This window comes from Bidens hawaiensis, unplaced genomic scaffold (genome assembly GCF_021521415.1).
Source record: "Bidens hawaiensis isolate Kalapana, Puna unplaced genomic scaffold, B.hawaiensis_p1.1 tig00025222_1, whole genome shotgun sequence".
Classification (NCBI taxonomy): Eukaryota; Viridiplantae; Streptophyta; class Magnoliopsida; order Asterales; family Asteraceae; genus Bidens; species Bidens hawaiensis.
In genome coordinates this window covers 252253-323836 of record NW_027494025.1, presented here as the reverse complement: position 1 = coordinate 323836, position 71584 = coordinate 252253, and the positions used below count along the sequence as shown (strand labels likewise).

Below are 71584 nucleotides of genomic sequence, written 5' to 3'. Positions count from 1 at the left end.
CCAGAGAGTCATCTCACTAAGCCTCCCAAAACACAACCTTCTGGGCCCCATCTCACCATCTCTAGGCTCACTTTCTCAACTCAGACACCTTAACTTAAGAAACAATAGGTTCATGGGTCACTTGCCAATTCATCTTTTCAATGCTCAAAACCTTCAAAGTTTGGTGCTTTATGGGAATATGCTATCTGGGTCAGTGCCATATCAAGTTTTTAACCTTAATTACCTTCAGAAACTTGACTTATCTGATAATATGTTTAATGGGTCTTTACCGGTTTCTATAGTTAATTGTAAAAGGTTAAAGGTTCTTGTGTTGGGTCATAATAGTATTTCCGGGTCATTCCCAGATGGGTTTGGGTTGAATTTTAATTTTCTTGAAAAACTTGATGTTTCTCATAATATGTTTAGTGGCTTAATCCCTAAAGATTTAGGTAATTTGACTAGTTTAAAAGACACTCTTGACTTGTCTCATAATATGTTTAGTGGGTCAATCCCATATACCCTTGGTAATATTCCTGAAAAGATTTACATTGATCTCACTTATAATAATTTATCCGGCCCGATCCCGCAAACCGGCGCGTTGGTTAACCGTGGCCCGACCGCTTTTATCAGGAACCCGGGGCTATGCGGGCCGCCTTTGAAGAATCTTTGTAATGTTAATGGGAATGACTCGTTTTTGTTTCCGAACCGGCCGGTCAACGGGTCGGGTCAAACGGGTGTTACGGGTCGGAAAGGGTTGAGTAGAGGTACGGTGGTGGCGATTATCGTGAGTGATGTGATCGGGATTTGTTTGATCGGGTTGGTGTTATCGTATTGTTATTCGAGGGTTTGTGGTTGCGGTAGAAAGAGTAACGGGTATGAGAAAGGAGGCGGTCGGGGCGGTGACGGTAACGAGTGTTTGTGTTTTAGGAAAGACGGGTCGGAGACGTTGTCGGAGAATGTCGAAGAGTGTGAGCTTGTGGCGTTGGGTTCTCGGTTAGGGTTTGATTTGGATGAGCTTTTGAAGGCGTCGGCGTTTGTGTTGGGGAAAAGTGGGATTGGGATTGTGTATAAGGTTGTGCTTGATGACGGGATTACGTTGGCGGTTAGACGGTTAGGTGAAGGCGGTTCGCAACGGTTTAAGGAGTTTCAAAGTGAGGTTGAAGCGATCGGGAAATTAAGGCATCCGAATGTTGTGACTTTACGGGCTTATTATTGGTCGGTGGACGAGAAGTTGCTTATTTATGATTATGTCCCGAATGGGAATCTTGGCACCGCGATTCACGGTAATTTTCGATCTAACGCGCTCTGTTTTTGTTATCTAAACGTATCAAATGGATTGACGGGTTGTAATCATTAATCAAGTTGTAAAATTTTTTAATTGGGTTTGTGGGTTGTAATAATGCGTTAAACGGGTTGTAAACAAGTTGGTGGGTCGACTTGTATAATTAGACGGGTTAACCCGAACACGACCCGTTTAACCCATTTATTTAAACGTGTCAAAAGGATTAGCAGATGGTAATCAACTTGTAAAATATGATAATCGGGTTAGTGGACTGTAATAAAAAGGTTAAACGTGGTCGACCCGTTTAGTTAAACATGACCCGTTTAACCCATTTATCTAAACATATTAAACGGGTTGATGGACAGTAATTGAGTTGTAAAATATGTTAATTTAGGGGTTTGAAATAAATGGGTTAAGTTAACAGGTTGACGTGTCGAACCGTTTTATTAAACGAATTAAACAGGTCAACCCGACCCACTTATTAAAACGGGCTAGAAATGACAACCCAAACCCGTTTAATTCTAAAACTTCGTTTTCAGGGACGCCTGGTGTGACATCTTTGGTGCCACTTTCTTGGCGCGCACGTTTAAAGATAATGAGAGGGACCGCAAAAGGTCTAGCCTATCTACACGAATTCAGCCCGAAAAAATACATCCACGGTGACTTAAAACCATCAAACATTTTACTCGGTCCAAACATGGAGCCTCAAATATCCGACTTCGGTCTTAGCCGTTTGGCTAACATAGCCGGTGGCAACACACCGACACTCCAATCCAACCGGATGGTCTCAGAAACCGCCACGTCAGCATCCGCTTCCAACGCCTCGTATTATCAAGCACCCGAGGCTTTCAAAGTGGTGAAACCATCACAAAAGTGGGATGTTTACTCATTTGGTGTCGTTTTACTTGAAATGATAACGGGCCAAAAGCCCGTTGTGCAAGATGGCCTCGAGGAAATGGATATTGTTCGGTGGATCCAGTTGTGTATCGAGGAAAATAGACCGTTTTTGGATGTTTTGGACCCGGGGTTGGCCGAGGATGTGGATAGAGAAGAGGAGATGATTGCGGTTTTAAAGATTGCGATCGGGTGCACGCAAAGTAACCCGGAAAGGAGACCATCAATGAGACATGTTGCTGATATTTTGGACAGGTTAAGTTAAGCCACTAATGAATGCATGTTAAGAACAGAGTGTTAACAAGATTCAAAGTGTTGGGGTGGTTTTGGTATGTTTGGATAGTCGAAGGGTGTGTGATATTTTGTTTCTATGTTTTATATTATTATTATTATTATTATTATTATTATTATTATTATTATTATTTTGTTTGTTTTTTATTCTTTAATTTTAATGTATATTTTGGAATATGTATATGATGTCAAAACCATATTTGGTTTTAAACTTTTAATATGGTTCTAGTTTTACTGTCCAGGCTAATTAGACGGACCGCCTTTAACCCTACGCCCATGAGGTATGCGCGTAGTGAGATGAAAAGCACGGGAGGGTAGGGTTGGAGCGGACGGCCCGTCTGAAGGTTTGCCGGGTCAAGTTTTTTTTTTTTTTTTTTTCGTTTAAATTTTATATTTAGTGAAATTTATTGAGTTAATGACTTCAATGACTTGTATACTGTATTTTATTTAATATAAAATCATTATTTTATATATTTTTTACTGTTTATATTTCTGTTTCTAAAATACTTTATATCATATAAGTTATTTTACTCGTAAAATTAATACTTATTATAATAAGTCAATTAACTTTTTATAAAATAGTGATGATATAGAATTAAAGAAAAAATTAGTGTTTTAAAGGATAAACAGAAAGTCAACTGAGTGTCTTTATTGGTGTTCTTGAATGGAAGTAGTGTTATGTTTAATCACTTTTGCCGGTTTTAAATTAAACCATAAGAAATAATTCAGTTACCTTAAGTTATGGTTTTATCTTGTCCTGATTCATGAAATCTTCTAATCATAAAACACAAGTGCAAAATAATCCAGTTATCTTTAAGTTATGATTTTCTAGTTGTCTTGATCCATGAAATCTCATAATCGTAAGGCAAATGTCTTATTCTAAAATAGTCGTGAATTGATATAAAACATTTGATGTGGGGTATGTTATCTTATAAAAATAAGTAACATCACTTGATAAAAAGTTGAGTCCATAAGATAATCATTAAGAAGTATAAAAATAAAGTTGAATATTTTGCCACATCCCCCTTAGTCTACATGTCTTTTTCGACTTTAGTATGATATATCCTTTGATTATAATTCTCAAATACATTTGATATTTTTGTCGGAATGTAACTAATATTAGAAAATGGTTGAGGCTCCACAATTAACCCGTCATTCATGCCTCAAGAAACCTATTTATGACACTTTCTTCATTCTTGTGTTTGAAAAAGAAATACTATCATATCATACTAGTCAATAATATTTTTTGTTAGTTTTATTATTATTATTATTGTATTATTTAATGTTTAAACTATTTAATTAAAAAATAATCACAGTATTACAAAGGTTGTGTAAAAACTTAAAGGTGAATGTATTACTTTCTAGTTCAATAACTTGTAAAATATTATGTTTGTTGAGTTGGTCCCTTCCTATTTTATTTTCTCACATGTAGGGCATGTTTGGGATTGAGTTTGAAAACACCTTATTAATATATTGGCTTTTTCAAAACGCCAATAAGTTAAATGGTGTTTGGCAATCACAAAAAACCCTTTTATTTTAGCCTTTTGAAAGAGTTAAAAAACAGTTTTTCAAAAGCCTCAAATCCTGGCTTTTTAAAATGACTTTTTGAAAAGCTATAAGCACTTTTCAAACTCAATCCCAAACATGCTCGTAATTCTAAAATTTAATATTTTTACCCCATATTTAAATGTTCAAGTGTCGTCACTGTGCACAGTGAAAAAAATCAAAACTTGAAACCCAAACAACTTCTCGCTATGGATATAGAGATAGTATTGAAAACTTCTCTTGTTGCTAATTAGTAATTAGCGTATATTTTTGGTGTTGTTAGTGATCACCACTATATTCACACAAATAATGATAGTGGTCGCCACTACATTTTCTCTTATCAAGTGTCACTAAGGCTTGTTCACTTATCATTTCTTTCAAGTTTCATATGATAATATCACACACCTTAGTTTGAGTTTCGTTATCTCATTTATGTTTTCTTTAATTTCGACACTTTTTAACACGTTACAGGTCTAGTAGAATGGGAACTCGTAAACTTTATATTTATAAAAACAGTATGTCATATAATAATTTGTATATAAACTTTAGTACTTTTTAATTAAAGCGAAACAACCTTTATTTAGACTCATGTGCTAAAATTGCTTCGACACCTATTTTGTTTGATTGAACTGGGCCACTAACACTTGTCCAAAACAAAGTTTGGTTTCCACTTTCCACTGTTGTATGATATTTAAGCCCATAGTAATATAGAAATAAATTATTCTGACCCAAAAACTAGAAAATGGTATAATAGAAACACCCCCCCCCCCCCCCCTGTGTGCTAGGACACAATTCTTGTACTCGCTTGACGTTTTGCTCCATCCACCGACACACCAACCCCATGAGTTTTGATATTCAAATTTGAACACAATTTCACACCTAGCAGGTGAACCCATATTACTCGGGGCGAGTAGGGTGCCTCACTCAGCCAGATAGTTATCGTGTTAGTTAATTGACCGAACTTGCGGCAAAAAGCAATGGCCAAAACATGAAGAAGTGTAAAAAATTTTATAAGACTGTTTTTGTTACGTTGTATTGTACAATCATTCACAATAACATGGTATATATGATTTTAATATGTTACAGAATTGTTTTTTTCTATTATATTGCATACTTTTAATACAAATTTTAAATACTAATTATAATAGAAAATTTTGTATCATTTATGTCCAAAAGATGTTAATAGGAATTATTATAATTATGTTACACACTAAACAGTATTTTAAGTTATTTTTAGTTATAAAACTGTAGTTTAATCGATAGATGCTACACACTTTTTTCTTTTTTTTCTCTTTAATAGTTGATTACAAAATATTTCTATAAATAAATTAGATTTCACTCCATTTAAAATTAATGTTCGCTCAAATAAATTGCAGCTCACTGATTACTCGTCGCATAAATTAATAGTTGTTCCGTATAGAACTCAACCTAATTTGTCATGCATACGGTATACCAGACACCAGTGTTGTAAAACTCGTTAGGCGGTTCTTAGGCGGCCAATTAAGGAGTACTTGGCTTGTACTCGGGCATGATATATTTAATATAAAATAATTATCGGATATTATACATATGTCAAGACAAACATAATTCACGTCAAAATATGCATAATTCATTTGAAAAAAAAATTTATGTTTTGTTGTTATTTTTAATTTTTACTAAAAAACCCTACAATATACGAGTAGTATCCTAAATATTTCATAGTTTATATACCAGAAATTCACGTTATACATGAAACATTATTTATAAAATTTATAACTTCTTTTTATAAAATAGTATTAAATTGAAAACTTCAATGAGGAATTTACATTGTTACTTGGGCCTCATTGGATGCCTTCTTCTTGCTCTTAAGAATCTAATATATTCTTTGATACTTTTTATTCTTATAGTTTGAGGCTCCAGCCCACGTTGATTATAAAATAATGACGCACGAACACTTTTATATTATTTAAGATGTCTAATATTATTTACTTATGTTATTCAAAATATAGTTATTTTAATATTATTTAGTTAATATAACTAAATATTTAATGACATCTTCTTCTGTTTTATCGTTCTTTCCACCTTGTTTGTTTGCCTATTCGTTCTAATACTTAACCCTAGCTGAAGAAACACTAACCGGACCCCAGGCAGATTACTGGTAACCTGGGGGTTAGATAGATGTTTCCCACGAGGGGTTAGACCCTTGGAAGATGGTTCTTCTGATAACCTGCAAAACAGACACCGTGAGCTCGTCACTGAGAAGGGGGGGGGGGGGGTTCCTCCTTGTGACCACCCTCCGGCGTGAGAATCAGACTAGATTGCTCTTTAAATATAAAAGTATATTAAGAGATTGCTAGAGCAGATATCAGGTATAATATGATGATAATGTAGTAAGATATGATAAGATCAGATGGTCATACCATTTGTGGTATTTATAGCCGAAGGTAGGTTTCCAAAGAGGTATGGCCGGCTGCAACAGTGTTCCTGTTCCACCAACAGTAGCCTACGCACGTGCCCTGCGAGTAGTTGGTGGGTAGGTAGCGGCTGACAGCGATCAGGCCTGCTGTATACTATTCCTGTTCCACCAACTGACGGCTACGCACGTGGTATGGCAGTAGTTGGTGAGTAGGCAGCGGCTAATAGTGACATACAGTGCAGGAGCATGCTGCTCGCCATACTGTTGTCAATAAGCTGTCGTATCTTTAGTCAGATCTTTTTCCCATACCTCGTCAGGTACAGTACAGAAGATCTTCCTGTATCGTACGGACTGGCTTATTTGGGCGGGAGTATTCCCCCTCCCGCCCTTGTGCGGGATTGTTCCCGGCTTCGCTCATTCCTTCAGGTGACACTGAGTGATTTGAGAGCTAAGTGCCTTGTGCGTGTAGCCTTGCTGCGCGGGTGGCCTTCCCTGATGGCTTGTATCCCAGGCTGCGGGAACAGGAGGAGTCCTTCACCATCGGGAGGCATTTCCTGCGGGACCAGCTTGCGTACTGCGCGTAAGGACGTCACATCTCTGAGCATGGTTGGTCCTGCGGATCCAGTTGGTTTCTGCGCAGACGTCCCTCTTTTAGGTGAGTCTTGCGGGTCCAACTGGGCTTTGCTGGGACCTACCTCTTCAAGTCCCCCCAGTCCAATGTTCTTCTCATGAGTGTTTAATAAAGTGAGGTGAACTTTTGGACTTAAGCAGAGGGTTTTGAAAAGGGTTTTTCTAAGGTTTTCCATGGGGATTCTTCCCGCGGAAGTCCTTGTCACTTGCAGAAATGCCCGAGTTTCCTGCTTGGTCTTTGGGTATGATGCGGGTAGGCTGTAATCTCCTCGCACGTCAGGAGCGTTGAGTCCCACTTATGTGGATTCTCCTTGAGGTTTTGGTGGTTTTGAACATAGTGATCAATTATGTTAAGACCACCAATTCCATCCTGGAGCTTCGAACAACGTAGTTCTCGACGTTCCCGCTATGCGGGGATGTTATTTCCGTTTCCGCAAGCATTGCCCAGAAGATCCTTCTTGGTTTCAATTCCCAGCGGAGTGCTAGGTATGTGAAGGGTTTTGCCTTAACACTGTACCAGCGCTCGTTTTACGGTTACTTTACTTCCAAGGTATTCCTGGCGTCAATTCCCTGCGGGTGCTAGGTATGTGAAGGGTTTTGCCTTTACACTGTACCCGCACCCGTCTTATAGTTACTTGGTTGCCGAGGAATATTTGGCTTCAATTCCCTGCGGGTGCTAGGTATGTGAAGGGTTTTGCCTTAACACTGTACCCGCATCCGTCTTACGGTTCCTTGTTCGCCAAGGTTTACTTGGCTTCAATTCCCTGCGGGTGCTAGGTATGTGAAGGGTTTTGCCTTTACACTGTACCCGCATCTGTCTTACGGTTACTTGTTTGCCAAGGTTTACTTGGCTTCAATTCCCTGCGGGTGCTAGGTATGTGAAGGGTTTTGCCTTTACACTGTACCCGCATCCGTCTTACGGTTACTTGTTTGCCAAGGTAAGGGGTATTTTCCCGCTTACTTTTTAATATTTTTAAATTTTGAATTTTGAAATTTGAAAGGTTGGTGGAAAGATAGGAACAGTCCAAACCTCTGAAACGTCGTGCGACAGTTTCTTCTGACTGTGTCAGGACGTGCAGGAAGTTATGGTGACGTGAAGTTATATGGTCATTCCAGACGCTTTTTCAGGCGCGTGGGCGCGATTTTTCGGGCGCGTGGCCGCGAAATTACTGGCACACGTCCTGTCAACAGCTGTTGCCAGCCTGCTTTTTGCCACGTGTCATAGTTTCATTGCACCTTTGGTTTCTCTCTCCTCCGCATTAAATTCACCGCATTAATTGCGATTAGTATATAAAGGGGGAGAGGCCTCTTTGTAATCCACACTTTCACCTTTCTTCTTCTTCTTCTTAGTGATTTCCGGCAAATACTCCCCTTTTCAGGCAAGCATTTTCCGAAATCACTTTCTTCTTTCTGCAAAATGTCTTCTCATGATGCTGAAGCTGTAGCCGACGATAGGAGTACTGCTGGCGAGTGCCAGTGTGCTCTACCTGTCGATCAGTACCAGTACATCGTCAGGAAGTTCATGCTTGAGTCTCTTGAGCCTGAGTTTCCTGAATCCCACCAGACTGTGTACGATGCCCCCAGTGGCAAGATCGGGGTATATGTTGCATTCTTTGTCTATGGGAACCTTAGGTTTCCTTTGACAAAGTTTATGTACCGTGTCCTGGAGAGGCACGGTGTGCACCTGACCGAGGTGCATCCGATGGCGATTGCCAAGGTCCGGCACTTCGAGTGGGTGTGCCGGATTCTTGGTATTGAGCCCTACGTGGACCGCCTGATGACCTTCTATACTTGGAGGTGCGTCCAGGGGTGGTACACCCTGACAACCCGTATTAAGGGTTTGAAGATCTGCGTGACCGAGCGCAGTCTCCGATCGTGGAAGCGGGAGTTCTTCTACATTTCTGCCCGCGCCATTCCCATTGCCATGAAGTTTAAGAAGGGGCAAGCGCTTCCGAGCCTTCACGCTTCCAGCTACCAGGAGGCGGAGTGGTTCGCGAAGATATCCCGGGTCCAATCTCCGGTTTACCGGTTTGCGGAGTCCGGGATGGTGATGCTGGGGATGAGCCGGGTATGGAAGAATGCGTCCCGGTTTCCCATCCTTCTCGAATACGGTTTGAACTCTATTCCTTATGGTATGTCTTGTCTTTCTTGCTTATATTAGTTTGTCTTCTAACTGTTTCTTTTCTTTCAGAGGGGAATGACTTGGAGTCGCTCCTGTTCCCGCGGGAAGCTGACGGTCCCGTGCGGGTGGGCACTCGTGCTCTGGACGACAATGAGTTGCCCATCATGGAGCAAACGGCGGATCGATTTGTGGAGGTCTATCCGCCGGGCCAAGAGATCCTGAGCCACCGGCGGCCAGGTAAGGCGATATTCTATCCTCAACCCCTCAATGCTGTACCCGCTGCTGGATTTCCTTACATCCTGTCTTCTTCTGAGGAATCCGCAGATGGTCCTCCCCTTGTGCGGAAGAAGAAGGCTGCCGGAGGGAAAGGAAAGGAGAAGGTGGCCTCTACGGCTGATCCGGTGCTTCTATCTGACACCGAGTCAGATAGTGAAGAGGTGGCGGGGAACCCCGGTGGTGAGAAGACCACTGCTCCGGAGGCTACGACTGTTACCTCCGGAGAACCAATGACGACGACGGTGACCGGCGTCAAGAGACCGGCCCCATCGGGCTTGTCCCCGCCCCTTCGTACGTTCAGGCTCAAGAAAACCCGTAAGTACAAACATTCTTTTTGTAGATTTATCATACTTCATAAATTTATTAACACTTATCTTCTTGTGCAGGCGTGGATGTTGACGCATTCCAGGGTGAAGTGCCGAGTAGTATCTCTCCGCCGATGACGGTAGGCTTGGTCAGCCTACCTGAGGCGTCGACCCAGGCGCCTGCGCCTGGTCCCGCTGGTTCAGTTGCTCACTCTGAGCCGACTGTTCCAGCCGAGTTTATGCCACCGCCGGCCGTGAGTGCGATTTTTACGTCGTCCTTCACCGAGCCGGCGGTTACGATTGCTGCGGATTCTGCGGCAGCGACTGCGGCGGCTGCCACCATGCCCCCGCCACCGGCACCGACGGCCGGCTCATCAGGTACGCATGGGAGTACTCGCCAATCCTTGCCACCTTCCCATCTGCCTGACCTTTTGGATGGGTTTCCTTTGGGTTCAGGTGATGGGTTCGGCGGCTATCGGCCTGTTATAGACCCTACAGGTGCGTAGGGTTCCTTTGGCCCTTTTTCACTTTTATTTTTATCATCTTTTCCTAACTGCTTTTTTGTTTTTTGCAGTGTCGGATTCCAATGAAGTGTATGTTCCGCGATGGAACATACGCCGAGGAACAACCCTTCGCACCCCTGTGGAGTGCGTGGAATGGGCTCGCCACGCTGCTCCTCATGGTGCGTTGGGGGAAGCCATGGCTAGCTACCAGGAGGGTAGGCTAACCAATGAGCTTCGGGTTCTCCAAGCCCGGATGCAGCCGCGCGTCGAGCTGCTTTGTTGTGAAAACGACAAGTTGAAAGCAGCTCGCGCAAAGGACGTATCTCAGGCGCGGGCTCTTCGGGAGGAGAACCAACGGTTGGCCGCAGCTGCTGCGGAGAAGGAGAAGGCCTTCAAGGCCCTCGAGGTTGAAGTTCAAGCGCGACTCGAGGCCCGCTCCAAGGCTGCCCAAGCTGTTAACGAACAGCTTCGGCTGGCTAAGGAGACTGTGAGGAACGCAACTGAGAGGGCCACCAAGGCTGAGGCCGTTGCTGAGCCTTTACGCGTGGAGAACGAGGAGCTCAAGGCCAAATTAGAGGCTCTCCAACGTGCTCATGATGCCTTGGCCATGGAAGATGCCAAGAAGCTCCAAGAGATCCTGGACCAGAGGGGCGTGCTTGACCACACCGAGCGGAAGCTTAAGGGCGTTGAAGAGGCTGCTGCAAAGGAAGTGCAACTTGCCAACCTCAATAAAAGCGAAGCCGAACGCGCCTGTACCCAAGCCCTGGTTGCCAAGGAATGGCTTCTTCGAGAAGCGTTGCCTCAGGTAAGCTTTCATGTCTTTACGCTTTCCTTTGTACATAGAATGATTTGTATATTCTTTTGTAGGTTGTGCATCGTGTCTTCTCAGAGACATCCTACGACGATACGATGAGCGCAGCCCTCAACGCTTCTCACGAGGATGGGGAACGGGCTGGCTTCCTGCTTGGTCTAGGGTTCGTTGAGAAAGGCTTCCCGCCTTCCAACTTCCCTTTGTACAATGTTGATACTGAAGCCATATATGACCAAGCAGTAAACCAATATGCTGCCTTCCCGCATCCAGTGGTGGAGAAGGTGAACCAAGTAGCTGCTGCTGATGATGGGTTAGCTATCCTTAAAGCTTTCCTCGAACCGGCCCGTTCTTCTGATGGAGCGGGTCCAAGTGGAAGCGGCCCTGAGGCTTGATCCCGAAGATCCCTTCCCATTGCTAGGATAGTCTTGTAATGTATTTATTTTTCTTTTCGTAGGCGGGTAGTTACCCGGCCATTCTTGTAATAATTCATTTGTGAAATATAAATCTTTTTGCGTATAAGATTGTTATTTCCTTCTTTGGGTTCCTTGCTTTATAAACTTATGACTTGCATACTTAGTTTAAATTAGCAATTTTCCAAGTGTTTAGAATAAGTTAACCTGTTGAACGTGGTTGATAATGGGTGTGAAGTTTTGCTTCCTCTTTCGTGATTGTGCGGGTAGAACCGTCACTTGCACTTAGTAGGATGGCAAAACTTTACCCTTATCTGACCTGCGTGTAGGTTTTCCTCATCCTTTGAGGATAAGTTAACCTTTGAACGTGGTTGATAATAGGTGTGAAGTTTTGCTTCCTCTTTCGTGATTGTGCGGGTAGAACCGTCACTTGCACTTAGTAGGATGGCAAAACTTTACCCTTATCTGACCTGCGTGTAGGTTTTCCTCATCCTTTGAGGATAAGTTAACCTTTGAACGTGGTTGATAATAGGTGTGAAGTTTTGCTTCCTCTTTCGTGATTGTGCGGGTAGAACCGTCACTTGCACTTAGTAGGATGGCAAAACTTTACCCTTATCTGACCTGTGTGTAGGTTTTCCTCATCCTTTTTAAGAATTGTTTTGAACCGTTCGACGCGCGGTTGTCAATAGGTTAGTGTTCAGTTTCCTTTAATGATTCATGTGGATAGACCGGCACTTTCATTTAATGAGATAATTGAACTCTTCCCCTTCAACTGACCTGCGTGAAGGTTTGCCACGTTATTGGGTTCGTGCGGGTATTACCGCCTTCCCACGCAACGACTTCACGTAATGTGTGCCGTCACCAGTGTTGCATAGTTTAACCGTTCGACGCGCGGTTGTTGATAGGTTATTGTTCAGTTTCCTCATTGTGATTCGTGCGGATAGACCGGCACTTTCATTTTTGGGTGGTGAACCTTTTCCCTTCAACTGACCTGCGTGAAGGTTTTTTCACATTATTGGGTTTGTGCGGGTAGGACCGCCTTCCCACGCAACGACTTCACGTAATTATGCGGTGAAAGCCGGCATACTAGTGTTCAGAAAAGTAAAATCATCAGCTTCGATGTTCTAAAGAGGATCATTTCCATTAGAAGTGGCTCTTGGCCTTTTCTTTACAAATTGGAATTGATTTACATGCAAATTGTGTAAATGAGCTCCCTTCCATGTTGGGATGGGAGTGCCATCGAGCCGATACGCACCTGGTTCGGGATCTCGTTCTTTACGCAGCATGTAGTCTCGACATTGAAGCTGGAACTTTTATTCGTGTTTTCCCCAGCTGAGGTTCTACACGCACCCGCCTGCTCAGCCTTTATTGCGCCACGAGGTGCGCGAGCGTCCCATCTCTGACAAATGCTTCGACCATGTCTTTTACGTCTATGCATTCTTCAGTGTTGTGCCCTTTTGTCTTGTGAAAGTCACAGTATTTGCTCCGATCAGCATCATGACGATGTCGGATTATTGGAGGCTTTGGCCATGGGAGCTCTTCAGTAGCGAATATCTCAGTGACGCTCTTGGTGAGTGGCGTCCATCTGGAGTTCCGGTGCGGATGTACATTATCCCTTCCGCCCAATCGATGTTGCAAGCCGGATGAGGTGTCAAAGTTTACCCTTGACTGCCAAATGCCTAGCTTCCGCTTTTTATTTAATCGGGCGGTGAGGACGTTGTCTTCTCTCGTTTTCTGAGTGTAGAGGTTTGTGCTCTGGGGGAGATCTCTACCCAGTTGCTTCTCCGTTTCCGCATAGCGTTTTGCCGCTGTCATGATGGCATCCCATGTGGATGGCATGCCATCTTTACCCGTTAGGGTGCGGATGAGCTCTGGGTCATGCGCGCCCTGGATGAAGGCAGCGCGAACAAGATCTTCGCTGATATTGCCCAAACTTAGCTTCTTTGAGTTGAAGCGAGTGATGAAGTTTGGCAGAGATTCATCTTCTTCTCGTATGCATTTGAGGATCGTCTATTGCTCCTCGGTATACTTCCGTTGCTGGCTGAAGTGTTGGCTAAACTTCTGCTGGAAGTCTGCCCAGTCGTAGATGTGGTTGACCGGTAGACGATCAAACCAAGCTCTAGCAGCCCCAACAAGCGTCATTTGGAACATGTAGCACCACGTGGGTTCCGTCCAATTGCTGACGGTTGCCCCCGCTATGAACCTGTTCAAATGATCGTCTGGATCGGATATACCGTCATATGTGCCTATGTTAGGCATTTGTTTGGCACTCTTTGGGGCGATTGCTTCCGCAATGTCCCTTGCAAACTTGGACGTTCCTGCATTTGCAATGTTTGGTCTGAACGTTTTGGAGAAGTCTCGTGGACTTCCACCTGTGCTTTTTGGTTTGAAGGCTTGTCCAAAATGCCTTTTCGGTTGGGATTCCATTTCCTTACGCTTCCCTTTTGCCCTATGGCGAGGGTTCGCGTCGGAGTCGGATTCCTCCGAGTCATCCTCCCAGTATTCGAATTCGTCGGCCTGTTGTATGGAACGCAAGCGTTCGTCCAACTCAGCCTGGAATTCCTTTTGTCGTGCCTCCGCCCATGCCTTAACTTCATCGAGAGTTTGGCGGGGGAGTCTTCGTTTCTCAAACTGGGTATCAGTGGATCCCAGTAGGCGATCATTTACTGCACTTGCCCCAGCTTGAGTAGCTGGGGTAGTGTTCGTAAAATTTACTTCACTTGCCCCGGCTTGGGTAACCGGGGTAGTGTTTGTAAAAACTGTGTTACCGGTATTCACCCCAGTAGCTGGGGTTGTGGTTACCGGAATTTCTCTAACCATCTTTTGTAGAAAGTTTGAAAAAACTGGAGAGATAAAGTTCTAGCTTTATGCACGGATGGCGCCAATGAAGAAACACTAACCGGACCCCAGGCAGATTACTGGTAACCTGGGGGTTAGATAGATGTTTCCCACGAGGGGTTAGACCCTTGGAAGATGGTTCTTCTGATAACCTGCAAAACAGACACCGTGAGCTCGTCACTGAGAAGGGGGGGGTTCCTCCTTGTGACCACCCTCCGGCGTGAGAATCAGACTAGATTGCTCTTTAAATATAAAAGTATATTAAGAGATTGCTAGAGCAGATATCAGGTATAATATGATGATAATGTAGTAAGATATGATAAAATCAGATGGTCATACCATTTGTGGTATTTATAGCCGAAGGTAGGTTTCCAAAGAGGTATGGCCGGCTGCAACAGTGTTCCTGTTCCACCAACAGTAGCCTACGCACGTGCCCTGCTGGTAGTTGGTGGGTAGGTAGCGGCTGACAGCGATCAGGCCTGCTGTATACTATTCCTGTTCCACCAACTGACGGCTACGCACGTGGTATGGCAGTAGTTGGTGAGTAGGCAGCGGCTAATAGTGACATACAGTGCAGGAGCATGCTGCTCGCCATACTGTTGTCAATAAGCTGTCGTATCTTTAGTCAGATCTTTTTCCCATACCTCGTCAGGTACAGTACAGAAGATCTTCCTGTATCGTACGGACTGGCTTATTTGGGCGGGAGTATTCCCCCTCCCGCCCTTGTGCGGGATTGTTCCCGGCTTCGCTCATTCCTTCAGGTGACACTGAGTGATTTGAGAGCTAAGTGCCTTGTGCGTGTAGCCTTGCTGCGCGGGTGGACCCACGACCACGGAATATTATACCTTATATTTAAACGAGTTGTCGGAATATTATAAATCAAAACTTTTACATTCATTGAATCGGTTCGGTCTCTTTGGTTGGGATATTTTTCACTCGAATAAAAAACAACTGAAAACCGAACTAAACCAAATTCTAATAGTTTATACTAGACCGTAAAGCTAGTTTTGGTTTAGTTTGGTTTCTGGTCTAATCGTGTAAAAACTCAGTTTTTCCAAATTTACATTACCCGACCCGTTTATATGTTCGGGAAATTTTTTTATCATTTAAAATTATCACGTCCATCGAACTAATTTTTATAATATTATTGTTTATTTAAAATATACATGTATAACTTTCAATTTGTGACAAAAAGTACCCAAACTAAAACAATTACCACTTTATATTTCCACCTTTACACTTCGAGGACTGAAATGCAATTATAATTAACTTATTATATATGCTAACCCAGATAATCAAACCAAACCCGTTAACCCGCCCATATTGCGAACCCGGTTACCCGTTTGATAGCTTGCATCTCAATTTTCGTCACAAACTTGGAAATCAAATCATTGGAATATGTTAATATAGCCTTATGTGAGCTGCCGTCACTTGTAAATTTGGAAAACGAATCAATTATGAACTGTATTGACTTATATCGAACCCGACATATATCATAATATCAATTAACAATTACAGATCGTCATAACGCAATTTACTAAGCCTGCACAACCCTATACCCGTCGCCAACCTAACCTCCATAGTTAATTTGATTACTCAGACCTGCTACTCGTATAATCTCTTCGTTTTTGGGCCGCCAACAACTACTCCGTGTTCATCATCGTCTGATCCTCATTTCTGGTAATTGTTGTATGATTTCAATTCGTTTTTAATCTAATTACATTAACCCTAACCTTAATTGAACCAATATGCAACGGATTAATCGATTTAAAGATTAGGGTTCTTAATTGATTTAGGGATAAAATCAGCTGGTGTATATAAAATATTGTTCTTGGATATTAACCAAGTGAACGCACCAGCCCATTGGCTGGTCTGTGTTGGTTTAAACCCTTGAACCGGCCAGGGGCGCAGGTTTGAGCCCCCCTAAGGGCTTTAATGATTTTATTAATTATTTATGATAATAATAAATATCAAATACATATTTTTCTTATGTTAAACCGACACCATAAAGTTTATGTTTCTTGACAAATAATCTCGTCATGATTTTTTGGTGCATATATATATATATATATAATTTGTACGTCTTATAAGTATATATATTCTTTTAAATAAACCTTTTTGAAACCCAACAGTTTAAGTTCACGCTTTCTTGTTGTTAAACGTCTTTATAAACTTTTATCTTTATCATATATGTATTAATTTTAGACAAGAATAGAACAAACATATTAGATATATTTTTTATCGTTAAATTTCGTTAGCAATTCAAAATGCATATTTGCTTAAATAATATTATTATTATAAATATTTATTTAAAAAAAAACGTTTATGTTATAATTATTTAATTATAGTATTATATCTCGATTTATATTTACTCAAATCATTTTATTTAATTGGTGTATTTAATTGTTTTATTTAGATATTTATATAAAAATGTATTATATTGTGTATTAGTGGTATTTTATAAATAATGAAACAAATAATCATCATGTATATAAATGATTAACAATAATGTTGTTTTGCATAAATAATAACAATAGATTTCCATCGAACAATCAATAACATTACAATACCCAACCATAACTCAAATCACCGAAATCTTAATTTATTAAATCATGTTATCTCATTATTAATTAATTTATAATATTATGTTATTAGGAATCCTTGACGGTAAATCCCGAAGGGTTCATCTTTCTCACATCCTCACTTGTGTTTTGTTCTACTGATCAGGTGAGTAATCACTCCCCTATTTTACTTGTTTTCAAATGTTTTGGGGACACTCGCGTACCATTTATCAAATTATTTATCTTATTATTTCTCAAACGCAAACTGTGATCTTTGTGTTGTGTATCAATTGAATGACTGTTTGTTACTTGATATTTGCTTACTTGCTTACTTGAATCGCATTCGGAGAGGTACAACATAATCTCATTATAGTATGATCATACGATCGTCGTAGTGGCCGGAGCCCGATCGCATTGGCAAAGGTTTCACCGACACTCATTACTTACTTTACACTTTCATTGTTTATACTCACAGATAACAGTTTTGCTTATTTTTACTATATTATTTATATCATTATATATTATCATTTTGTTCGTGTCAAAACTGGTGAATCTACTCACTCAACATGTGTTGTTGACAAATATATATATTTTGTACGCATTTGCAGGTGATAGATTGACTTGCTTATCGAACTGAAGCTCATGTAGAGATGACCTTAGGATGTTAAACATAAAACAAGAATAGTTGGTTTTGTATTGTAATTTTCTCTATTTTTGTTGTACTTAAATGTTCGTTGACAATTAATAAATTAATTAGATATTGTCGTTTTACAATTGCATGATAGTAACCTTGTGAGCTGTGACAATCAGATCACGCCCCGACATTTTTGCCGTAGGTTGGGGTGTGACAAATTGGTTTGAAACCGAATAATGAACAGTCCTGTCCTTGACATCACATAGGTCCACCCATGCTTACTAGAATTGCTGATAATAAACATTTCTAGCTTTAAAGTAGTTACATAGTCTATTTACACATCCCCACATCATTTATGTAGTGTGACTTGTTGCTTCTTTTTTCACAAACATTTGAGATACGAATTTCCTATATTGTCAATGCAACATATTTTCACATTTTACGGATTCACATACTTACATTTTTCATTAAGGTACGCATCATAACGTATGCTGGAAAAATCATGATATGCCATATGAGAATATCAATGCCGGCTCAACCATTTTAGAGACCTAAAAATATTTGTTGAGGCATTTTTGCTTTAAAAAAAAGCTGGTTTGAACTTTCTATATCAATTTTCATGAAATGTAAAATACACGGTTGAAAACATTAAAAACTATGAAATTTGAATCTGCACCACCTAAGAGCAAGACTAGAGCTTACCACTATCCTAGCATTGTGTTTTTTTGTTTGTAACTCTCAAAGTGAACATAGGATACATTAAATACGTATTTACAAATATTTAAAAGTGAGATATTATTGAAAAGGAGGTCTAAAGCTCTATCTTATTTATAAAGCTTGCTTATTGTTAGCACCTAGATATCATTAAATCCTTTTCAAATCTATTCATAATAATATCTAATATAATGGCATTATAAAAGTTTTGCTTTTATGGCTTCACCCTACAATTATTTCAATTTAGTCAACTTTGTGATACTAAAAAGTTTAATTCTTGATACCATGCACATGGACGAATAACAAAAATATCAACACTTTTATTTGCCAACAAGATCATCAATGCTTATTTATCAACATATAAAATAGCTGTTGATCACATGAGTTTGGCGTAATCGAGCTAACCAGACAGAGGTGAATCTAGCATAAGTTAAGAGATAGCCAGCGCTACGTCTCGACTTATTTTCTTGATCCGTCACTGCAACATAGCCATTCTTATACATATCAAAGAACTACTTTTAGTTACTACCTAGGTGGCAAGGTTCAAACTATAAGAATAAGTTTGCTCATGAAACATATATAGGAAACAATGTAATTAACAATATCATTACAATGGTCTAGCTAGTTAACCTAGTTTCCTTGTCATAAGCCTTTTGTTCTTTTGAAACACTTTAGTTATTTTGTCTTTACATAAGTTCGTATTTGTCTTCACTCTTCATAGAATCATACATGTTTTGAGTGTTTAGCAGTAACTATTAAAGTCATTTACTCCTTACAATTGTTGTCATGTGAATTAACACCATGAATTTCTAGTTTTTCCAATACTAGGAAAGTTCTACATTTCTTATAAATTGTTGAAAACAGTATAAACCAAATTTTAAGAAACAAATTACATTTATATACAGATAAAATATAACAAAAAATAGATCATTGGTTCAATCCTTGTAAAGTGTGACATTTAGCTGTTCAAAAAATACATATAACAAAAGGTAAAGAAACAAAGCCAACATAAAAAATCGTTGTGTTTGTGCACATTTGTTAGATAAGGTTCACTTAAAACGTATTTAGTGACTTTTCGCATTTTGTATTGTAGGATACAACAATACAGTAGTTGTACTATTGAAAATTATGCGAGAACCAAATATTTGCTAGCGTATTGTTTTAATTACAATGCACAAAGCAGTTATGTAAATGCCTCTGCAGTTTATATTCAAGATTTCAAGTGACCCAAACGAGTAAAAAAATTAGGCTCCCATATATAAATTTCCCTAATTGTGAGATCGAGCCCTGATTGCCCCCCCCCCCCCCCCAGAGGCCCATCACACCTTATGAAATATGAATTACAGAATTACTCCACCATTAAAACACTAATAATTAAAGAATGTTGATTATTATAATGTGCTACTCATTCTAAGTTCAGTCTAACTATAGGTGTTCTTCAGGTATTCGAGTTTTTTTGGGTTGGGTTAATTGGATTTCAAGTATCCTAGAAAAAAAAACCACAATGCTAAAATAAAAAAAACATACTCTTCTTTGCTTGCAAAGTAAATAACCAAATAATAAATCAACATAATCTGTTAAAACAATTTAAAAGAAGAGTAAAACAACTCCAACCATAATCGTCTTCAATCAAACGTGATTTAGTTGTTTGATTACGGCTGCTATTAGTCATAAACGGAAAACATGAATTAACAACAAACTATCAATCCATAATAGGTGAAACCTATGCAGTTAATGCCAAAAAATAGCGGATATCGGTCAATGACCGATATCTGAGATATCTGTTATTGCGGTGGGATAGCGGTATAACACCAAAAGCTATCTAATAATAATACTTAAGTCTTAATACCAAAATCATAAAAGTCAATAGTTCAAAACACAAAGTAACAATATTTTTAATTTAAGACATGATTTAATCACTTAATCGAAAGCCATAAATATATAAGCATCAGCAGCGACTGAAGAAATGGGTATCGGAAATGAGCATTAGCAGCGATTAAGGTATTTTTAGGGCAATAAGCTGATCGTTCAATAATAATCATAATGAAATTGGGTTATGGGCTTACAGTTTGGGCCAAAAAAGTAACAACTGGGTCAAAAATATTAAACTGAGAATCTCACCGCTATTTCCGATATATCGGTGGCCAAATATCGGCGATATAGCGGTAAATAGCGTCGCAATTATCGGAACCGCTATTTGGACCGATATTTCGACCTCTATTTTACCGCCGGACCGATAACCGCTATAGCACCGCTATTGATAGCATAGGGTGAAACCACAACAATCGATTAGGACAACTTAAGTGGCTAAGACTTAGCCTATATTATACATAAAAATTTATTTAGTTTATAAAACTAAAAGTTTATTCTGGTTGAGCCGAAACCCATAAACCAGATCCAAGAACCAACCCAAATTACTTCGTTTCGGGTTTCGGTTTTCGGGTAGGGTTAGTTCAAGTACAAGTTTTTCTCGAGTTGAGTTTCAGGTTTCAGGTAAAATGTACCGACGTCCTATTATTAACTTATACAAAAATATTCTAAAATAAGTTATAATATAATTAAAACCATGATATACATTATAGTTATACAATAGTACCCAGAGACATCGTGGGGCAGGTTGTATTCAAATTAAATAAAATTTCAAACTCCTCATAATACTTTTGTCTGCATGGCAAACCTCCAAAGCTAATCACCAAAGAATACAAAACAAAGGTGACGACAAAGGTACCCATAGTCCCACACCATTTACTAGTCATATCTCTAAGGCATCACATTCACCTTAATTCAGTCTTCATTAATCTCACCGACATCTATCAAACCAAACCATGGCAACCGGACATGCAAACCATCAAAACAAACCAAGAATCAACTCACCCACCAACCCCAAATGTTGTTAATCGTGTAACCGAATTGAAAGAGGATCGTGTTCCTCGTAGGAAGAAGTTGTTTGGGTTTTTGGGGCTTGTGGATTTGGGATGTGGAAGGTTTTCGTCGTCGGGGGTGACTGTGGTCCCTCCAGGGTCCACAGAGAGGACGAGGAGGAGGAAGAGGAGAAAGAGGAGGCGGAGTAGGAGATCGTGCCCTGAGAATGTTTGTTGTACTCCTCCAGGTGTAGGGTTTGCATATGATGTTGCACAGAGTACTAGTGCTGATCCGAATCGAAGAAATCATAGACAAGTAAAAGTTTCTATCTTATTTTTTTTTTATTTTTAGAATGACAGCTGTATTATAAAAATTTATCTAGTAAGGAACTAAATAGGACGATGAAAAAAAAAGTCAAGCTTTTTTGTAATGTTATTTTTTATTTTTTTATTATTATTTTTTTAGCGTTCTCGTGCTTCAAGGCAAGCGGCGGATCGTGAACAACCGTTGAATGTTGCACAAATTGAAGATGCGGGTTTGTTAAGATCGAATGTGTCTGATTCCAGACAGTATAATCGACTTCCTCGTCACTCTCCCGGAGGAATCTCCGAGGTTTGAATTTGGGAATTCTATTTAGAATATCCATTTTCCTTAATACTTACTACTACTAATAATAGTAATAACAGAAATAGTAATAGTAATAATTCTTGTAATAACTTTGACAAAAACTATACTATGAGCTTTGTAGATTGTGATGATTGAACGTAATCCGTTGTTGGACGGGAGAATAGAAGGGAGCGACCGATTTGGAGCGTGGAGGATCAACGCAGATCTCATGTCATATGAGGTAAGCGTGTTTATGGTCTGGTTTTGACGACTTTAGGATAAATCATAAGTCAAATAGTTACAAACGTCTTTTATTTATACCATTTGGAACAAAAACCAAAAATTAAACCATTTGAAATCTATAATTGAACCAAACCAAAAGGTTACTAACAATTTTGCTTCTTTTGGCCTGAGCTTCACGAGTCTTTATAACTAAAAAAAATGCATAAATTACAATCAAAACAAAAGAACTGATAGCATTTAAAAAAAAACTTCAATCAGGAGTATAGTCCCAAGTATTTAAAAACTCAAGTAAAATATAATGAACGTTGCAATGCTCAAAATTCTTCTTCGTTTTTTTCCTATCAGTTTTAAGCATGGTTGCAAAAGTCGTTAGGCTCTACCAGGTCGGTCGCCTAGAAAATTGTGAGTACTGAGTACTTGTCTAGGCTGGGAGTACTCAGGAATACTCGGCCGCCCAGACTGATTTTTACATCACTGGTTTTAAGTATAAACCCTAAAATAAGCCATTCAGTACGGTTTGGAAATTCCTAAACCAACCGAAAAAAGACAAATAAAAAAACTACAATGTAACCGAATCGACCGGTTTGGATGGTTTCCCGGCTTCAATTTGAACAATGAGCACAACTAATTAGAGACATTTTCTTCATTTGAGCTTTGACTCCATAAAAAAGTCAAAACAATTCACCTTTTTTATGTAGGAACTAATGGAACTCAGTGACAGAATTGGGTATGTTGATGGTGGTTTGCAAGAAGATGAAATACTCGAATGTTTAAAAAGACCCAAGAAATCGTTTATTAAGTCCGTTGACTTTAACTCGAAAGTCAAAGACTCCAGATGTAGCATATGTCAAGTGAGTACATCTAACTTTTTAACATATGTATTTCATATCTATAATGATATAATCTTTTAAAAGCTAAAACATAAGTTCATAAATGAAGGTATGCATTTTTTTTTGTAGGAGGAATGTAAGGGAGATGAAGATTTGGGAAGACTTGAATGCGGTCATTACCATCACTTAGATTGCATAAAACAATGGCTTCTAAGGAAAAACGAGTGCCCAATTTGCAAAACCGTAGCTAAACCCGACAAGTGATCAACCATCACGAGTCCTTCCCGGGGTATATATATCAAGTTTTCTCTATGTTTGTTAAGTTTAAAAGAAGTTTTCGGATTTTATTCACGTCAAGTATAATAAATCAATTTGTGTCACTACTCACTAGTCTTCTATGTTACCGTTGTTGATTTTTATTTGTAAAAGTTATATCATGTTATCTTGTTTTCATTGAATGAAGAAGTTTGTTACATTAAATAATAGTAACCTAATTTTGTGAGTTATTTAGATAACCTCAAAGGCTCAAACCTACATTTGATTATCAGTTGGAAGAGGTTTACTTTTGTTATCTAGTTATTTAGATCACCTGAAGAAACACTAAGCGAACCCAGGGGCAGATTATAGATAATCTGGGGGTTAAGTAATGTTTCCCACGAGGATGAGGTCCAGCAGAGAAGGTTGTTCTTCAGGGGACCTGCAAAACAGACACCGTAAGCTCGTCACTGAGAAGGGGGGGGGGGTTCCTCCTTGTGACCACCCTCCGGCGTGAGAATCAGACTAGATTGCTCTAAATATAAGTGTATATTAAGAGATTGCTAGATAAGATTGAGATATCAGATGATGTCCTTACCATTCCAAGGTGTTGGAGTATTTATAGCCGAAGGTAGGTTTCCCAGAAGGTACAGCCGGCTGAATAGTATTCCTGTTCTACCAACAGTGGACTACGCACAGGCCATGCTGGTTGGTGGATAGGCTACGGCCAACAGTAAAGGTCGGCTGTATACTGTTCCTTTACTGCCGGCTACGCACTGTTCCACCAACTGTAGGCTGCGCACGTCCCATCGTAAGGGTTGGTGAGTAGGCAGCGGCTAATAGTGACAAACAGTACTAGAGGGTGCTCCTCCTCGTATTGTTGTCGGTGAGCTGTCACCCTGTGATTGGTTCATGGGCTGCTCTGGTCAAATTGTCTGTTCCGCCCATACCTTAGTAGGTATAGTACGAAAGACCTTCCAGAAGCATACGGACTGGCTCATTTAGGCGGGAGTATTCCCGCCTTGCTCATTCCTTCATGTGACTACTGAAGTAGCGAATGCCTTGTGCGTGTAGCCTTGCTGTTAGTGCGGGTAGCCTTCCCTGATGGCTTGTATCCGCAGCTGCGGGAACAGGCGGGGTACTTCGCCATTGGGAGGCTTTCACTGCGGGTACAGCTGGCGTACTGCGCGTAAGGTTCTCTGAGCATGGTGGGTCCTGCTGGAGCAGTTGGTCATTGCGCAGACGTCCCTATTCAAGGTGAGTCTTGCGGGTCCAACTGGGCTCTGCTGGGACCTACCTCTTCAAGTCCCCCCAGTCCAATGTTCTTCTCATGAATTATTAATAAGTGAGGTGAGCTTTTGGACTTAGCAAGGGGTTTTTGAAAAGGGTTTAGTTTTTAGGTTTTCCGTGGTGATTCTTCCCGCGGTTTTCCTGATGTCACGCAGAAATTCCCGACTTTTCTGCTTGATCTTTGGGTGTGAAGCGGGTAGGTTTGTAACCTCCTCGTACGTCAGGAGCGTTGAGTCCCACTTGTGTGGATTCTCCGTGGGGTTTTGGTAGTTTTCAACATACTGATCAATTATGCTAAAACCACCAATCCCATCATGGAGTTTCGAACAATATAGTTCTCGACGTTCCCGTAATGCGGGGATGTTATTCCCGTTTCCGCCAGCATGGCCCAGAAGATCCTTCTTGGTTTGAATTCCCTGCAGAGTGCTAAGTATGTGAAGGGTTTTGCCTTGACACTGTACCCGCACTTGTCTTACGGTTACTTTACTTCCAAGGTATTCCTGGCGTCAATTCCCTGCGGGTGCTAAGTATGTGAAGGGTTTTGCCTTAACACTGTACCCGCATCCGTCTTACGGTTACTTGGTTGCCGAGGAATTCTTGGCTTCAATTCCTTGCAGGTGCTAAGTATGTGAAGGGTTTTGCCTTAACACTGTACCCGCACCTGTCTTACAGTTACTTGGTTGCCAAGGTAAGGGGTATTTTCCCGCTTACTTTTGAATCTTTTTGAATTTTGAATTTTGAAATTCGAAGAGTTGGTGGAAGGATAAGAACAGTCCAAACCTCTGACACGTCGTGCGATGGTTTCTTCTGACTGTGTCAGGACGTGCAGGAAGTTATGGTGACGTGACAGTACATGGTCATTCCAGACGCTTTTTCAGGCGCGTGGGCGCGATTTTTCGGGCGCGTGGCCGCGAAATTAATGGTATGCGTCCTGTCAACAGCTGTTGCCAGCTTGCTTTTTGCCACGTGTCATAGTTTCATTGCACCTTCGTTTTCTCTCTCTTCCGCATTAATTTCATCGCATTAATTGCGATTAGTATATAAAGGGGGAGAGGGTTCTTTGTAATCCACACTTTCACTCTTCTCTTCATCTTCTTTGCGATTTCCGGCGAATACTCACCTTTTCAGGCAAGCATTCTCCCGAAATCGTTTTCTTCTTCTTTTACAAGATGTCTCGTGATCTCGAATCTACAGCTGATGACAAGAGTACTGCTGGCGAGTGCCAGTGTGCTCTGCCTGGCGATCTGTATCGGTACGTCGTCAGGAAGTTCATGCTCGAGTCTCTCGAGCCTGAGTTTCCTGAACCCCATCAGACGGTGTACGATGCCCCCAGAGGCAAGATCGGGGTTTATGCTGCATTCTTTGTTTATGGGAATCTTAGGTTCCCATTGACAAAGTTTGTTTACCGTGTCCTTGAGAGGCACGGTGTTCATTTGACCGAGTTGCACCCCATGGCGATCGCCAAGATTCGCCACTTCGAGTGGGTGTGCCGGATTTTGGGCATTGAGCCCTATGTTGACCGCCTGATGACCTTCTACACTTGGAGGTGCATCCAGGGGTGGTACACGTTGATAACCCGGATCAAGGGTTTGAAGATTTGCGCAACCGAGCGCAGTCTTCGCGCGTGGAAGCGGGAGTTCTTCTACATCTCCGCTCGCGCCATCCCCCTTGCCATGAAGTTTAAGAATGGGCAAGTACTTCCCAGCCTTCACGCCTCCAATTACGAGGAGGCGGAATGGTTTTCGAAGATATCCCGAGTCCAATCTCCGGTTTACCGGTTTGCGGAGTCCGGGATGGTGATGCTGGGGATGAGCCGGGTGTGGAAGGCTGCGGATGCGCATAAGATCCCAATCGTCCTCGAATACGGTTCGAACTCTGTTCCTTACGGTATGCTTTCTTTCTTTTTGTTGATTTAGAATCTCTTCTAACTTTTTTCCTGTTTATTTCAGAGGGGAACGACTTGCAGTCGCTCTTGAACCCGCGGGAGGCTGACGGTCCCGCTCGGATGGGTACTCGCGCTCTAGACGAGAACGAGTTGCCCATCCTAGAACAAACGGCGGATCGGTTCGTGGAGGTCTATCCGCTAGGCCATGAGATCCTTAGCGCCCGTCGGCCAGGTAAGGCGCTATTCGACCCTCGACCCCTCAATGTTGAAACCTCTGCTGGAATTCCTCTAATCGTATGTTCTGATGAGGAATCCGCAGATGGTCCTCCGTTGGTGCGGAAGAAGAAGGCTGCCGGCGGGAAGGGGAAGGAGAAGGTGGCCTCCACTGCCGATCATTCGCCTCGGTCTGACTCGGAGACCGAGAGCGAAGAGGTGGCGGGGAATCCCGGTGGTGATAAGATCACCATTCCGGAGGCTGTGACAACTGTCACCGAAGAGCCCAGGATGACGACGGTGACCGGCGTGAAGAGGCCGGCTCCATCGGGTTCGTCCCCGCCTCTCCGTACCTTTAGGCTCAAGAAAACCCGTAAGTACAAACTTCCTTTATCTTTAGCTTCATAGTTTAATATCGTTAACACTTATCTTCTTTGTGCAGGCGTGGATGTTGACGCATTCCAGGGTGGAGCGCAGAGGAGTACCTCCCCGCCAATGACGGTAGGCCCGGTCAGCCTACCTGAGGCGACGACCCAGGCGCCTGCGCCTGCTTCCGCTGGTTCAGTTGCTCACTCCTTTGAGCCGACTGTTCCAGCTGTGATGACGTCACCGCCGGCTGTGAGTGCTATTTTTACAGCATCTTTCACCGAGCCGGCGGTTACTATTGCTGCGGATTCCGCAGCGGCGGCCGCGGCGGCCGCTACCATGCCTCCTCCGTCATCGGCAACGACGGCCGATCCTTCAGGTTTGCATGGGGCGTATCGCCAACCTCTGCCACCTTCCCATCTGCCTGACCTCTTGGATGGATTTCCCTTGGGTTCAGGTGATGGGTTCGGCGGCTATCGGCCTGTTATTGACCCTACAGGTGCGTAGGGTTCTTTTGGCCTATTTTATATTTTTCAATCATCTTTTCCTAACTGCTCTTTGTTTTTTGCAGTGTCGGATTCCAATGAAGTGTATGTTCCACGATGGAACATTCGCCGAGGAACAACCCTTCGCACCCCTGTGGAGTGCGTGGAGTGGGCTCGTCACGCTGCTCCTAGTGGTGCGTTGGGGGAAGCCATGGCTAGCTACCAGGAGGGTAGGCTAAGCAATGAGCTTCGGGTTCTCCTGGCCCGGATGCAGCCGCGCGTCGAGCTGCTTTGTCGTGAAAACGACAAGTTAAAAGCAGCTCGCATTCAGGAAGTAGCTCAGGCGCGGGCTGTCCGGGAGGAGAATAGGAGGCTCTCCGCCGCGGCTGCGGAGAAGGAGAAGGCGTTCAAGGCCCTTGAAGTTGAGGTTCAGGCCCGTCTCGAGGCTCGCTCCAAGGCTGCCCAAGCTGTTAATGAACAGCTTCGGCTGGCTAAGGAGACTGCTAGGAACGCAACTGAAAGGGCCACCAAGGCTGAAGCTGTTGCCGAGCCTCTACGCGTGGAGAATGAAGAGCTTAAGGCCAAATTAGAGGCTCTCCAGCAGGCTCATGATGCCTTGGCGATGGAGGACGCGAAGAAGCTCCAAGAGATCCTGGACCAGAAGGGCGTGCTTGACCACACTGAGCGGAAGCTAAAGGGCGTCGAAGAGGCTGCTGCAAAGGAAGTGTTGCTTGCCAACCTTAATAAAAGTGAAGCCGAACGCGCCTGTACCCAAGCTCAAGCCGCCCTCCAAGAAGCTCTGGTTGCCAAGGAATGGCTTCTTCGAGAAGCGTTGTCTCGGGTAAGTCTAGCTTCATGTCTTCACGCTTTTCTTTGTAAATAGAAAAGGTTCTGATACTTGTATTTTTTCTTTGTAGGTTGTGCATCGGGTCTTCTCAGAGACGTCTTATGACGATGCTATGAGCGCAGCCCTCAACGCTTCTCATGAGGATGGGGAAAATGCCGGCTTCCTGCTTGGTCTAGGGTTCGTTGAGAAAGGCATCCCGCCTTCCAACTTCCCTTTGTACGATGTGGATACTGAAGCTATTTATGACCAAGCAGTGAACCAGTATGCCGCCTTCCCGCATCCTGTGGTGGAGAAGGTGAACGAAGTCGCTGCTGCTGATGATGGGCTAGCTATTCTTAAAGCCTTCCTTGAACCACCACGCTCTACTGATGGAGCGGGTCCAAGTGGAAGTGGTCCTGAAGCCTGATTCTGAAGATCCCTTTCCATCATTAGCGTAGATTTTTGCTTTTGTATAGCTATCTTTGTAATGTTTGAATTTGATGAAATAAAGATTGTGTTTGTTCTTTGCCTTGTTTATTTTACGCATGTTTTGATCTAACTTAGTAATTTCTTTAGTACTTGGATAAGTTAACTTTTTAACGTGGTAAATTATAAGTTTGTTTCGCTTCCTCTTTCATGATTGTGCGGGTATGACCGTCACTTACACTTAGTAGGATGGCTTAACTTTACTTATATCTGACCTGCGTGGAAGTTTTCCTCATCTTTTCCTTTGAAATTTTCTAAGTGTTCAGAATAAGTTAACCTTTGAACGTGTTAGATGATAGGTTGAAGTTTTGCTTCCTTGTTCGTGATTGTGCGGGTAAGACCGTCACTTGCACTTAAAGGGAGGGCTAAGCTTTACTTACATCTGACCTGCGTGTAGGTTTTCCTTATTTTTAGCGTTGTGTTTATGCGGGTTTTGCCGCCTTCCACACGTAACGACTTACTTCTTCCCCCATTTATGCGGTGAATACCGGCACCAGTGTGGGAAGTTCATAAGTATAAAGGTAAGGCTATCAACACATTGTGAAAGGAGAATCATTTCCATTAGAAGTGGCTCTAGGCCTTTTCTTTACAAGTTTGGAATTGATTTACATATAACATTTGCGTAATTGAGCTCCATTCCATGTTCTTGGGATGGGAGTGCCATCGAGCCTTTCGAGCCGGTATGCGCCCTTTCCCAGGACTTCTTTGATAATGTATGGCCCTTCCCAGACCGGGGCCAGCTTTCCTGGGCGTTCTTGGTTCGAAGCCTCGTTGTTACGCAGTATGTAGTCTCCTACATTGAAGTTGCAGAGTTTTACCCGCGTGTTGTAGTACTTTTGCATTTGTCGCTTGTAGTTCTCTTCACGCACTGCGGCTAAGTCTCTGCGTTCCTCGGTTAGCATAAGGTCCAACCGTCTTTCCGCATCATTGTCTTCTGGCTGAATCAAGACCCTTGGTGAGGGTAAACCAATTTCGACCGGGACCATGGCTTCAGTGCCATAAGTGAGACTGAACGGGGTTTCTCCCGTACTGGCCTTCTTCAGCGTTCTGTTTGCCCAAAGGACGTGCGGAAGCTCGTCCACCCAGCCGGATCTGTGTTCCAAGAGTCTTTTCTTTATGCCTTCGACGATGCTCTTATTTGCTCTTTCCACCTCACCATTACCTTGCGGGTGTGCCACTGAGGTAAAGGTGTGGGTGATTTGAAGTTCTTTCAGCCACTGTTGTAGCTTCTTGTCAGCAAAGTTGGTGCCGTTATCGCTCACCAAATTCTGTGGAAGTCCAAAACGACAAATAATAAATTCCCAAATAAATTTTTTGATATGTTTCGCTGTTGTTTGGGCTAAAGGTTTTGTTTCTATCCACTTGGTGAAGTAGTCGATGGCTACCACTAGGAACTGAACATTTCCTGCTGCTGTAGGAAATGGGCCTGTCACATCGATGGCCCACTTCTGAAATGGCCATGAAGAAGTGACTGGAACAAGTTCATTCTTCGGGCGGTGCGTGTTGGGTGCGTAAAGCTGGCAAGACCTGCATTTTCTGATGTATGCCAGTGCATCCGTATGCATCCCCGGCAAAAAGTATCCCGCGTTGTTTATCTTAGCTACAACAGCGCGGGGACCTGCGTGTACTCCACAGATGCCTTCGTGTACTTCCCTTAGGAGGTAGTCAGCATCTTGGTTGTCCACGCATCTTAAGAGTGGGCCAAGAAAGTTACGTCTGTAAAGGATGTCATCGATGAGTTGATAATTCAGTGCTTTACAGCGTAGTTTTCTTGCCTGTGTTTTGGATTCTGGTAGTGTACCTGCCGCAAGGTATTTTATTATTGGTGTCATCCACGTTTCCGTGCCGGTTTGGATGACACAAATTTCCTTGTGCGGGACCGAAGGTGTCTCGAGGAGTTCAATGCGGATATCCTTTCCTAAGTGGGTGAAGGCTAATGATGCAAGCTTGCTTAACGCATCCGCAGATTTGTTTTCACTTCGCTTGACGTGTATGACTTTGCAGTCGTTGAAATCGCGCATAAGGGATTTTGCTTGTGCGAGGTACAGGGCCATTGTGTCGTTCACGGCCGTGTACGTCCCGTTGATTTGATTGGCTACTAACATGGAATCCACGTGGGCTTCCAAGTTTTTCACTCCCATCTTACGCGCAATTCTCAGCCCAGCCAAGAATGCCTCATACTCGGCTTCGTTATTCGTACTTGGAAAATCCAGTCGAATAGCGTAAGTGTATTCTTGGCCCGCTGGGTTGGTTAGTTTCAGCCCTGCGCCTGAACCCTCGTTACTGGCTGCTCCATCAGTGTAGAGTCGCCAGACGTCATTGATGTCTTGTGCTGGAGAGGGTTGAGCATCTTCCTGGCACTCTTTTTCCCGCGATACAGGCACTTCTGCAATAAAGTCGGCCAGAACCTGGCCTTTTATGGCTGGTCTTGGCTTATACTTTATCGCGTATTCCCCCAACTCAATTGCCCATTTGGCTAGGCGTCCCGATAACTCGGGTTTGCCTAGAACGTTTGCAAGTTTGAAGTTGGAGAGAATGGTGATTGGGTGACCCCGGAAATATCGTCTTAGCCTGCGTGAAGCGTGTATAAGTGCTAAGACTAATTTTTCGAGGGTAGAGTACCGGGTTTCTACGTCTGTTAGGATACGGCTGACATAATAGATTGGCATCTGGATGCCTTTTCGTTCTACTAGCAGGACTGCCCCGGTTGCTCTATCAGTTGCGGAAAGGTATAGGATTAACTCCTCTCCCGCTTTTGGTGCTGTCAGCGTTGGGAGTTCGATCAAGCGTGACCGAATCTCCTGAAAAGCTGCTTCCGCTTCTGGTGTCCAGCGGAAGTGCGTTTTCTTTAAACAGTTTCTCAATATTGACACGAAGGGAAACGACTTATCCGCGTGGTTTGCCAAAAAGCGATTAAGTGCCACTAGTCGTCCATTCAGTGTCTGAGCCTGTTTGATGGTAGTAGGTGATTCCATTTTGATAATGGCTTCGACCTTTTCAGGGTTCGCTCTGAAGCCATCTTTAGTGACGATGACCCCCAAGAACTTCCCTTCTTCCATTCCAAAGGCACACTTGCTCGGGTTGAGCTTCATGTTTATCTTCCTGAGCGTGTTGAAAGTTTCTTCGATGTCTTTCAACATCGCTTCTGGGTCAGGGCTTTTGATGACCAAGTCATCCATGTAGACTTCCAAGTTCCTCCCAATTTGGGCATGAAACTGGCTGTCCATCAGGCGTTGGTATGTGGACCCGGCATTCTTAAGTCCGAATGGCATCATTTGGTAACAAAATGTGCCATCGGGCGTCCGAAAAGCGGTTTTGTCCTGATCATCAACGGCCATGTGGATTTGATGGTACCCCTTATACGCGTCCAGGAAGCATTTAAGGCGGAATGGTGCCAACGAGTCCACCTTAAGATCAATTTCAGGTAACGGATAACAATCTTTGGGGCATGCTTTGTTCAAGTCTTTGAAATCTATGCACATGCGCCATTGTTTGTTATTCTTCGGTACCATAACGGGATTTGCAACCCAAGTTTGATATCTACTAACGCGTACGATGCCTGCGTCAAGGAGTTCCTTGACTTGGGTTCTACACGCGTTAGTTTGTTCTGGCCCCATTACTCTGCGCTTTTGTACGATCGGCGTAACAGCCGGATCGCATTTGAGCTTATGCTCTGCCTTACTTCGGGGTACACCAGTCATGTCAGCTGGTGCCCACGCGAAGATGTCAGCGTTCTTTTGTAATAAGCGCTTGAGTAAGGTGCGTGTGGGATCAACAATTGTTGGGCCAATGGAGACGGCCTGGTCCGGGTACTTGCCGTTGAAGGCCCATCTTTCTGGTTCGGTGATGGTTGGTTTAGCCATCTTTGGTTTGGGTTTAGATGAGACAGATGCGATGCATACCTGGGGAATGCCGGTGATCATCGCTACACCCTCAGCTGTTGGCCATCCCATCATGCCGTGGACTGAGGATACCACGGCGTTGAATCTTGCCATCCCGTCTCTCTCGAAGAGAATGTCGTATGTGTGGTGTGGCTTCCTCATCACGACAAAGTCCACATCTTCTGTGCGGGAGTGTTTCCCATCCGTAAGAGTGACGGGGAAAGATAGGATACCCAGGGGGTGTTTGTGCTGCCATCAAACCCTTCCATCGAGGCGCAGATCGTTTCCAGGCGTTCCTTGTCTTCGTCATCTAGCTTGTCGAAGAACTGCCTGTACATCACCGTTGACGAGGCGCCGTTGTCAGCAAGAGTGCGGGAGGTGATGTAGTGCCCCAGCTGGCTTTTGATGACGATAGGGCCTTCTTTGCTGGGTCCTCCTGGCACTCGCGGGAAGCGCACCTCAGCTTCCTTCCACGCACATGGTTCTATCGTTCGCCTTTTTCTTCCTCTGATATTACCATGAACCATGTTGATGCTGATGTCAACGGGCTTTCGTCCGTTGCCTCGGTACCGGTTGTCGTTCCGTCCTCCCTTCTTGATTGATGCCACCAGGTGTGCCAGTCTTCCATCCTTGACGAATGCTTCAACAATATCCTTCAAGGATGTACACTCTTCCGTACCATGACCTTTTGTCCCGTGGAAGTCACAGGATTTGCTCTGATCCACATTAGGTCGCTGCCGGATCATTGGAGCTTTTGGCCACGGTAGTTTTTCAGTGGCAAATATCTCCGTGACGCTTTTGGTGAGTGGCGTCCACCGGTGCTTTTGGCTTGAAGGGTGTGTGTGATTTCTTCCGCCAACAAGAGGGTGAGAGCTGGATGAGGTGTCAAAGTTTACCCTTGACTGCCAGATACCTAGCTTCCTCTTTTTGTTCTGCCGGGCGATCCGAACATTGTTCTCTCTTGTCCTCTGCGTGTAGAGGTGTGTACTCTGGGGAAGATCCCTTCCCAGTTGCTTCTCCGTCTCGGCAAAGCGCTTGGCCGCCGTCATGATGGCATCCCATGTTGATGGCATGCCATCCTTACCCGTCAATGTGCGGATAAGCTCTGGGTATTCGGCGCCTTGGATGAAAGCGGCGCGAACAAGATCTTCACTTATGTTGCCGAGACTTAGCTTTTTGGAGTTGAAGCGGGTGATGAAGTCTAGTAAAGATTCATCCTCCTCTCTAACGCAGTTGAGGATCGTCCACTGTTCTTCAGTATATTTCCTCTGTTGGCTGAAGTGCTGGCTGAACTTGTTCTGAAAGTCCGCCCAGTCATATATGTGGTGGACCGGTAAACGATCGAACCATGCCCTGGCCGCTCCAACCAGAGTCATCTGGAACATATAACACCACGTGGGTTCCGTCCAGTTACTGACGGTTGCCCCCGCAATGAATCTGTTCAAGTGGTCGTCTGGGTCGGATATACCATCATAAGTGCCAATGTTGGACATTTGTTTGGCACTTCTCGGGGCGATTGCTTCCGCAATGTCCCTTGCGAACTTTGACTTTCCTGCATTTGTAGCAGTTGGCCTAAAGGTTTTGGAGAAGTCTCGCGGGTTTCTCTCCGCATTCGTTGGTTTAAAAGCTTCCCCAAAATTCCTTTTCGGCTGGAAGTCCGTTTCCTTACGCTTCCCTTTCGCCTTATGGCGAGGGTTTGCGTCGGTATCGGATTCTTCCCTTCCGTCGTCTGAGTACTCGCACTCGCTGTTCATATTGAGATGTTGGCGAGTACTGCCGAATTCGTCAGCCTGTTGAACTGAATGCAAGCGTTCATCCAATTCAGCTTGGAATTCTCTCTGACGTGCTTCGGCCCACGCCTTCACTTGATCTAGTGTTTGGCGAGGGACCCTCGTTCGTTTTTCCAACTGGGCATCAGTGAACCCCAGTGGAATATTTACTGCACTTGCCCCGGCTTGGGTAGTCGGGGTAGTGTTCGTAAGATTTGTATAACCGCCGGTGTTCCCCCCAGTTGCTGGGGTTGTGGTTACCGGGGTTTCTTGGTCGGTTACTGGCCTTGGGACCGGAGTAACGTTAACCATTTCTTCAGAAATTTTGAAAAAACTAAATTAGTTCTAGCTTTTATGCACGGATGTCGCCAATGAAGAAACACTAAGCGAACCCACGGGCAGATTATAGATAATCTGGGGGTTAAGTAATGTTTCCCACGAGGATGAGGTCCAGCAGAGAAGGTTGTTCTTCAGGGGACCTGCAAAACAGACACCGTAAGCTCGTCACTGAGAAGGGGGGGGTTCCTCCTTGTGACCACCCTCCGGCGTGAGAATCAGACTAGATTGCTCTGAATATAAGTGTATATTAAGAGATTGCTAGATAAGATTGAGATATCAGATGATGTCCTTACCATTCCAAGGTGTTGGAGTATTTATAGCCGAAGGTAGGTTTCCCAGAAGGTACAGCCGGCTGAATAGTATTCCTGTTCTACCAACAGTGGACTACGCACAGGCCATGCTGGTTGGTGGATAGGCTACGGCCAACAGTAAAGGTCGGCTGTATACTGTTCCTTTACTGCCGGCTACGCACTGTTCCACCAACTGTAGGCTGCGCACGTCCCATCGTAAGGGTTGGTGAGTAGGCAGCGGCTAATAGTGACAAACAGTACTAGAGGGTGCTCCTCCTCGTATTGTTGTCGGTGAGCTGTCACCCTATGATTGGTTCATGGGCTGCTCTGGTCAAATTGTCTGTTCCGCCCATACCTTAGTAGGTATAGTACGAAAGACCTTCCAGAAGCATACGGACTGGCTCATTTAGGCGGGAGTATTCCCGCCTTGCTCATTCCTTCATGTGACTACTGAAGTAGCGAATGCCTTGTGCGTGTAGCCTTGCTGTTAGTGCGGGTAGCCTTCCCTGATGGCTTGTATCCGCAGCTGCGGGAACAGGCGGGGTACTTCGCCATTGGGAGGCTTTCACTGCGGGTACAGCTGGCGTACTGCGCGTAAGGTTCTCTGAGCATGGTGGGTCCTGCTGGAGCAGTTGGTCATTGCGCAGACGTCCCTATTCAAGGTGAGTCTTGCGGGTCCAACTGGGCTCTGCTGGGACCTACCTCTTCATCACCCCAAACTTACTTATTTGAGTCGTTAGATCTAAATTAAAACTTATGAGACGTTTATATTGCTATTTAAAAAGGGGTTATTGCGTAGCTTGTTGTCCGCTTATCCCCATCTGTATTATAAATTGGATCATTTTGTGAAATTATCAATGAAAGTTTAACAAGATTGACGGTTTTGAAAATCATTGGCCTCAAAAGCAATTTAAACTCAATTCATAAACTGAGCTTTGCCTTCTAACAATTTCAATCATTTGGTATTAATTCGTTCATAATAAACGAAACTATATATAAAGAAAATATTGCCGGGTATTTTGTGTTAACGAATATGTAGTACCTGGAACTTTTATTACTCTCATTTTCAAGTACCCGTACCGAATCTTCATTTACTTACATACAAGTACAATTACAAGTAGAGGTGTACAAATTGGTAAATAGGCTCAAACGTGTTTAGTCAACAACTGGTCGAAACCTGTGTGGGTTTTAAACTGGTTTAAGAGGAAAAATGTTTAAACCTATCAAATCGATTCGGTTTGAGGTAAAAAAGAAAACTGTTTTTCTTTTTCATGTCGGGTCTTAAACTGATTTGAATCTCCGAAGTGTGAATTTTAAACCGCCAGTTTCGGTGAGCTGAAACCGGTTTGGGTTGGTGTCGAGGCGGTTCAGGAGCCGGTTTGGAATCGTTTTTTATCATCTATATTCACAAGTAGGGGCGAGGTCGGTGAATTTTTCAAAAACATGGTATCGGTATCGAAAATGTTCAGTTCGGTACCGTAGGGATAAAGTAAATACTGTACCAAACCTGAATTTCTCGATTCCGAATTTTCCGATCCCGTTTGAAAAACTTGATACTGGTACATAAGTTATCGTCTCAGTATTGGTATCAAACTATCACTAACCGATACCATTTGGTCATCCACAATGGCGAATGATAGTCGGGGGCAGGGGTGGGCCCGACCCCCTCTGTTTTTTCGCGTAATAGTGTAAATCGACTCGTTTTCGTCCGACATTTTATATACGTAGTGTAAATTTACCCCTTTCTAACCGAAAATCTGATCCCGACCCCCTTTTTTACGGATTTTTTAATGTGTATTTTCGTCCGCCCCCTCGAGATTTTCGTCTAAGCTTCGCCATTTGACATAAATTTAGCCCGAAGAATATACGGGTCCAAGCCAGAACAAATATTAGCCCAACCAACCCAATAACATCCTCTCCCCCAACCCAACCCAACCCAACCCGACCCACGACCCGTTTCCAACTCGTAAAACCCCACTCCTTTAACCCCTAAAAGAACCAATCCCCTCCGCCGTCGCCTGAACAAAACCACCACCAATAACCGTCGTCTAACCACCGTCAAACTCCACACTACTCCGTCACTACTTCAATCACCATCGCCAAAAATGACTGAATACAAATCAGTAAACGTGCAGAGAGTGTTCATCGGATCCGGATGCAACCGAATCGTAAACAACGTATCCTGGGGCGCGTGTGGTTTAGTCTCCTTCGGTTCTCAAAACGCCGTTTCCATTTTCTCCCCTCAGGTTATTAATTAAACCCTAATTTTAACATTTATATACTAATTAAAACTCTAATTCATATTTATATTATAATTTATGTAATTTTACAGAGTGCGAAGATATTAACTACACTGCCAGGTCATAAGGCGTCGGTTAATTGTACGCATTGGCTTCCAAGTACCAAGTTTGCATTCAAAGGTACAATTTCTCATATTATTATTATGTACAAGTTTTGTGGTCTGACCTAGACTTGTTTAACTTACTTAAAGAGAGCTCGAGCTCGAGCTCGGATTGTTTAACTTATGAGAGTTTAAGCTTTTGGCTTGGCTTGTTTAACTTACAGAGAGTTTAAGCTTTTAGCTCGGCTTGTTTAACTTTTGAGAGTTTAAGCTTGGCTTGTTTAACTTACATAGAGCTCGAGCTCAGTTTGTTTAACTTCTTCGAGCTCGTCTTGTTTAACTTACATAGAGTTTGAGCTTGGCTTGTTTAACTTCTGCGTGCTCGGCTTGTTTAACTTACAGAGAGCTCGAGCTCGGCTTGCTTCAAGCACTACTTCTAAAGCTCAACTTGGCTAACGATTAGTGTTTCAAGCTTGACTTGTTTTGTTACTTAATTAATTAATTTATATATATATATATATATATATATATATATATATATATATATAGGGTAGGGTTAACGTAAAAAACAATAGTTTTGTGAGAAGCATAAGAATAGATGTAGACCCTTGGATCTAGGATCTAGTGGTTGAGATTGGTAGTTTCTAAAAGTTGTATAGTTTCCTATTTACATGGTATAGTGTCCTATTTAGGTGGTGTACTTTATTTTAAAGCCTTCTCACACTTCTCACAAAACAATTGTTTTTTATTTGAACCATTTTGTATATATATATATATATAATTTATATATATTTTTGTACCTTTATTTAATTGTAGCTATATATAACATAATATATATATATATGTATATATATATATATTATTTATTTTTCTTATCATAATTTTGTATATAATAACTATTTAAATGATATACATTAGTTATGTTAAATAAAATGTACATAAATACTAGGCTCGCTAGTCAGCTCGAGCTCGTGAAGTGAAGCTCGGGCTTGTTCAATAAGCAAGCCTGTTTTAGGCTTGAACTCATTTAAGATCGACTCGATTCGAGCTTTTTGCGAGTCAGTTTCGTATAGCCCACGAGCCTGACAACAAACATGCACGAACCAATTCACGATGTATATGTCCCGATAGTTTAAAGTTGGCTTGGGTCGTTTGTATTTGGAATTGCAAATTAAGTTCATCATGTTTAAGAAGTACAAATAACTGGATCACATAAGTAATAAGTTTATTTTATAGATTAATAGTAATTCTATAACTTTTAGGAATAAAGTACTTAATTATAATGCTGCTGACACTAAGTTTGTAGTGAAACACATAAAGCTTATAAATTTCATAAACATGAACTTTTAACATGTTTATGATTTTGCAGCCACCGGGTGGGAGAAGCATTATTTACTCTCTGGAGATGCTGAAGGAGTCATTATATTATGGGAGTTTACTTTAGCAGAAAATAAGGTATTTGCTTGAATGTTTTATTGGTTTAAAGTTAGAGGTGAATCTTTTTAGTTGATTAAAGATTCTCATTAGTTTTTGAATATTATTTACAGTGGAAATATGTATCACAACTGCCAAAATCACACCAGAAAGGTGTTACGTGCATTACTGCAATTGTTACATTTCAAAATGAAGCAATAGTTGCATCTACTTCTTCAGATTGTGTAGTTAATGTTTGGAAATTAGATCTACCTGCCTTTGGAGGTTTGTGATAATATTATAATATAAATATTTAATACAATGTCAAGATTACGCTATAAGCAATATTTGCATCTACAGGTGATCGTACAGTTACATGTTTGGATACTATCTTTGTTGGTTTGAAACCTATGGTTACACTTTCACTAGCAGAATTACCAGGAAGTACCACAAATCTTATACTAGCAATGGGAGGCCTCGACAACAAAATTCATTTGTATCGTGGTGAAACGAAAGGGCAAGTATGTAATTTCACATGTTTCTGTTTTCATGCATTTATGTTATTATACACACACACACATACATACGCAGGGCACAGCTTTTTTTTTTCGAGCACAAGAACAAAATAATTCATTTATTTTCTAAACCTTTAACAAGCTTTAAAATATAAGAAATTGAAATCCAACGTTTGTTCATCTCTTTTAATATTCTAAAGCGTAGACGAACCGAACGCTCAGTGAACCGTTCGTGAACAAATTTTTTATGTTCATTAATTAAACGAATGAACATGAACACATGCCATGGTCATGAATGATCGTTTATGGATGCTACTTTACGCTTGTTTAGATTAGTTCATATATGTTCTATGGTTTTAGGTTCATTTATTTACTCAGGACTCAATATAGAATTTAGTACAGTTTTATACTTTTATTTAATTTTTAGGCCGACAGATTGATGTCAGCGGTCAATTTTAATTGGTGTTTGCTTGGTTATGTTTATTCGTTTATACCCGTGAACTGCCGGTTGTCCTTTTAACAGCAAACTTAAAAGAACACACATTTTTTTAACGAACACGAATAACAAAACCATATGCCTTTATTTGTTCGTATTCGATTGTTTGTCTAGTTAAAGTTAAACTAACAAATATGAATTGGATCAGTTCGTTTAAAAGTTTACTAAAACTATAAACAAAATCCCTTAGTTTATAGTACCTGCACATGTGCAAATCATGTGTAGGTTATATTTCCTACACATGTGTATGTAACCGTTTAAAGTTGAAAAAAAACATATTAACAAATTAGTTAAATGCTTTTTTCTGTCTATAATATGTAAGAAATATGAGTTTTAAAAATTATGAATCAGATAGAAAAAGTTAAAACGATTCAAGTTTTGGTCTTTTTGTTCTCGCAATTATTTGTTACACACACGTATAATTAAACTCCTTATTTTTTGTATCTATAGTTTGTTCGTGCATGTGAGTTAAAAGGGCACACAGATTGGATCCGAAGTCTCGATTTTTCACTACCTGTAACAATAAACGAAGAACCGCACAATCTTCTTCTTGTTAGCTCTTCACAAGACAAAGGCATACGCATATGGAAAATGGCATTAATTGATTCCGTTACTAATATCAACAAAACTAAAGCCGAAAACACTTTAGCTTATTACATAAAAGGACCCATATTCACATCCGGTTCGTTTTCTTACCAAGTATCTTTAGAATCGTATATCATCGGTCACGAAGATTGGGTATATTCAGTCGAGTGGCACCCACCATCATTAACCGAAAGCGGTTCGTGTTTTCAACCTCAAAGCATATTATCTGCATCGATTGATAAAACCATGATGATCTGGCAACCCGAACGAACCACAGGTATTTGGGTCAATGTTGTTAGTGTCGGTGAGTTAAGTCATTCGGCTCTAGGGTTTTATGGCGGGCATTGGAGCCCGAATGGTGATTCAATATTAGCTCATGGGTACGGTGGGTCATTTCATCTTTGGAAAAATGTCGGTACTGGGTTCGATAATTGGAAGCCACAAAAGGTTCCGTCTGGACATTTTGGTTCAGTGACAGATATCGCGTGGGGACGGTTTGGTGAGTATTTGATTTCGGTTAGTCATGATCAGACGAGTAGGATATTTGCTTCGTGGGTTGAAGGAGATCATGGCACGTGGTATGAAATCGCTCGGCCGCAAGTTCACGGTCATGATATTAATTGTTTAGCGATGATTAACGGGAAAGGAAACTATAGATATGTAAGTGGCGCGGATGAGAAAGTGGGTCGGGTTTTTGAAGCACCGTTATCTTTTTTAAAAACATTAAACCATGCAACTTCACATCTACACGACGATCTGCAAGCTGATGTTCAGGTTTTGGGTGCAAATATGTCTGCTCTTGGTTTATCTCAAAAGCCCATTTACGCTCAAGGTAAAGACTTAAAACTCTTTTTTAATTTACATTTGAATTTGAAGTATGAACACATTGGTTTATCTTTTTGTATTATGTGTGCAGCATTGAATGAGACGAGAGATAAAAGTGGCAATGAAGGTTTTGACACACTTGAGAGTATCCCGGATGCGGTTCCATCAGTTTTGACTGAACCGCCAATTGAGGAGCAACTAGCGTGGCATACGTTATGGCCCGAGTCACATAAACTTTATGGTCACGGTAACGAGCTTTTTTCGTTGTGCTGTGATCATCAAGGGAAGCTCGTGGCCTCATCTTGTAAGGTATTAATATTAACTAGAGTTGAATTTTTGTTCATTAGACCCGTTTAAGGTAAACAAATGGTATATTTTTATTATTGGGACATAAGTTTTGTGATTGTTTTACAGGCCCAGTCGATGTCGGTGGCTGAAATATGGCTATGGGAGGTTGGTAGTTGGAAGGCAGTTGGGCGGTTGCAGTCTCATAGTTTAACCGTGACAAGAATGGAGTTTTCTCATGATGATAAATATCTTTTGGCTGTATCAAGGGACCGCCACCTGTCACTCTTTTCTATAGACCGAGCAGGTACACAAAAGATCTTTGACAGTTAGGAACAATAGCATTTAAGTTTCAGTGTCCAGACGTCAGAATGATATTATTTATAGGCTTGTGAAAGAACCGACCGAGAATGAATGGAGCATGCTCGAGTTCGTTTATTCAACTTTAACCGTACAAACAAGCCCATACAAACAACTAAACCAACAATGTTTTCTTGTTTATGTTCGTTCGTCAAGAAAATGAACATGTAGGTGTTCATTTATGTTCATTCTTTAACATTATAAACTAACGATTCACAAACGTAAACGAACGGACATAACTGAACATAGATAAACGAACATAATTGAGCTAAAACTAAAAGGTAATGTAAAAAACATTGTGCTGGGCCTAAAAAGTTACTAAAACTAGACTAAGCTGTAAATGGCCAAACAATTTTAGATGAATATGTTAACAAACATAAATGTATGTAAACGAACGAACATAAACAAACTTAAATGAATGAACATAAACGGACGTTGGCGAAAACAAATGATTGAGCGAGACATGCGTTCATGTTCGTTCGTTAAACTAAAGAACAAATTTCTTTAGTCCATGTTTGATTTTTGTTTGTAAAAAATAAACGAACTTCCCACCGAACGGTTCAAGAACCATCAACTGAACGTGGCATTTCATTATATATGTTTTAAAACTTCAAGAAGAATGTATTGTTAGGGTTGCCAACTAAATAGAAATTTTTGATTGGATTTTGTATTTTTTACAGAGGGCTCAGATGAAATCAGTTACCAGCTTATAACCCGACAAGAAGCCCACAAAAGAATAGTATGGGCTTGTTCTTGGAACCCATCAGGCCACCAGTTCGCAACCGGTTCACGAGACAAAACCGTCAAAATTTGGCAAGTGCAAAAGGAACAATCTTGTGTGCAGCAACTCATAACTCTACCCGCTTTTAAATCCAGTGTCACCGCCTTATCTTGGACCGCGTCCCACACTAACGATGGTGTTCTTGCCATAGGAATGGAAACCGGTCTCATTGAGCTTTGGGGTCTTTCTCTTAATAAATCCGAACCAAAATCTAACCTTTTAATCCAGTTTGATCCGTTTATGTGTCATGTTTCGTCAGTTAATCGTTTAGCATGGAGAAACACAGAGAACGATGAATCGAATGATATGCAGCTCGCTTCGTGTGGAGCTGATCATTGTGTTAGAATTTTTAAGGTAAGTTTTGTTTAATTTTCTAAGTATAAGTTATGTTAGTTTAGAATTTTATTTCCAGTAGTCAAAAAGTCAAACAAGAGGATAGTGTTGGTCATTTGTTGTGGTTTTGATATTAACTTATTGTGTAAAGAAATTGCTTTATGGGTTGACTTTTGTTAGTCAAATATACTGTTCTTGATATTTTTTCATGGGTTGGATTTTTATTGGGATTGAACTTTGAAGCATGAAATCAGTCTTTTTATATTTTTTTAAATATTTTAGGAAAATTAGATTTTAATAATCTCAACTTAATACAGTTAGCCGATAATAATCATAACTTTGAAAATAGCTGTCACTGGTCCCAACTTTCACAGAAGTTGTTTCCATTGGACCTCCGTTAAAAGAAAGTTAAAAGAAATTAACGACGTTAAGTTTTTTCCAAATTTCAAATTGATGTTTTAGGGCTTTTGATCGGAATGTGAATATGAATCGATTGATGTAAAACTTAATTTGAAACAGCGCTTCAAACAGTCTGATTTTTGTTAATTAAAAGTTTAAACACCAGAATTGAAGTATCCTTTAGTCGTTTGGACCACCGTTTGAATGTAAGTTTTACATCAATCGAGTATCCTCATTCTTATCAAAAGCCTTAAAAATATATCAGTTTGAAATTTGAAAAAACTTAACGTTGTTAGGTTTTTTTAATGGAGGTCCAATGAAGACAAATAGTGTGAAAGTTGGGACTAGTGACAACTATTTTCAAAGTTGGGATTATTATCGACCAACTACATTAAGTTGGGATTATTTAAATTCAATTTGCCAGTATTTTTCTACTTGTACATTTACACGCGAATACACATGTCAAATTGTATTGGCGGTATTAGAGGTCATGAATGTCATAAGCATCCATCTAATGTTTGTGTATCATATAGTAAATGTCTTGTAATTATAATGTTACTAATGTATAAATGATTAACTTTGAATAAAGTTAAATGCTTGATTACAAATAAAGTAGATATTCGTTGAACAAAAGTTTAATAATATAAACAAAAATAGTACAAAGTTGGCCAATTTGGTTTGTACAATTTGTACATTTTAAGGCATCTTTGAAGATATATGAGATCTTTTTTCACGATTTGACATAAGGCTGAGGGGTGTGGGGCGCTAACCTGAGCGCGAGAGCCCCTCCGCTCGCGCCTCGGGGCGCTAACCCCACATCACCGGGGCGCGAGCCGGGTGCGAGCGCGGAAATCCAGGCAGGCGTGAGCCTGGTCGCGGGAGAAGAGAGAGAAAGAGCCGTTGGGAAGTGCGAAAATAGCCGTTGAGAAGTGCGAAATTAAAAAAAAAAATATTTTTTACCTAAATAATACCCCATTTCATCTATAAAATACCCCATTTCACCCATATCAATCACCACAACTTCAAAATAAAACCCAAAATCAACCCATCTTCCCAATTTTTTTTTTAAAAAATAATGTCGTCGTACTCGTCTGATTCCGACTCCTCCGAAGAGGATGATTTGCTTCTTCATGTAGGGGGAGTTTTGACTGCAACCGTGGTCGATCTCTTGCAAAATCAAGCCCATCAACCTCGACTCCCGAGGGTTAGAGCACCACCTCGTGATCGTGATCGATCGGGTGATAACGATACTTTGTTTAGGCATTATTTTAGCCCTCAACCGGTATATGGGGAGTCGGATTTTCGAACTCATTTCCTAATGAGCAGACAATTGTTCATGCGTATAGCAAGTGATTTAGAGGCACGGTATCCCTTTTTTCAACAAAGGGAGGATGCTAGGGGTCTCCCCGGTATCCCTTTTTTCATGCGTATAGCAAGTGATTAAGTATTATTGTTTGTTTAATTTTTAGTATGTTTTTTTTTGTAATTTGAATTTTAAAAAAAATGTGTGTTTTTTTAAATAATTTATGAGTTTTTTTAATAATACGTTTTTTGAATATATTTATAAAAAAATAAAAAAAAAAATCCGCTGGAGCCCCTGCTGGAGCCCCTCCACACCAGGGCCAGGGGCTCCAGCGGGGGCTCCAACACCCCCCTTATCCAGTTTCTCTCTCTGCCACACGTCACAATATTATTGGCTGGAGCCCCCACTCGCGCCCCCGTTAGAGCCCCCCACACCCCTCAGCCTAAGGGTCTTTGATGATGAAAGAAATAACATGGGTCCATCGAAAATATTGACATGAGTAAAAGCTTCAAGTTACCATAAATTAGTACACTTCAAATCAATCTTGAAGATAATTATTGAAAAAACTATTAAGGACAAAATAGGGTCGGTGTTATAGAATATTTTTAGAGCAAAAAATGACAATTGAAGAGTACTAAATAGTAAATACTAATCAAGCTTGTCACTTGATTTATTTAGGTTACTTATACTTTTATCTAATGGATTAACTACTTAAGTTTTAATTATTTTCTTTAATATTGTGAACCTTCATTATAAAAACTGACTTGCAATATTTATTACATAGTTACACATGTACATATATGTCAAAGTAAACGGTAGTCGTGCATCAACTATCAAAAATGAAGTTACAAATATCAGGTCTCAATACTAAACAAAAGAACACGGTTAATCATTAATGTCACAAATAGATTAACTAGTGCATAGAATAATTTACATACGGTTGGGTTACAAGATCTTTAGTTGATATAGTAGTAGTCGTGCATAAAACGTCTAAATAAAGATTCAAGTATCGGGAAACATATCGCAAAACGAGCATGGTTGTTATAATATTAGCTCTAACTATAACAAGCTTAATAGAATAATATATGAATTTTGAAGTTAACAAGAGACAAGGGAATAAGAAATGTAAGAATTATTAATCGAACTGTGATGATATTTCATTTCCGTCGTCGTAGCATTTATACTACACAAAAGGTAAATATACATGAGACAAACGTGACTATTAAATATATCTTGAGTGTTCTTATGGCCAAAGATTTTGACAAAATTGAAATGTGTCATACACAAATAGTGTCGGTGGTTCATAACACTCCCCCTTGGATGACACCTTTTCAAAACTTCGGGGTCTTGAAGTATTGCCTCATTAAAAACCTTGCTAAAAAAACCCAATGGGAAAAAGATTTAGCTAAGAGTGCAGCATATAGCTCCCCCTCAAGTTGCAGGTCGTTACATTGTCCGTACATGGCGCATGCCAATATCATGGACATGTTTTCTGAATGTTGCTGTGGGAAGTGCTTTTGTGAAAAGATCAGCTAAGTTGTTGTTGGATTGGACATATCTCATCTCAACCTGATTGTCTTTAATAAGGTCCCGAGTATACTCAAAGTATCTTGGTGGTATATGCTTTGTTCTGTCACTTTTAATATACCCTTCTTTCATTTGCGAGACACAAGCTGCATTATCTTCATAGATAGGAGTTGGGATTCGATCTTTCTCTAGTCCACAAGAAATCAATATGTGTCGTGACATAGATCTTAACCATACACATCTCTTGAAGCTTCATGCAATGCAATGACTTCAGCATGATTTGAAGATGTTGCAATGAGTGTTTGTTTCTAAGAACGCCATGAAATCGCAGTTCCTCCATTCTTAAATACGTATCCAGTTTGAGATTTTGCTTTATGGGGATCGGATAAATAACCTGCATCTGCATAACCAACCATTCTTTTGAATCGTTAGGATAAAATAAACCTAAATCAGCAGTTCCTTTTAAATACCGAAAAATATGTTTAATGCCATTCCAATGTCTTTTAGTAGGGGATGAACTGAATCTTGCCAATAAATTAACTGCAAAAGAAATGTCAGGTCTTGTACAGTTAGTAAGATACATAAGTGCTCCAATTTCACTGAGGTATGGTACTTTGGGACCAAGAATCTCTTCATTATCTTCGCAAGGACGAAATGGATCATTGTCAACATTGAGTGATCTAACAACCATCGGTGTGCTTAAAGGGTTTGCTTTGTCCATATTGAAACGTTTTAAGAGTTTCTCAGTATAAGTTGACTGATGCACAAGTATTCCATTATGCATATGCTCAATTTGTAAATTAAGACAATATTTGGTTTTTCCAAGGTCTTTCATTTCAAATTCTTTCTTTAAAAGAGCAATTGCTTCATTAATTTCTTTTTGTGTCCCAATTAAATTGAGATCATCAACATACAAAGCTATGATCACATATCCTGATGTTGTCTTCTTGATGAAGACGCATGGACAAATAAGATTATTGGTGTATCCTTTGCTTATCAAATAATCACTCAAGCGATTGTACCACATCCTTCCAGATTGTTTCAGTCCATACAAGGATCTTTGTAACTTGATGGAATACATTTCCTTAGGCTTTTAGCTTAATGTTTCGGGGAGTTTAAATCCTTCGGGAATTTTTATATAGATGTCACTGTCTAGTGATCAATACAAGTAAGCCGTGACAACATCCATAAAACGCATCTCTAAATTTTTAGAGACTGCTAAGCTGATTAAATATCTAAACGTAATAGCATCCATAATAGGAGAATACGTTTCTTCATAGTCAATTCCTAGCCTCTGAGAAAAACCTTGAGCTACAAGTCTTGCTTTATATCTTGTAACTTCATTTTTCTCATTTCGTTTTCTCACAAAAACCCATTTATATCCTACAGGTTTCATTGACTTTGGTGTAATGACAATATGTCCAAAAACCTTTCGATTGTTTAGTGAGTTTAATTCAGCTTGCATAACATCTTTCCATTTGTTCCAATCTTGTCGATTTTTGCAATCATCTACAGATTTTGATTTAGGGTCATCATTTTCTTTTATGATATCACTTGCCACAGAATAAGAAAATATATCATCAATATTTTCCATTTCATCTCTATCCCACATTATATGTGATTGACCATAGTTGATTGACAGTTCCTTATTGGAATCATTTATTTCTTCCTGAGGGAATGTTATATTATTTATTCTTTCCTGATGGAAGGTTCCGTTAATCATTCCATCCTTAGGGTCAGTATCCTTTTTAGAGCCCTTTCTTTTTCGAGGATTTTTATCATTTGAACCGATTGGCCTTCCACGTTTTAAACGTATTTGGAATTCATGAGGTGCATTATTATTATTTTGCTTGCTTGGAATCTCAACTCGAGCTGGAGCATTAGCAGCTGGTATATGAGATTTAGTGACCCTGTTTATATCAGTAAATGCATCGGGTAACTGATTTGCAATTTCTTGTAGATGTATTATTTTTTGAACCTCTGTCTCACTTTGTTTTGATCTTGGGTCTAGGTGTAACAATGATGGCACACACCATGATATATCTCTTTCTTGCTGTTTCATTTCTCCCCCTAATGCCGGGAACATTGTCTCGTTAAAATGACAATTAGCAAAACGTGCTGTAAATACATCACCAGTTAAAGGTTCAAGGTATCTTATGATGGAAGACGTTTCATATCCAACATATATTCCCAACCTTCTTTGTGGACCCATTTTTGTACGTTGTGGTGGTGCAACAGGAACATAAACAGCACACCAAAAAATCCTAAGGTGAGAGATATTTGGCTCATTTCCAGAAACAAGTTGTGTGAGAGAGTATTTATGATTTGCACTTGGTCTCACACGGATTAATGATCCAGCATGCATAATTGCATGACCCCAAATAGAAAAAGGGAGTTTTGTCCTTATTATTAATGGTCTAGCTAATAGCTGTAGGCGTTTGATCAACGACTCGGCTAATCCATTTTGTGTGTGTACATGAGCAACGGAGTGTTCTACAACAATCCCCACAGACATGCAATAATCATCAAAAGCATGTGATGTAAATTCTCCCGCATTATCAAGTCTTATTCTTTTAATGGTATAATTCGAAAAATGTGCACGTAATTTGATAATTTGAGCAAGAAATTTTGCAAAAGCAACATTACGAGTCGATAATAAAGAGATATTAGACCATCTGCTGGATGCGTCTATTAAGACCATGAAGTATCTAAATGGTCCACATGGTGGATAAATTGGTCCACATATGTCACCTTCAATTCTTTCAAGAAACATTGGTGTTTCTTTATCGACTTTTAATGGCGAAGGCCTTGTAATTAATTTGCCAAGAGAACAAGATTTACATTGAGACATTTTATCTATTTTGTGGATCTTTTGACCTTTCAGTGGATGCCCATGTGTATTTTCAATGATCCTTTTCATCATTGTGGATCCTTGATGGCCTAATCTGGCATGCCATAAGTTTATGATACCAGAATCGCAACAATTTTCTTTGACTGCCATATGTGCTTGAGGCACATTTATATATGTATAATGCAAACCAGAATGGAGCATTGACAATTTTTTCAATATTTGATCTTTGCTTATGATATGCAAATATTTTTCATTACTAACAGTCCTTGACTGAATATCATACCCATTATAATATATATTTTTGAAACTCAACAAATTTCTTGTTGATTTTGGGGAAAATAAAGCATTTTCTATTTTGAGCTTTGTACCATTTGGTAATGCTAAATTAGCTTTTCCCACTCCTTCTATCAAGTTTGTAGGATCTGATATTGTATTGATGATCCCTTTTGTTGGTTTCAATTTATAAAAATATTTTTTAGATCTAAGTATAGTATGCGTGGCTCCACTATCCACTATACATATATCTTCTTCATTTGTTTGATCTTGTGCTCCAGTTATTTTCATTTTAAATCTTGAAAAATATTAAGAAAAATAATAAGTGTATAACGAAGACATATGATATTTTAATAAGAACTTTATTTAATTGAAACACAAGCAGTACATGAAAGAGGAACTACATAATTAAATATAATGAGAACACACTTAATAATTGCATCTAATTATAGTCGTCAAGCAACTTTGTTTCAGAGTTCCACCTCAAAGTCTTCAACGCTCAGCTCAGCATTGATATTATTAAAGTTATCAACATGGTTCACTACTTTCTCTTTTCCTTTTAGGGAGGCTTGGTACAGTTCACACAGATGTGGAGCTGTGCGACAAGCCTTGCCCAGTGGTTTGTACTTCCACATCTAAAACATGAAGTGTCATTGTTTTCGGACCTACCAGCTTCATTCCATTCATTTTGTTGGTTGGAATTGTTATTTTGTGGAATATGGTAATTGTTGGCTCTCTGGCTACGACCATGGCCACGGCCACGACCACGACCGTAAGAATTAGTGCTCCATTTAAATGATTGGTTACGATCATTAAAATGTCTTCTGTCAAAATGACCACGACCTCGTCCACGACTTTGTTCCCATTTATGACCAGAATTTTTATGAGAATTTTTGTGAGCAACATGCGTTTCTGGTATTGCTAATGAACTCGTGGGACGAGAATGATGATTTTTCATCAATAATTCATTATTTTTCTCTACTACAAGGAATAATGCAATTTAGATCCGAGTATCTCCTAAAATTCTGCAAACAATAATGTGTTTGCAAGTTTATATTTGATGCATGAAACGTGGAGAAAGTTTTCTCTAACTTTTCTTCCTCTGTTATGGGATACCCACAAAATTCTAGCTTTGAGCAAATTCAGTATAAAGCAAAGGTGTAATCATTTACACTCTTAAAATCTTGGAACCTAAGACTATTTCATTCATCTCTAGAAGTAGGAAGTAAAACTTCCCTTATATGACCCAATCTGCATTTCAAATCTTCCCATATCATATATGGGTTATCACAATTAAACATGCTGTAGTAATTCATCAATATGTTTATGGATGAAAACATTAGCTCTTGCTTTATCCTGGTCAGAGCAATCATTGTCTTCTTGGATTGTATCTAACACATCCATTGATTTCAAATGTCTTTTGACATTTGCTGTCCAAGACATATAGTTTTCTCCAGAAATGTTGAGTGCGGGGAATTCAAGTTTTGACATATTTGATATTTTTTTGCTAAACATAATAGAGCAAATAATAAGATAAATATTAGAATCCATATATATCAATTAACAATGAGATACAATACATTCGTAGAGCTATAAACATATAAAAGAAAAAGAAAATGCCGAAATCTTCAGATGGGAGATTAAAAATTAGAATGAGAAGTAATATAAGCATTATAGTGACCAACAGCAAAACCGGGTGAATCATTTTGAAAGCTTTATCTTGGATAAATTTAATAAGAAGAATGTTTGTTGTAAATGAAATAGAGTTAATAATTGGTTATTTATAGTGAAAATTTATAACCGTTTTACAACGGCTATATTACCGTTTTATAACGGTAATATAACCGTTTGTATGTGTGTGTGTGTGTATTAATGTAGAAGAATAAAAGGAGATAAAAAAATTATTAGATAATACATAGAATTAAGAATGTTAGTATGCATAAATAAATGTTAGTAAGCATAATTAAATGTTAGTTAACATAAATATAAAAGTTACTTGAAAATATAAATGTTAGTCAGAAGTTAGATAACATAACAGGAAAAGTTAGTTGCATAATTAAATGTTAGATGCATAAATAAAAGTTAGATTGTTAGTAGTCCCATAATCGTCGAATGTCCATAATAAGGTGTCATTTATGTTTTATAGAGTACTTATCTTCTTAATGTATATTATTGAATTCTATTGATTAATAAAGTATTTACCTTGCTTTAATATGAATATCTTTTGTGGTGGATATACCTTCTTGATTTAGAGCTTCGTGCTGATAACATGTTATAATATTAGCTCTAACTATAACAAACTTATTAGAATAATATATGAACTTTGAAGTTAACAAGAGACAAGGGAATAAGAAATGTAAGAATTATTAATTTTACTGGGATGATATTTCATTTCCGTCGTCGTAGTATTTATACTACACAAAAGGTAAATATACAGGAGACAAACATGACTATTAAATATATCTTGAGTGTTCTTGTGACCAAAGATTTTGACAAAATTGAAATGTGTAATACACAAATAGTGTTGGTGGTTCACAACAATAGTCAATATCATGAATCAACTGCTAGTTTTTAAAACAAATATACATAAAGTTGAATCACAAGATCTATGGTGTATACATAAGTAGACAAAATAAAGTTTCCAACACCAGACTAAAGTCTCAAACAGAAGAACCACACTTGATGCTACGGATTGACTAAGCATCGAATACTTACCATGTTTGAATACAAAAGAACAAGACCTAAACCTTAAGTCACCTTTAACTATTTTTTATATGTATTATACAAGACATGAGAATTTGGAGGTTGTTACTAACACACAACTTTATTATAAACACACATAATTTTATGATGAAAAAAAATTCCCAAATAGTAGCTTAGTACTTTTGAGATTTTTTTTCTTTGTTTCCAGGTCAACAAGCAAGTGTCATCTTTCACTTTAGTTGTTTTTAAAAGTTGATTGTGAATACAATGGACCGATGACATGAATTTATTATTTGAGAAAAAAAAATATCTGTAACATGCCATTTTTTTATTCTTTAAATTAAACTAAAGTGTCATTTTGGTTCTTTCAATTTACAATTATTTATTAATTAGTCTTTTTTAAAATCTTCAAGTGTAAAAAGTAGTCTTATTTTATTCGTTAAATTTAAAAAGTAAGACTAAAACAGAATTATAATTTTTCAATCAATTAATTTGTATTTAACCATAAATCCATGACATCAAGTCATTATATTCCACATCAGCTTGTCAAAATATGTGAAAAATGACATAACATATTTGACCTGATAACCTAAATTTTTTCAAAAGTTTCCCAAATTTTAAAAGATTGACAACTATCAATGAAAATGATAATTGTATTATCTACTCGGTTAATTTGGTCCAATAATATTTTCACGTTTTACAGTATGCTTTCATAAAAGAGTTTGAATCTCATAGTGTACATCAGTGCAATATTTTTACGGGTAAATTACATTGAAGTTAAAAAAAAGTGGTATTATCTCGAAAACTTGATTAATCACACTCATATAAAAAAACTGAAATTTCATAAAAGCGAATATATAACCGACTATAAAAACCTGAATTGAATTCACACACCGACACATGATATATAAGATTCATCATATAAATATATAATTCCCAAACACTATAGCCAAAATAAGTTACATTTTATAAAATATAGTATACACAAATCCTCCTCAATACTCAATAGACCAAGAAAAAGTTACAAACTTTTTCAGTGTTACCAATTATACCTATATAAAGTATAAACAACCACAAATACGTATACCACAAACCAACACTAAAATACATAAATAAACAAAACCCATTTCACCATTTAGCATTTGCTTCAAAAACATTTCAAGAAACTCACCAATCATGGCTGTTGACCAGTTCTCACTTGTTGACTAGTAGCTAATGGTGTTGCATAGTACATAGACTGAGTTGGTTGATAAATCCCAGAATATTCAACATGTTGGGGTTGGTTTTCATACAGATGGAATCCTAACAAGCTGGGGCCCACCAGAATTTGTTCGGTAAACAGGTAAATCTGTTTTCGTGGGGGCCACGGACCGCGTGTCAGCTTGACTAGGTTGTGGTTGTTGCAATGGGTAGTTGTAACATTGTGGTGGTTGTGTGGTTGAGATATAATACATGAAATTATGTTGGTTTGGTGGCGCGTGGTGGTGGTGGTAGAAAGATGTTACTGGGACCGCAATAGGCGGGGCCTGGTGGTGGATGTATTGTGGTGGTGGGATGTATCGCGGTTGTTGGTGGTGGAATTGGTGTCGTGGTGATTCGACTTGTGTTGTTGGCATTGACGTTAAATAAGCTGAATTCGGATTTTGAGTATTTTGATTAGGGGTGTCACTTGGATCGGCAGCTCGATTGTTGTGATTAGAAGATTGGATTTGAGAAACCGGTGATGATTGATCGGTTATAGTGAGATCACTGCAGTTAATAACAGTAAACCCAATTTAGTGAAATGATTAGAAAACTTAGTTATTATTCTACAAAGTTTCCCATATGTAAAAGTGTTTTGTAGTGCATATTATTTTCTAGGTATTTCGTTTGTTAAATGAGTAGACTACAATAATAACTTTCTAATATTGTTATTAATTTTTTTGAGTAATTTATTTAACACACAAACAAACATAGCCAGTGAAGTCCCACTTGTAGGGTAAGGTCCACAAAGGGAGAGAAAAGATTGAACTATACATCTATCCCAAATAATAGAGGCGTAATTTAATTCAATTAAGATAAAATTTAATTTTTCTTTAATAACTATTAACATCTAACCTTTTCAGCAAATCCAAATACATAATTTTGATATTTTTTTTTTGAAATTCCAATATCAGTTTTATTAAAACCTTCTTTTAAAATTAAGTAATACTTTATTTAGAAATAACTAGTATTATTACTATTTTTTCTTTTCTTTTTGGAAAACCACCATATTGACCATTTTTACCAATTAGTTTGATAAGAAAATATCACTTTTCCTTCTATAAAAATATATATTCTACTTTTTATTTTAATTGATAAATTGTTTTAGCCAGAAGCTTTCACGTGACACAACATATTTTCAAATGACAGATTTCTGTTTGCTACAACAAATTTCCATCTTACGCAACAAATTTTCATGTGACATGACTATGGTTATGTTGCACTTATCAAACTTTAGGTGATAGGAAAATTTTAAAAGTGAAATCTATTATAATAAAACTAACTTTTCCCTATTTTTTCTACATAATAATTGATATGAATTTATGATGTACCTTAAAAGTAAATCCACTGAACTTAAATCAAATCCAATAGATTGTTGTTGATGCTGCTTTAAATAATCCATCTGTAACCCCTGATCCGTTTTCTCGTCAAACGAAAAAAAACGGATCAGACTGTTCCTTCACTTCCGTCGCAGAACTCACAGGAGCCTGCGACGGTGTCGACGATGCTGACCCAAACGACGACGTCGTTTCCAGCATCGGCGAATCCGGTATTGATCGAACATCCTGACCGGAATTATTCACTTTTTTCTCCGGTAACACGATCTCATCATCCAAATCCAACAAGCAATTTACCGACGATGTATCCGAGAAACCAGAACCAGTTCCATTCAGCGCGTTGAGAAACCAGTCCTCCGATTTACTAGGATTGTTTAAAAACAATCCTATATCCGAACCCAAATCCGAATTTAAATTATTCAGATTTGGTTTCGGGAAAATGAACAGACGAATGCGCGAGGCTGAGGCTGAATTACCTGTAGTACCAAAGGTACCAGAACTTAGCCTCTCGCATTCGTCTATCATGTTTTCTATATCTTCATCCGTGGTAACAGATATCAAGGAGTCCAGCTCCTCATTAGGGAGCTGGTACTTAAGTGCAAACTGCACTGATGATGACGTGGATGACGACGTGTATGATTTTCTAATAACGGTTTTTGAGAGGCGTGTAGTGAGGTCAGATAAAGTGGTGTGGCGGTCAACTGTAAGCATGCGTGTCTCTCCGCCTACGTAGCGGAGAGACTTGTCGTGCGGACGCGGGAGGATGTGTCCGCCGGTGCTGACCATTAATCGGAAGGTGGTGGTCTGGTGATGAGAGGAGTCCATGGTTGTTTAGGGTGGTGGAGAGTGGATGGGTTTGTAATATGGCTACAGCTGGATGGAGTCTTCTGGCTTTATTGAATTGAAAATGAGTAGTCATTGCCACGTCATTTTACTATTTTTGGTTAATTGTTTTTTTAACTTTCACTTGGATGAATTTCTTAAGTGTTATGAATGTTTGGGCTAACATATATTGGCTTTGGAGTATCGGACTATCATGAAGTATTGGTTAATTATCTTTTTGTTTCTGGTAGATGTCATTCCCGGTTTGCCGTAAGGTTTGTTTGGCTTCTTTTGACGAGCATGCAATTCATTGCAAAGAGTTGCCTGGGTTAAAGTACAGACATGATTTGGTGAAGGATTTTCTATGCGATGTCCTTAAACGGGGCTGAAATTTCGGCTAAAAAGGAAGCCCCCGTAAATTTTTTAACGGATCCTCTTGAAGGAAGATCTACATTACGATCGACCGATATTCTTGTTTTTGGGTGGGAAGGGGAAAACACGCTTGCGTGGACCTCACAAGAGTATCCCCTATTGTTGGGCTTAGGGACAATGAGTTTATAGAAGGTCAGACAACATTGAAGGCGACATCGGGCAGGTTGCTAAACACGAGAGAGCCTGTTTGGAGAATCAACACGTGTTTATCCGTTTTGCCTTTGACACTTTTAGTTTCTTAGCTCCGGATGCCGTGGATCTTTTGAATAGAGTTCAAAAAGTCACGCATAATAACCTATCGGCCCATAAGAACCGAAACTTTGTTTTTAGTATGATCGGGTTTGCTATCCAAAAGGGTGTTGCGGAGCAGTTTGTTGCCCTCTTACCTACCACTTCATTGTAAATCGTTTGGTGCTTTTATCGATTTAAAAGTTATGAGATTAGTGATAAAAAAAACTTGGCACTAGTTGTGACTTTTAGATGATATTTATAATTTAGCTATTTAGGGGTGTGAATCAAGTTAGGTTGATGGTTAACGGGCTAACTTGTTTAGATTTTTCAACTTTAACCTAACCTATAAATTTATTTGTGTCGACACATTTAAATTCGTGTCCTGTTTGAGATGTATTTCGGGTCAACTCATGAATTGTTCATATACGAATAAAAGTAGTACGTATTGACTAAGCAATAAATTAAACAATTAATTTTCTTATTCATATAAAACTTGTTAATAGTTTATGATAAATATTATTGTGTATGTATTTATCTCTCATTCCTAATTAATAAAATTAAGTTTACATATTTAGCTAAAGATAAAAAAAACAAATGAAAATAACGCCCAAATAAAATAAAAATATTTAGAGTAAAAATTAGTTTAAAAAAATTAGTTTTCCTTTTAAAAGCTAATTAATATATGAAAAATAAAAAATCTAAGTATATAATTTTATAATTTAAAACTTCTTATCTATAAAATCAAAATATTAACTTCTCTACAGTTTTTAAACGGGTTAACAAGTCAACCCACTTTTTAACAGGTCGGGTTCGGGTTGAACCGCATTTTAAACATGCCGGGTTCAAGTGGACCTATTTAAGAAAACAAGTCGTGTTGGTCGACCCAAAACCTATATTTTTTTTGTCTGATTTCGGGTCGTGTCAAGAATTGACACCCCTAAATTTTATATATATGTTGTTTAAGAGCATTCCTAACGGCATCTCTATCTCAATTTCTATATTTACACTATGATTAAGGTGTTTTATAGCAGTTTATAATGTAATTGAAAGATAGAATTTAGGGTACTTGAGATGAGAACCCCTCCCACCTAATATGCATTTTAATTTTATTTCTATTAATAGATTCTAAAAGAATCCGCACTCTAGTTTCCATAAGCTGACGGATACGTTGGTGACAAGCGAAGGATGGGGCTATACCATGGAGGCCTATTGTTAACCATAATGTCATGTAATCATTTTATGTTACATTATTATGATGTATAATTATACCGACACATATAACTCTTGCCTAAGTTACATATGTTGCATTCTAATTATATTGTTTTAGTAAATAATTATTTTGAAAAACAGTTTTTTTTTGAACGACCAACTAAGTAACGCCGGTACTCTGTAGGCGGCCCCCATTGGTTAAAGGTAGCCCGAGCCGGCCACAAGTCCGGACGGATGGAGCCCCTGGATAAAACCCGACCCCACACCCTCCAAATTGCACGACAGCGAGGAGCCGATAAAACCGGGTGAGATCATGACTCGAACCCTGGCAAGCCAGGGTCATCCCTCATATCTCACATATAAATTAGTGATAGTGATGTTTGACCTCCGTACCTCTCACTAGTAAATTGAGTACTCTATCATTAAACCACATCCAATTTATATGAACAACAGTTAATACAAATTTGATAATACCAAACTAACATTATTAAGAAGATATTATTTTGCTTAAAATAAATTTTATTGCCTCCGTTGTGAACACAATGCCATGCCTCCTTGATACCCAATTGGAACATGGGAAATATGTATTGGATCCCATGCCACTCACTAAATCCCAATTGGTTGTTTACAAGGAGATATAAAGTGATGTGTGGGCCCCACGCTACCCCTTTAAGGAACAGGTTGTGACTTAACCTAGGTCACTTCCAATCTAATACAACCTTGAAACTTGATAATAATACTTTGTAAAGTGCATGCAACTTACCTGCCCGTCGTAACGTCTAAGAGACTATGTTCATTTCACTAATAAGTGTGCGTGGCGTAGGTTTTATTTATTACTATTTTCATTTACCGTTAATAGTTTAATACATATGCTATTTTAGCCTAATGATATATGGTGTTTATCTTTATTAAAGTTATGCTGATTAGGGCCGACTTAACCCTTTTGGAGGTTGAAACGAGAATTCAAGGTCTTTTGTGAAGTATACTGTAATAGGGTAAATTAACTAAGTCTAAGGATAGTGAAGCTTGATCAAAACCCAAGTGATTCAATGTATTTGTGCCATGTAGCCGTTGACGTGGCACATGATCAAGCCTGAGAGGCCTAGAGACAGAGGGTGTAGTGATCTAGGTGATCCGAGATTTGATCCAGTTATTTATTTATTTATTTTAAATATTAATATTAATTTGAACCACCAAACTTCTATAATAATATTAACCCACCACCGTCCTCCGCCGTGGTTCTCTTATATTAATATGTTTGTATTTCCAAGTAATTTAAGGCTAATTCATCAAGTAAGTTGTGAAAAACCATCATCTTTTTCAATCTCAAGTGTAGATGAATGATATTGGTGTTTTGATATTGTCAACTTATAATTATGAGCATAACAACTTGATCATGCTTATTCGAGAGTTGCATGTTTATGATCTTGATGAATTTAAATTTTAGGGTTTATATGAATTTTGGGGGTTTTTATCTTTAAAGGAGTTACTGATTTGAAGGACCCCAAACTGACTTAAATTAATGGTTTAAACTCCAATCTGAGAGTTAAATATTTACTAAAATAAGTTTAAGAAAACGAAGGAAATCAAGATTGTTGATCAGTCCGTGGCTCTTGAAATTGATGGATGATTGCTTGATGTTATATGGTGTTTTACCATTCATTAGTATGCTATCAATGTATTTTCCAAGAGTTTAATATGAGTTTTAAACAATGAAACGGGGGCTGAAATCAAGTTTGGGTCGAATTGGTTTGAGCTGAATTTTCAGCTTTTGTCAACGTCTTGGGCTGTGAAGAAACACTAAGTGAACCCTGGACAGATTATAGATAATATGGGGGTTAAGTAATGTTTCCTACGGATGAGATCTAGCTGAGAAGGCTGTTCTTCAGGAGACCTGCAAAACAAACACCGTAAGCTCGTCACTGAGAAGGGGGGGGTTCCTCCTTGTGACCACCCTCCGGCGTGAGAATCAGACTAGATTGCTCTGAATATAAGTGTATATTAAGAGATTGCTAGATAACTGGATAGCAGATGATCTTACCATTCCAAGATGTTGGAGTATTTATAGCCGAAGGTAGGTTTCCAAGCAGGTACAGCCGGCTGAATAGTATTCCTGTTCTACCAACAGTGGATTATGCACAGGCCATACTGGTTGGTGGATAAGTTACGGCCAACAGTAACAAAGTCGGCTGCACTATTCCACCAACTGTAGATTATGCACGTCCCACCTACTGTGGATTATACGCAGGCCATGCTGGTTGGTGAATAGGTTACGGCCAACAGTAACACTATTCTACCAACTGTAGGCTACGCACGCCCGTCAGTAAGAGTTGGTGAGTAGGCAGCGGCTAATAGTGACAAACAGTACTAGAGGGTGCTCCTCCTCGTACTGTTGTCGGTGAGCTGTCACCCTGTGATTGGCTCATGGGTTGTTCTGGTCAGATCGTCTGTCCTATCCATACCTTGGTAGGTATAGTACAAAAGATCTTTCAGAATCATATGGACTGGCTCATTTTGGCGGGATTGTTCCCGCCTTGCTCATTCCTTCATGTGACTACTGAAGTAGCTATTGCCTTGTGCGTGTAGCCCTGCTGTCTGCGGGTAGCCTTCCCTGATGGCTTGTATCCGCAACTGCGGGAACAGGCGGGGTACTTCACCATTGGGAGGCTTTCCCTGCGTGTACAGCTTGCGTACTGCGCGTAAGATTCTATGAGCATGGTGGGTCCTGCGGGAGCAGAAGGCCTTTGCGCAGACGTCCCTATTCAAGGTGAGTCTTGCGGGACCAACTGGTCTCTGCTGGGACCTACCTCTTCAAGTCCCCCCAGTCCAATGTTCTTCTCATGAATGTTTAATAAAGTGAGGTGAACTTTTGGACTTTAAGCAAGGGGTTTTGAAAAGGGTTTTTAGTTTTAAGGTTCTCCGTGGGGATTCTTCCCGCGGGTTTCCTAATGTCACTTGCAAAAATTCCCGATTTTTTTGCTTGATCTTTGGGTATGATGCGGGTAGGTATGTAACCTTCTCGCAAGTCAGGAGCGTTGAGTCTCACTTGTGTGGATTCTCCTTGAGGTTTTAGTGGTTTTGAACATAGTGATCAATTATGTTTAAAACCACCAATTCCATCCTGGAGCCTCAAACAATGTAGTTCTCGACGTTCCCGCTATGCGGGGATGTTATTTCCGTTTCCGCAAGCATTGCCCAGAAGATCCTTCTTGGTTTCAATTCCCTGCGGAGCGCTAGGTATGTGAAGGGTTTTGCCTTAACACTGTACCCGCGCTCGTCTTACGGTTACTTTACTTTCAAGGTACCCCTGGCGTCAATTCCCTGCGGGTGCTAGGTATGTGAAGGGTTTTGCCTTAACACTGTACCCGCACCCGCCTTATAGTTACTTTGTTGCCGGGGTTTTCTTGGCTTCAATTCCCTGCGGGTGCTAGGTATGTGAAGGGTTTTGCCTTAGCACTGTACCCGCATCCGTCTTATGGTTACTTGGTTGCCAAGGTAAGGGGTATTTTCCCGCTTACTTTTGAAATTTTTTGAATTTTGAATTTTGAAATTCGAAAGGTTGGTGAGGATAAGAACAGTCCAAACATCTGAAACGTCGTGCGACGGTTTCTTCTGACAGTGTCAGGACGTGCAGGAAGTTATGGTGACGTGACAGTACATGGTCATTCCAGACGCTTTTTCAGGCGCGTGGGCGCGATTTTTCGGGCGCGTGGCCGCGAAATTTCTGGCACGCGTCCTTTTTACAGCTGTTGCCAGCTTGCTTTTTGCCACGCGTCATAGTTTCATTGCACCCTCGATTTCTCTCTCCTCCGCATTAAATTCACCGCATTAATTGCGATTAGTATATAAAGGGGGAGAGGGTCCTTTTTAATTCACACCTTCACCCTTCTCTTCTTCTTCTTAGCGATTTCCGGCAAATACTCCCCTTTTCAGGCAAGCATTTTCCCGAAATCGCTTTCTTTCTGCAAGATGTCTTCACATGATCTCGAGTCTACCACCGATGACAGGAGTACTGCTGGTGAGTGCCAGTGTGCTCTGCCCGGCGATCAGTACCGGTATGTTGTTAGGAAGTTCATGCTCGATCCTTTCGAGCCTGAGTTTCCTGAACCCCATCAGACCGTGTACGATGCCCCCAGAGGCAAGATCGGGGTTTATGCAGCATTCTTTGTCTATGGGAATCTTAGGTTCCCATTGACAAAGTTTGTTTACCGTGTCCTTGAGAGGCACGGTGTTCATCTGACCGAGTTGCACCCCATGGCGATCGCCAAGATTCGCCATTTCGAGTGGGTGTGCCGGATTCTGGGCATTGAGCCCTATGTGGACCGCCTGATGACCTTCTATACTTGGAGGTGCATCCAGGGGTGGTACACCCTGACAACCCGGATCAAGGGTTTGAAGATTTGCGCGACCGAGCGCAGTCTCCGATCGTGGAAGCGGGAGTTCTTCTACATTTCTGCCCGCGCCATCCCCATTGCCATGAAGTTTAAAAATGGCCAGGCAATTCCAAGCCATCACGCCACTAAACTACCAGGAGGCTGAATGGTTTGCGAAGATATCCCGGGTCCAATCTCCGGTTTACCGGTTTGCGGAGTCCGGGATGGTGATGCTGGGGATGAGCCGGGTATGGAAGGAGGCGTCTCAGGTTCCCATCCTTCTCGAATACGGTTTGAACTCTACTCCTTATGGTATGTCTTGTCTTTCTTGCTGATATGAGTTTGTCTTCTAACTGTTTCTTTTCTTTCAGAGGGGAACAATTTGGAGTCGCTCCTGTACCCGCGGGAAGCTGACGATCCCGTGCGGGTGGGTACTCGTGCTCTTGACGAGAATGAGTTGCCCATCCTGGAGCAAACAGCGGATCGGTTTGTGGAGGTCTATCCGCTGGGCCACGAGATCCTGAGCCACCGGTGGCCAGGTAAGGCGTTATTCTCTCCTCCCCCCCTCAGTGCTGTACCCGCTGCTGGAATTCCTGACCTGTCTTCTTCTGAGGAATCCGCAGATGGTCCTCCGTTAGTGCGGAAGAAGAGGGCTGCCGGCGGGAAAGGGAAGGAGAAGGCGGCCTCCACAGCCGATCCAGTGCTCCTATCTGACACCGAGTCAGATAGTGAAGAGGTGGAAAGCTTGTCGAGTATCCATTTGGAGTGAAGAGGTGGAACCCCCTCTTCAGGCTGTTTTATAAATTCATATAAAATTGACTGAGTATCCATTTGGAGTGTATTTTATATGGTTGGAAAGCTTGTCGAGTCTAGTTTCTTTATATGTTTACAACAAGAATCAATAAAGCGAATAAACGAGTGAAATATACGAAACACAGTAGCTGTACAGAATTGATAAATCAGATGTTTACATGTTTTGTAAATGTCATATATAATTATTCGGTCATCCGTTTGGAGTGTATTTTATATGCTTGGAAAGCTTATTGAGTCTAGTTTTACTGTTTTAAATCATAAGAAACTAATATCACCAGTTCACGGGTCAAAACTAGTGAATAGTGCAGGTGTACATAAACGAGTACAAATAAAGTTTAGTTTTATAAAACTGTTTGAAGTTGATTTTATAGACCTGTGACTTAACAATAAAACAGTAGTTTATAATGCTTAAACATACATGTTGAAGTATGTTCTTCAAGAGTTGAGAATACTTTAACATGAGTTTATGCAAAGTATTCGCCCTAACGGGCTGAATGAAGGACAAAGATCTATGCTAAACCTTGTTGATGGATAAGTGTGTGTAGTGCAGATAAAGTGAAAGAATACAATGTTAGGTTGATTGGAATTTGCATGCGTATTCTAAATGTCGTATGTTGGCATGAAAGTTCTAGGGATGTTGAAGTATGGAAGCTAACGAGTCGGTGGAGCATTTCAAGTTTTGGTAGATCCTATGCGCAAAAGGTTAGTGATTCTTACATATTAGGTATAAAAGTTATCCTTGCAAAGTGGTGATTTAATTGGGTTCATCATTCATGTATCCTAATACTTTTAAGTATGGCCATTATTATATGTTATGGTGGATTTATATATGTAGTTGGTTATGATGCAAGCCCGTAAATGAACATAAGATCTTTTTACAAAGTGACCTTCACAAATTGGTCATGATATGAGGTGAACTTGCATTACCAGCAAGTTAGAAGAACAAAGGAATTATATAAATGTTCGCGTTATAATAGTAGCATGACAACTGATGAGGTAAGTATCCAATATTAAAAAGTTTGTTGATAAATGATTTGATTTATTAAGTGTGTTGAATCATATGATTAATTGAGTCTTGTGTATTAATTGAAGCATGTTTATAACTACTATATGTGTTCTAGTATGTATAGAAGGGTTTGAATGGACTAATGATTTTGATACGCTTTGAAATCAATAACTTTAAGAATCTGCATCTATATGTTTAGCATTTTTGTATGTGTAAGATTTAGTTATTATAATTACTAACCTTGGTGTTGTAATGCCTAAGGTAATGCTTATGGACAAAGTGGTGAAAGATGATCAAGCGCTCGGGACAAATTAAGGACTCACATCACCAACTTGGAATTCTTTAGTTGCAAACGTGTTTTTGCTAACTTGGCAAATTGCTATTTTTATTGTTAAAGGAATATGTTGTAAGTATTATTAGTGGACATGTGTTGATAAAACTTTGTTACATGGTGATGAAACTAAGTAAAAATTTTTGGGACCTGATTTTCTGCATAAAATACTTTCGAAAATTCGTTTTCTAATTTAGGGTGTTACATCTAAATTGAAGGTCTTATCCGAGAGAAAACCTAAAGCCCGACTTGATTTTACTCGTCTAGAGACGGCTCTGATGCTAATTCAAGTAAAAAAAAAGAAAAAAAAGGATAATAGTTGGTTTTTAAGATTAGATTTTAGAGAGATACGTGACAAGAAAGTAAATGCTAGTGGGACTCAAAAGTTTCATTACTCCATATAAGTTCTGTTAAACAACTGTATTAATAAACTTTACTTACTTTTCAATTTGCCATTTATGTTTTAATAGACATTACAAACTTTAAGTCATATTGATTGTGAAAATTTGCATTTATAAAATTATAAGTCTTTATTGCCTCCTCTCTTAAAAATGGCATGACCTAAGTAACAATTACTATATTTATTTTTTAAAGTACCGAAAATACTTTTTTTGCTTAGTTAAAAGGTTCTAAATCAAGACGAAAGTGTTAAGATTAAATCATGAGAGATAGCCGTGGGCTCGTGGCTCCACACTATAATAGTGAAAACGGTCTAGTGTTCAAGCGTTATATGCGCTCGTTGTATCCCACGTATCGTAGACTCTTCTTCATCTTCTTCACAACAAACTACCACACCCTTAAAAAATAACCCCCAAAGCAAGGTCCGACCATTCACAATAATTAAAGCTCTTTAATTTAGTAAAACTAGCTAATGACGACATCAGACAATTCGTTAGCTTTGTTTACAACTTAGAAAGTTAGAATATGGAGGTAAAGTTCTAATCACATTTTTTTTTCTTATTAGCCAGGCTCTGTATAATGGGTATCAATGAAGGATAAGTTAGTGTTAATTTAACTAGAAAGTTAAAATAACTGTCTTTTTAGTTAAATAATTACATTATGTTGATGGTTAAGTTAGTGAGAGCCCTATGATATGTGGCAACCACATTTTCACTTTTTAGTTAAACAACATGATGTAGTTGTGCCGCATTATGCCACTGAGAAAAATTTCTTATTGTAAATATTTTATTATGAGTAAATTATCGTATTACATTATCTGTCTCATATAAGAAAAAGTTATATTTTGATATTGGAAAGAATAAATGAAATTATATGAGTAGTTTGTGTATCTAACATGATAAATTGTAAATGGAAACAAATGTTATATATTTCTAAATTTAAAATAAGTTTCTAAATCATGTTAAAACAAAATCAACTTATTTTATGAGGATGGGTGATTTCTTGATCCTCTGTTGATTCCTGTGGCTTTTGATGTACAAGAGCGCCAATCGTGTCTCAACCCGCAGCGCAAGATGGCAATTGCAATCCAAACGGTTATAAATACTTAGCCGTGGACTTGACCCCTTTTTTTGAGATAGTTAATTTGGTGTAGAAAGTCTCAAATTCAAGATCTTTCACATGTGAATTTCTTGAGGAATGAAATCATAGGCACGTAGGTTCAAGATCAGGCCAACTACTCCAAGAACACTCGTCCACAAATCAGTATTACAAGTCGAAATATGGTGTAATACGCAGTCTCTTGTACCAAATAATTTTGAACCCACATGTAGATTACATATATATTTTTGGGACCTCAAGTGAAAGCTTCCCATAAGCTCACTCATTCTTGTATAGTTAGATTGCTCTCTACTACACATTTCTTAACTCTAGAAGATTTCCTCGCATATGACCAATGCACTAAGAATACTTTGATGATATTTTAGAAGAGTTATTTGTAATGACCTAATACATCTCATGTAGACAAAATATAGATTCATCACCCTTGATGAGTTTTGGGCCAACAACTTGAGCACTAACATAGTAATTAACATATGAGTGACTCTAATACCGTCCATATGTAACACTTATACCAATCAATATTGTTTGTATCGCCTCACGAAGACCTCACATTTGTTATTTATGGTTGAGTAAAAACTCCGACAAGATTACGCATTCTTATAGTTTACAACTTTCCATCCCAACACATATCTGAAGTAATGGAAATTTTAAGATTTTTCACGTACAACGAATATAATTTTCTTGATATAGTTTATTAATTCTTTTAGAACCCCATAGAACATGGGTCATGTAGGTTGTTTATTACGAAAGTTGTGCATTCAGCTTTTATGATGCAACTTTGTTTCCCATTTCCACTACAATTAAACATTCTTTTAGCAAATTGAAATTTCATCAATTAAAAGTCCTATATAAAAATCAAATAATTTTGTGCTACAAATAAATCATATTGAACATTTTTTTCTCTTAATCGTCAAACACAAACCCCTAAAATCCACCTATTGCTCACCTTGTGGTATTTGAATCTGTACTAATTTGTTGAGAATAAACACCAAGTGCTACCAGACCAGGAGGCTGTAGGTTTTATTGAACAAATGTGTAAAAAAAACCCGAACCTGGAACTGGATAAAAAAAACCTCAGAACCAGGTTTTTTTGTACTCGTGTTTTTACTACCCGAACTCGTACCCGACCCTATTTGTAGGGTACGGATAGGGTATGTATTTCAATACCAAAACCCGTATCAGAACCAGACCCTACTTGTACCCGGTAATACCCGAAAACCAGAGCTGGATCCATACCTGGAACCGGGTTTTTTCAATACCCAAAACCAGAATTTTAAAATACCCGATCTATACACGAAATTACCTAAAAGTACAAGAAAAATACTAGAAAAATACCCCCAAAAAAGTGCAGCTCCTTAATAAACCCAATCTATACCTGAAAATAGGATTTTTTATTACCTGAAAATAGGGTAGTTAAATACCCGGTTTTAGAATATCCGTATCTATATCCTACCCGAACCTCGTGCATAGAGCATGATTTTTAGAGACAATACCCGGACTCGATCCCGATCCAAGTACGGTCAATACCCAATTTTCTAATACCTGGTTATACCCGGACTGGGTATTAGAAAAACCCGATTCATGCACCTCTAGTTTGAAATAGAAATTACAAAATGGGCGCGATCGAGATACTAAATGGATCAACTAGTTTTGCAACCCAAACACTAGCTCTGTGATATATGGGCCAATGTTAACGAGGATGGCCTAGAAAGGCCTGAAAATGGGAGTATTGGGCTACAGCCTACAGTTGACCAATTAAATATTTTGTTACTTTAATTAATAAAGAACTATTTTATATATTTAAATAATTACTTTTTTGAACGGCTTTAGAACCTTTATCAAACATAAACTAAACAAAATTGATACTTATAAGGAGACCCAACTAATCACCATTATGTAAACGAGTCGAGCTAAGCATGAGCTCGAGTTCAGTTTATTTCGAGCTCTTTTTCCAAAGCTCGAGCTCAGCTCGTCAATTTTTTAAGCTAAGGCTCGGCTAGTGCTCGAGTTGTTTGTTATTCATTAATTAATTTATATACGTTTTTAATTATTTTTATGTTTTTTGAGAAAAAAATTGTTAACGAGCCTAAGCTCGTATCTAGCTCGTTTAGTAACCATTAAACATGCCAAATCTCGTATAGAATTCGACTAGGCAATGTAAAACTAATACATAAAAGTCTAAAACAGGTAAAACTTAGAAAAACATACAAGACTCGTTAAGCTCTATGAGCCTAATGAGCTTCATATATAACTTATAAGGCTCGAGCCTGAGCTCGATAACTTAACAAGCTTTATTAGAGACTCTAGCTCAGCTCAAGTTCGAAAAAACTCATCTTGTTTCAAGCTTTTTATCGATCCGAGCCCATATAGCTCGCAAGCGACTTGGCTCGTTTGCAACTTAGCCCTTATGAAGGGAAAAAAGGAATTGAAAAACCATGATTTTACATGTACAAAACTTATCTCACATATAAAAATTTTTTTTTTTTTATTTTTTTTCTTTAAAGGTTTTATATAAAAACACATGTAGAGGAGGTGCTTAAAGAAATAAGCTTTCTAGAAATACAACAAATTAATTAAAAGCAAAGAAAAGAGGTCTTGCTTTTCCAGAAATTTATAAAGAAGCTTTCTAGATATTTGAAAAGCAATCCATTCAAAGAAATAAAAATAAAAAGATTTTGAAAAGGAAAGTCACCTTTTAATTAAGAGATACCGTGTATTGAAACCTGCCACCTTGTTCACATATAAATATTTGAAATTTGAAAATTACATAATATATTCATTATTTTACTTGAAAAATATGTGATTCATATCTAGTCCCCATACTACCATTTGTTTCAATTACGTGTCGTGTAATTTGTTAGTTAGTCAAAATCATGTCACATTATAGCATATCTTACAGTAATTATAGTAGTTATTGTTTCACAATAATCAAGTCTCAATATATATAATTGTAACATTAAATATAAGCTACTTTATTCACTTTAATTATTGTTTTATACTTTTACACCTTCGTTTTTCTTGTGAAGGAATGTTGGAATAGTCAAATATACACATGTGAATATAGGTATATTGCAAGTTGCATAGTTAAAGTAGATAAATTAGCTCATAATTAATTTGTTTATCTATAATTTAGAACAATATGCGCTATAAAGACACCACGTTCTAGATCTCAAATGCGACTCGTATAGATCTATACGGTCGTTTAGATGGCATATACAAGCCTTATATATATAGCCATACATGTCATATAGGTGTATACTAGCGAGTAGCCGTATATTTAATATCATTATGTTATATAATTGAAAAGGTTAACTTTTTCGTAATAAACTCTAAAAAAAACATACCCTCGTTAATTTTTGTTATATATTGTACGATAACCAGGCAATTTCCTCCTGAAATATGACAACAATCTAAGCGTTTATATGATTCGTATATACCTAAATGATTCGTATAGGCTCAAGGCTTGTATAGGCATAGATAATAGAGTAGGCGTGACGCCTTTGTACCTATACACCTCGTATGAGCACTGGCATATTGGATTTGGGAAAAGGGTTTTGGTGTCCGAATTAGGGATGTGCAAAACGGGTACTCGTACATATTCATACCGAGTCGGTACCAAGTTTTGAATTTTTCGGTACTGATGTTAATAGAATTTTGCCTTCAATACTGGTGCCGTATGCATGTGCCGTCCCGGTACAAAACCAAATATTTTGGTGCCGGTACCAAGAATTTAAGAAAATCGGTACCGATATTTCAGTACCGATATCCGCTCATCCTTAGTCTGAACTCTGAATATAACATCTCTTTAGAAAACCATAAGTGTATGTGTATGAAACTATGAACTTTCAAAAAAATAAAGTACCAAACATGACAAAACACACATAGTTAAGAGTCTCCAACAGTCTTTCCACAAAACAATAAACTTCTAGGAACAGTTGAAGATTCCAACTTCAACTCCATACCGTGTGTTGTTTGTTTGTTGACCGGCTCTCCTATTAATATTATTATTATACTTCACCTTATGATCCAGCCTTAACCGCCGTCCACTGTTCCTGTAAACACAATATTATTATTATCTACACAACGTCATTCTCTTCTGTCAATCATACATTCATTCTATACAACTTATTCAACTTCTGAGTTGACATTTGCCTAGATTTTATCGAACCCATCAATCTTATTATTATTATTATTATCATTATTGTCTGTGTTGTTTAGTTATTATCAGAAGTTGAAAGATAATTATTAGTCATGCCTTGGAATCTATCTTTTCTGAAGAATATGTTTCAGGTCAGTAAAGGTTTTCTTCTTTTTGAACAACATAATATATTATTGGATTCTGTATAAGTGTATATTACTTTGGGTTTATTTTAGATATATTGCCATAGTTATATATTGTAAAGTTTGACGACTAGAGAGTCGTGAGTGCACGAATATTGGTAAATGGAATGAAGTTAGTTTTTAGGAAATTTTATATATGCCCAATATCATAAGTTTGTTAATATTATAGACATGGTAAGCAAGGTTGCAAGTCGCTAGGTGGATCCTAGGCGGCCGATTGGGGAGTCGGGTGTACTTGGAGTACTCGGAAATGGTAAATATAGAGCAAATTAAATTTTGGAGATTATATATATATATATATGTGTGTGTCAAATATCATAAGTTTACTAATATTTATAACAAAATAAGTGAATAACAATATGTATAAGAGAAATACATTTTTAAATAATAAATTATTCTAAAAATTGCTAGTCATTAATTAACAAAATGATATTTTTTCCTTAAATATACGAATTATGATTTATGTTTGTAAGTCAAAATAGGTCCAAGTTGACCGACTAGATGTGATTTTGGATGAGGTTGGCCAACTTTGATCGATTCTTAGTAACTAGACAGAGTTAAAGAAACTTGCATCCTCGCCATACCTTGAGTACTCGGCCTTGTAGACCTGATTTTACAACATTGCATGGTAGTCATTTAATTATCTTCTTCCAAGGTATCTGAAGAAACACTAAGTGACCCCGGCAGATTACAGATAATCTTAGGGTCAAGTAGATGTTTCCCACGAGGGTTAGGTCCGGCAAAGATGGTTATTCTTCTGATGACCTGCAAAACAGACACCGTGAGCTCGTCACTGAGAAGGGGGGGGGGGGGGTACCTCCTTGTGACCACCCTCCGGCGTGAGAATCAGACTAGATTGCTCTGAATATAAGTGTATATTAAGAGAAATAGCTAGAGCAGATATGTGAGTATGAGATGATCATACCGTTCCAAGGTGTTGGAGTATTTATAGCCGAAGTTAGGTTTCCAAGCAGGTACAGCCAGCTGCATACTATTCCTTCTCTACCAACTGTGGGCTACGCACGTGCCATGCTGGTGGTTGGTGGGTAGGCAGCGACTGATAGTGACATGGCCGGCTGTGTACTATTCCTTTTCCACCAACTGCAGGCTATGTACGTGCCACAACAAGGGTTGGTGAGTAGGCAGCGGCTGATAGTGACATTTTGTACTGGAGCGTGCTCCTCCTCGTACTGTTGTCGGTGAGCTGTCACCCTGTGATTGGTTCATGGGCTGCTTTGGTCAGATCTTGTCTATTTTGTCCATACCTTGGCAGGTATAGTACAAAAGATCTTCCAGAAGCGTACGGACTGGCTCATTTGGGCGGGAGTATTCCCGCCTTGCTCATTCCTTCAGGTGACATTACTGAATTATTGAGTTAGTGCCTTGTGCGTGTAGCCTTGCTATTAGTGCGGGTAGCCTTCCATGATGGCTTGTATCCGCAGCTGTGGGAACAGGCGGGGTACTTCACCATTGGGAGGCTTTTCCTGCGGGGACAGTTTGCGTACTGCGCGTAAGGTCTTCTCTCTGAGCATGGTGGGTCCTGCGGAACCAGTTGGTCTTTGCGCAGACGTCCCTCTTCAAGGTGAGTCTTGCGGGTCCAACTAGGCTCTGCTGGGACCTACCTCTTCAGTATCTCCGTGGAAAACAACGAAAATCGGTGAAAAACAGCTAAAATCCGACTTGACTGACTAGCTCCGGGTTTGACCTATTCCGAGTAATGTTGGCCAAGTTGAAGAAACTCACAGGCATCAGCATCTACTGAGGACCGAGTACTCGACGGCCTAGACCGAGTTTTACAACACTGATATACATATGTAGCATACTGCAATATATGTACTACATATATGCAGCATATCATCCTACATAAATACATATCATACATCGTAGATATGTTTATTATAGTTATGAAATCTGATCAAATTCGGTTTCCTCTGTAATTATTCGCGTTGTACTCTAATAAATAGTTAATTAATAATGCAGATATGATCACTAATATAGCAACTTTATTGCAAAATATAACTATAATTATATATCTGTATATATGATATATCTGTATGCATATTTTAGAATGGACAGGATAGCAGAGTTAGAGAAGTTGATCTCGGGGCCTTCTACATAAAATC

At 39.6% G+C, this 71584-nt stretch overlaps 6 protein-coding genes across 6 annotated transcripts in view; 4 read left to right on the top strand and 2 right to left on the bottom strand.

The window, feature by feature from the left end:
- Nucleotides 1–2508, top strand: part of LOC143571210 (receptor protein kinase-like protein ZAR1) — a 2719-nt gene extending 211 nt beyond the window's left edge. The window contains exons 1-2 of the mRNA XM_077056698.1: nucleotides 1–1262; nucleotides 1801–2508. The exon at nucleotides 1–1262 is cut by the window's left edge and continues 211 nt beyond it. Of these exons, the coding sequence (XP_076912813.1) occupies nucleotides 1–1262; nucleotides 1801–2420 (1882 nt within the window). The 3' untranslated portion in view covers nucleotides 2421–2508. The remainder of the gene's footprint in view (nucleotides 1263–1800) is intronic.
- An 18460-nt stretch (nucleotides 2509–20968) lies between these two features.
- On the top strand, nucleotides 20969–23118 carry LOC143571207 (E3 ubiquitin-protein ligase MBR1-like). Its single transcript, XM_077056692.1, has 5 exons — nucleotides 20969–21367; nucleotides 21518–21664; nucleotides 21801–21899; nucleotides 22600–22752; nucleotides 22861–23118. The coding sequence occupies exons 1-5, from the start codon at nucleotides 21029–21031 to the stop codon at nucleotides 22993–22995; spliced, it is 873 nt and encodes a 290-aa protein (XP_076912807.1). The 5' UTR covers nucleotides 20969–21028; the 3' UTR covers nucleotides 22996–23118.
- A 13744-nt stretch (nucleotides 23119–36862) lies between these two features.
- LOC143571209 (elongator complex protein 2-like) lies at nucleotides 36863–42828 on the top strand. Its single transcript, XM_077056697.1, has 9 exons — nucleotides 36863–37062; nucleotides 37149–37236; nucleotides 38527–38612; nucleotides 38705–38855; nucleotides 38931–39091; nucleotides 40032–40998; nucleotides 41083–41300; nucleotides 41406–41583; nucleotides 42317–42828. The coding sequence occupies exons 1-9, from the start codon at nucleotides 36922–36924 to the stop codon at nucleotides 42784–42786; spliced, it is 2460 nt and encodes an 819-aa protein (XP_076912812.1). The 5' UTR covers nucleotides 36863–36921; the 3' UTR covers nucleotides 42787–42828.
- A 9659-nt stretch (nucleotides 42829–52487) lies between these two features.
- LOC143571206 (uncharacterized) lies at nucleotides 52488–54837 on the bottom strand. Its single transcript, XM_077056691.1, has 2 exons — nucleotides 54380–54837; nucleotides 52488–53555 (listed from the first exon to the last, which is right to left on the bottom strand). Exons 1-2 carry the CDS (start codon nucleotides 54448–54450, stop codon nucleotides 53093–53095), a joined length of 534 nt encoding a protein of 177 aa, XP_076912806.1. The 5' UTR covers nucleotides 54451–54837; the 3' UTR covers nucleotides 52488–53092.
- LOC143571211 (RAF-like serine/threonine-protein kinase PRAF) lies at nucleotides 54476–55210 on the bottom strand. Its single transcript, XM_077056699.1, has 2 exons — nucleotides 54862–55210; nucleotides 54476–54771 (listed from the first exon to the last, which is right to left on the bottom strand). Exons 1-2 carry the CDS (start codon nucleotides 55208–55210, stop codon nucleotides 54476–54478), a joined length of 645 nt encoding a protein of 214 aa, XP_076912814.1.
- A 13818-nt stretch (nucleotides 55211–69028) lies between these two features.
- LOC143571205 (lipid phosphate phosphatase 2-like) overlaps nucleotides 69029–71584 on the top strand; it is a 5528-nt gene continuing 2972 nt past the window's right edge. The window contains exons 1-2 of the mRNA XM_077056690.1: nucleotides 69029–69410; nucleotides 71529–71584. The exon at nucleotides 71529–71584 is cut by the window's right edge and continues 178 nt beyond it. Of these exons, the coding sequence (XP_076912805.1) occupies nucleotides 69372–69410; nucleotides 71529–71584 (95 nt within the window). The 5' untranslated portion in view covers nucleotides 69029–69371. The remainder of the gene's footprint in view (nucleotides 69411–71528) is intronic.

Excerpts from the sequence above, each read along its gene's own strand:
- LOC143571206 (XM_077056691.1), bottom strand. The coding sequence starts at position 54,450 with ATGGATTATTTAAAGCAGCATCAACAACAATCTATTGGATTTGATTTA. Across the intron at positions 53,556-54,379 it reads TCAGTGGATTTACTTTTAAG|TGATCTCACTATAACCGATC; the intron begins GTACATCATAAA and ends TATTAACTGCAG.
- LOC143571211 (XM_077056699.1), bottom strand. The coding sequence starts at position 55,210 with ATGGACTCCTCTCATCACCAGACCACCACCTTCCGATTAATGGTCAGC. Across the intron at positions 54,772-54,861 it reads TGGTACCTTTGGTACTACAG|GATTGTTTTTAAACAATCCT; the intron begins GTAATTCAGCCT and ends GTTCGGATATAG.
- LOC143571207 (XM_077056692.1), top strand. The coding sequence starts at position 21,029 with ATGCAAACCATCAAAACAAACCAAGAATCAACTCACCCACCAACCCCA. Across the intron at positions 21,665-21,800 it reads CTCCCGGAGGAATCTCCGAG|ATTGTGATGATTGAACGTAA; the intron begins GTTTGAATTTGG and ends TGAGCTTTGTAG. Across the intron at positions 22,753-22,860 it reads CCAGATGTAGCATATGTCAA|GAGGAATGTAAGGGAGATGA; the intron begins GTGAGTACATCT and ends TTTTTTTTGTAG.
- LOC143571209 (XM_077056697.1), top strand. The coding sequence starts at position 36,922 with ATGACTGAATACAAATCAGTAAACGTGCAGAGAGTGTTCATCGGATCC. Across the intron at positions 40,999-41,082 it reads AAAGCCCATTTACGCTCAAG|CATTGAATGAGACGAGAGAT; the intron begins GTAAAGACTTAA and ends TTATGTGTGCAG. Across the intron at positions 41,584-42,316 it reads CTTTTCTATAGACCGAGCAG|AGGGCTCAGATGAAATCAGT; the intron begins GTACACAAAAGA and ends TATTTTTTACAG.